Here is a 72,089-nt window from a genome sequence, read left to right as displayed (position 1 = left end):
CGGTGAACTCCACACCAGTCCTCCCTGCGAGTCCGTGGGGTAACTCACACGCATGGCAGCCCCGCACGGGCTGCTCCGATGCCCACTGACTCCAAAGGCTGCAGCTCGTCTCTGCCTCTCGTGTGGGGCTGCTCTGCGGCGTGCAGGCTCTCCAGCACGGCCTGGGCCATGGCCCCTCCCCACACAGTCCCTCTCCCGTCCGGGCTCACTCACACGGAGCTGCTGGGAACTCTCGCTCCTGCCATGGATCTCCATAGGCTGCAGGGGCACAGCTGCATTCTCGTCACGGCTTGCAGAGGAGTCTCTGCTCTGTTGCTTCTCCTTCCTTCCTCCTTCTCTGGCTGAAGGGTCCGCGTGGTCACCTCCATCTCGTGTCACTCTTACACCTCCTGCCTCGCATTTCACATTCCCGTCCCCTAAATAGCGCTGGCAGAGGCGCCAGATTGGCCCAGCCGGGCGGAGGTGGGTGTGAACCCAGGAGCCGGGGGGCGGGGGGGGGGGGGGGGGGGGGGGGGGGGGAGAGTCTTCACTGCAACCCACTCCCCCTAATCGTGGTCTTTGTTCCCTGATGGGCCTAAACCAGGACAAGCTGCAATAACATACCCTTTCTGTAACAATACTTTAGAAGAGCTACAATCAGATTTTTATCAAATAGCTCAAACATTTTCAAATGACCATTTCCCGCTGAAAGAGCATCTTTGTTTTTCCTATTCAAGACAGATGTTTTTGAGAAACTGAGAACTACCTCTCCCACAATTGTAATGTTATAGCCACACTCCATCTCAGGAAGTCCAATACCAGAACAGAAAGAACAGTCTGAAGAGAAAACAGCAATAGTCCACTGGATAAAGAAGACATACCATCTAATTTATAACTTGATATTTGCTGCTACAAAGGCACATTTAACAGCTTCACATACAGCAAATTGGGAAACCTATTTCCACTAAGGAATTTCTCTAGCTTATCACAGCTAGAAGCACAGCCCTTTAGTCTTATCACCAATTTTTTAACAGATAATATTAGAAGGTTAATGATTTAAAAAAAATCTGATACTGATACATCCTTGTCAACATGGAACTTGATGCTGTTCCTCTTAGAAGACTGTGATCAGCTCCTTCTTCTATCTGCACTGTCATTAGGACCCAAGAATCCAAGAAAATGCTTCCAAGACTATTTGATCATTCACTTCTACCTTTCATTCTACTGTTTAAACAGTGCTGCTAAGAAGAAAAATGAAGTTTCTTACAGACAAGACCTTAAAGCACATTAAAGACCCCTACACTGAAACCACCGCTACCAAATGAAACAAAAACAAAAGTCATCTGCTTTGGAAACCATCCACAGCAAAAGACAACAGCATAATGGAGCAGTAGCTTAGACCAGGGCAAGACAGGCCTCACTGATTAAAGAAAAAAACAAGGCAAAGTCTGCTTTGACTGATTACAACTCCACTTCTCCAATACTTCATTCTGCCAGAAGTATACAAATGTGGGGTTTTCAAACTTCATTTTCTTTTCAACTCTACCACTGGGGTTCAGGAAGGTGTTTGTTTTCAGTGGGTGACACTTGCTTTCAAGACACTTGCACAATTGAACAGTATTTTACCATCTGAACATTTAAGCTATTTACCTGTTCAGGAGCATCAGAGAACAGCACCTCAACCTCATCAAGAACAAGATGGCAAAGATTACGAAACAGCGTGTGACGTTCAGACAGTCTCAGGAGGCAATATGGTGCAGGCACTATCACCTCACCTACAAGTCGGTAAAGGACAACTGTTAACATTAATTTACATTCCACATGACACACTAGTTTTATCAAAAAGGTCTCAACTGCATTTCAGATGCATCATCTTGAAGTTATGGGAAGGTTTTTTTGGTTGGTTTTGGTGGTAAGGTATTTTTGTTTGGATATTTGTGTGTGTTTGGATTTTTGGTTGGGGTTTTTGTTTTGTTTTGTTTTAAATAGGGACCATATAACTCCATGTTCTGACTTCTAGTCAACAGTCATTTTAGTTCGCTTCTATTTCTTTACCCCTGTGTGTCTTTAAGATCTGAGTACGCAAAACTGTGTTTTTGAAACACTGAAAAGTCTTTGTTAACAGCTTTACAGAGCAGGATGTCATTTCATTTCCCAACAAGACCATGGTAGAACCAGATCGACAGAAGGTAAATATCTGAACACATTCAAGCATAGCCTTTAGTAGTTTGGTTTTAACAACAAAATAATGCCAATATTGTATCTTCATTTCTTACAGTTTTATGCAATTAAGACAGCCTACATTGCATTCAAGTGTCATTCAGACGACAGAAGTATTCTTACATCTTTGGATTTTCACACTTTTAGCTGCTTCTTTGTTCTGCCCAAGCATTAACAACATTGGATGAAGCTGTCTGGAGCATCTCTGGTATGTTTTCAGTAGCTCAAAACCAAGTCGTGCCTTCTTCCACCCAGGACACAAGATAAGTGCTAGTGGCTAGGTGTGTATGTACAAAAGAGTTACAGTAGAGCATGAGACAACTGTTTAGAATCTTAGTCATTGTACTATTTCAGAATTTAGGGCAAAACTAAAATCCGCAAAACAGGCCTTTCAATGCTTCAAACAGAAGCTTTTAACACCATATCACCTCTTCAATGCAGATGGTACAGGCCCGAGGAACCGTGCACCAAGCTGGAGACAAATGGATGTGCAGCAACACACGGTGAAAGGTCCAAAAGTTTCATAGAAGCAGAAACATCTTGTCTTACTTGGAGCTGTGTGAGCCATTTTCAGTGGCCCCTTACAGCCTCAGTAAGTCTATGTTTCTGTGATCTAATGCAGTAGAAAATGAATGACAATATTTTAAAAATCAAACCAGACATTTCCATTTCACTATGTAACAGCCCCTTAAAAATCAAGCTTCATCGAGTATCCAAGTGATATGACATTAACCACTTGTTAGATATTACTTGATAAATAAGTTACAGACTGCCACACTCATGCAGTCCATCTCTGTCAATGTCTAAGCAGATGGCCTAAATAACCTGGGAAGCATCATGAAGATACTCTAAGATTCCATCAGATGCACCCATTCTCAACATGCACTACCTTTTGGATCATTCATTGACATTTGCACCTTAGAACACAAAGCCTGCAGTACTCTAATATATACATCCTCCACTCCTGTTTCTCAAGGTTTGTAGCAACTGCTCAACTGCAAAAGTGTAAGAATTGGTGGAATATACAAGAAAGGATTATTTCCCTGATATGAGATGGCAACTGCATCACATCCTTGAGCTATTGGTGGCCAACAGTAAGATTCAGTGGAGTTAGGGCCTAAAACTTTTTTCCAAGCAAGTTCCTACAGAAAGAGAAATAAAGAGTTCTACCTGAAAATCGTGTGCTTGAAACACCAACAAGGCAACACAAAGCAATGAGCAATTTAAAAGCCTTTGACCCACTGCATAATACATTTCCTTAACACACAATATGATAAGAGTTCTTCTGGGATGAGGACTTAAATTCTTACATCTCATTCAAATGCCATCATTTGTAGCAGTGGTTGATAGATCAGATGAAACTGTACAATTCTACAGTATCTCTGAAGCATAAATTACTCAACCGTATGAACAACCTCCTACACATTCCTCAATCAAAATTAGCTACTGTCATATTTAGTATCTGAAAGTTAAGGTATGATACTTATGAAAGCTATGAACCATATGAAATAGATGACAAAGGCAATACTTAGTAAATGGGTTTGAGCTTACATCCAACTTAAAAACTGTTTTTTTGAGAAGAATTAGCCAAAGAAATGCTAAACACAAATGAAGTACAACTCACACACACGTCACACAGAACAGTGCTGAGACTCCTACTGTCCCCTGACTTGGCCATTGCCTCTGTTTCTTGCTTTTTTTCTTTTTGTCTCTTCCCCTGCATTTTTTTTTTTGCCCCTCCTGTTTTCACAGAGGCACCACCAACTTTGCTAGCTTGCTGACCTTTGGTCTGGTCTTGTTGCTGATGTGGCTGGATTCAGTCCCTGGTGTCCCTCCACAGAGTCCCTCCACAATGACCACTCTTGTAGCCTCAACACTACCCACACCTCCACATATATGACACACGTTTGCAGAGGTTAAATGGAAGTTATATCCTGGAATTACCTGTTGCTCATTTTCGGTTCTATGTGTGTTCAAAGGATCAGAATTTAAGCACTGCTGAAGCCTGAGAAATATACAAATATTAAATTCAATGGAAATGCAAAAGGAAAGTGTAATCGATAAATATCACCAATATTTCTAAATGGCATGAAACAGTTCACCTACAAAATATCTCTGATGTATTACCTGTGCCAACAAAAATCCTCAAATATGACAGAAGAAATCAAAAAGTACCATTTTGGATGTAAAATTTACTATTAGGTTTAGGTATCTGAAAATAACCCAAAGGTTTTTTTAACCAAGACAATTGGTGGGTTCCTCAACTTCAGAAGAAAATCAGATGGGACTGCAGGAAAAAGGTGTCTTAAAGTTGCAAAACCATGAAACAATGTATCTTTGCAACAGTTAAAACTTGAATTAAAAACACCCCTCAGCTTGTTTACATATGCAGCAAGTGATTTGCAGCATAATAAAAGCCTTGCACAAGTCAACTCAGTCAGATTTCATTCAGCTTGAAAACTTTATCAATCACACTAAAAATAAAAGAAGGCAACTGAATATGCTGAGTGTGCAGAAACGTAGTGCCTCATCACAGCCTTGTTTTCAAGCTACTGTTTAGAAAGAATTGCTATTTTTACTGTGGTCTGGATAAGTATCAGCAGCTTCTAATGGCCTCCTTCCCCAATACCATGTGCACACATCTTGTCTTACCCTCTGCCCTTTTAGCTGTCTAAGAAGAGTAACTGGAAACATACTACAGCTCCTAATTATCTGACTACACAATTGTTTCAAATATGTAACATACTGTACCATACCTGTCTGTGTGAACTGCTGGATTTTCCTTGAAAGGCAATCCTGGGATTGTTTGGACAATCTATCAAGAAAAGACAAACCCTTTTCTGGCAGTAAAATACTGTTTAAGAGCAACATTTTAGAAAAACAAGATTACTGAGCTCAAGGTGGTTTTCTTACCTAACCGAATTTTCTTCATTAAGAATCAAGCATGCAAGAAAAACATCAATCACACAGGAGAATCAGTTCATGTTCACATCTCAAGCTATAACTTCTGGCAGCTCTTTCTTTGAAGAATCCGCCCCTGTATTCCACCAACAACTACCAAAAGCTGGCCACACAAAACCACTACACATCTTCACAGCACTAGAGCAAGTGAGCACAAAAGGAGACACAACCTGTTCAAAGTCCATCGTTGCAATCTAAAAAACCAAAACCACCAGAACCACAAATTTGAAGGACAACGCTCTCTTTTAACTAGATCAAGAGTTAGTCCCAGATTTGTTACACGAAAGGACATGATAGCTGACTACAGTATTCCTAATCTGCCTTACAGATGCTTCACTTAATTCATTCTGACATTTGAATAGAAAATCTAACACTTACAGATGTGGTAGTTTCACTGTCATCTGTGTTGGAGCTTTGTCATGTCTTTTCAAGAACAGAACCAGATACAGCAAGATCTAGAAAGACAATTTTAAAAGATGCAGAAACACGTTTGTGATTATCTGAATCTATGAAAGGCCAGTCTTTTTATAGTTGGTTGCAACTGACTTCTTTCTCTGCTTGTCTCATTTTCTAATGGCAAAAAGAACAACCAAAAGACAGTTGTAGTTACATAAAGATATGCAAATGAACCGAGGGAAAAAGGACAGAGGATATTTATAGTGATTCAAGTCTGTTTTAAACAAGACAACTCACAGAAAACATTCAAGTTACCTCTGTGTAGAGAAATCCCTCTAAACTCAAATCAAACAGTAAGGTATCACTGATCAATGCTACAAGTTATTTCAACAGTATCTAATGCTTTTCAGCATATCAACAAATGACCCTGAAACTCACCCTTTGTCTTATCAAGGACAAAATGCTTTAGAATATTCCTGCATCTGCTGATTTGATTGCTCTTTGTAAAGTCTGATACATAGGCAGTGTTTGTTAGGATACCTTTTGTTCCACTTGTTGGATTCCAACTGATACAGTAGTTCAATATATCCAGGTAAAGACAAATGATGCACTGCATGAATGATTGCTGCCAACACACACGGTTCCCACTTGTTTCAGGATCTGTTGATACCTTCTGCTGGAGCAGCACTGTCCTCAAATCAAGTGCAGGATTAACAACTTTCATTGGAAGAGAGTCAAGATTTAATGATGTTTGGGTCTCCTGATAATCTGCTGAACTCACTGCATTCTCTTCAGCTTGCTCAAAATGAGCAAAGCTGCTTAAGACGAGATCATCATTAATGCATACCTAAAAAACCCAAGTCTTTGACTGACCAGAATCAACAAGCAAGTCACCATCACATACTGCTTTAGAATTTACTTGAAGCTGGAGACAACAGGAAGACATATGCAGTATGTACAAATGCTTTCTGAAGAGTACTCATTCCACGGCAGGAAAGTTGGTCATATCTTCCTCTATGTTCTCCAAACAGGTGTTACTTACCAGTTTCATGCTTTTGCCTAAAATTCTGTGCTCAGTTTTCTATGAGCTTTAAACATTTTTAGAAAAACTATCTTAGTTTTATGTCCCTTTGATTCAGAGTGCATCCAAACCTGGCAGGAAAAAACAATATTCAACTTCAAAGTTCTTACTGGCTCAGAGAGAAGTGACACTTGCCAACTGTGATTCTGAACAGAGAAGGTATTCAAATTAAGATGTAATCCAAGTTATTGTCTACAGTGAAGACCACAGCTCTAATGTTAAAAGTCTTGGTAAAATACTCCAAATGGCAGCAGTTTGCAAACACATTTATTTTTGTCTACTACGCAGCTGCTTAAGTCTGACAGTAGCTGCAGCAGAGATTTAGCAGGAGTTACGCACTTTGGTAAGTGCAACGAGCTTTCTTCCTTTCTCCCAACTGTTTGGGAATTCAGCCTTATGCACATATGAACTTGTATTTATTTTCATAACACCATGCAACTGCCTTCTTGAAATATCTTTAAGTGTATCACAAAGAAAGACAAGAGTACAGTAAATTCACATAGTTGTTCATCTGAAGTACTTGGGGGACTTCATTTGCTTGTCAATACCTTCCAAAGTGCTTCACAAGTTTCCACCTCACAGAATTCATTCCAAAGTTCACAAACAACAGATTTAGAAAATAAATCTTCTAATAAGTTAATGATTGCACTTCTACTGTATATGGCAAATTACAAAATTCACTTGCAAATAACACTTTTCGGTCTTAAATTTGTCACAAAGTTATAACTTCTATAGCAAAGTGCACAAAGAGCTTTGTAGAGAGAAAAATATCTTACCTTTTCACCTTTTATTGTCACATAAAGGAAAACATCAGATGTGGTATCTTCTACAGCACATACTTTGGCTGTCGTCTGGGTAGTAGCAAAACTGAGTGATGGTGTTTCAATGACGCAGCTGCCTGTTCTTTCCTGCTCTTCTCCAGCCCAGTGTTTCCTCACTAACCCAGCATCTGGAAGAGCAAACAACGGGTGTTTTAAAAGTCTCCCTCTCACTGCAGTGGTGACAAGTTTCTGTTGATCTCCTGGGGACTTGACTTTGGGTTTGGTTTGACATTTTGCCCACCTGGACTTGAGAATTCTCCCTCCCTTTTCCACCCCCCTTTGCACATCTGTTGCCTGGGATTCTCCCTTTACAGTTCTTGCTGGACATTTAGCCAGACTCTGTGCTCTGCACTTGAAACAACCAGCAGATGATTTCTGATGGAACCTGAGGCTCTCTGCACTGGCCTGATGCAAAGGCAATTTGCATTAAAACTCCTCCAAAATCCTTTTTTTTCTCTCTCAGAATTGCACCAAAACCTCATTTTATCCCTCACAACTCCCCCAAACCCCACTTTTTCCCCTCAAAATGCTTCCAAAACTCCACTTTTTCCCTCAAGATGGCACTTTTTTACCCAGCAGTACCCAAAAATCCCACTTTTTCCCTCAGAATAGCACCCAAAACCCACTTTTCCTCTGAAAATACCTCCAAAACCTCACTTTTTCATTCAGAACTCCACCAAAACACCACCTTTTCCCCTCAAAACCCCACCAAAACACTTGTTTTTCCACAAATCCACCCAAACCCCACTTTTCCCCTCAAGACTCCACCCAAATCCCACCTTTTCCCCTCAGAATTGCACCAAAGCCTCATTTTATCCCACAACTCCACTGCTTTTGGCCCTCAGAAATGTACTCCATCCCCACTTTTCCTCTCAAAACTCTTCCAAACTACACTTTTCCCTGCAAAGCTGCACCAAAACCCACTTTTTCTCCTAAAACTCCAACAAAACCTCCCTTTTGCTCTCAGAAATAAACAAAAACTCTAGTTTTTCCCTCAGAATTGCTCAAAAACACTGCTTTTCCTCTATCAAATTCCACCCAAATCCCAACTGTTTTCCTGTAAAATGCCAACCAAACCTCACTTTTCCCCTCAGATTTGCCCCCACACCTCATCTTATCCCTCACAACTCCCACAAACCCTCACTTTTCCCCTCTAAATCCCAACAGAAAACAACTTGTTCCTTCAAACCTCCACCCAAACCCCCACTTTGGACCTCAGATATTGACCAAAACCTTCCTTTTTTTCTCACAACTCCACCCAGACCTCACACTTTCCCCTCAGGATTTCCCCAAAAGCTCACTTTTCCCCTCAAAACTCTACCAAATCAAACACTTTTCCCCACAGAAATACCCTCAAAACCCCACTTTTGCCGCCTCAGAAAACCACCAAAACCCCCACTTTTCCCCTCAGACATGCCCAAAAACCTCCTTTCATCCCTCACAACTCCACTGAAACCACACTTTTGCTCTCAGAATTGCGCCAAAACCTTATTTTATCCCTCAGAACCCCCCCAAACCCTACTTTTCTTCTCAAAACTACTAAAACCCCACTTTTTGCCACGTAAGTTCCCCAAAAACCCATTTTCCCACTCAAAACGCCACCCAAACCTCACTTGACTTCAGAATTGCCCCCAACCTCATTTTATCTCTCAGAACTCCCCTAAACCCTCACTTTTCCCCTCAAAACCCCAACAAAAACACACTTTTTCCTTGCAAACTCCACACAAACCCACACTTTTGCTCTCACAATTGAAACAAAACCCCGTTTTAGCCCACAACTCCACCGCTCTTTGCCCTCGCAAATGTACTCAATCCCAGCTTTCGCCTGCAAAACTGCACCAAAGCCCCACTTTTCCCCTCAAAACCCCACCAAAACACTTGTTTTTTTCAAAAATCCACACAAACCGCAATTTTTCCCTTTAAAAATTTACCAAAACCTCACTTTTTCCCTCAAAACTCCACCCAAATGCCACTTTTCTTTCTCAGAAATGTACTCAAACCCCACTTTACAGCCTCAAAACTCCTCCAAAATCCTAGTTTTTCTCTCACAATTGCACCAAAACCTCACTTTATCCCTCAGAATTCCCCCAAACCCCACTTTTTCCCCTCAAAACGCTTCCCAAACTCCACTTTTGCCCTCAAGATGGCACTTTTTTACCCAGCAGTTCCCAAAAATCCTACTTTTTCCCTCAGAATAGCACCCAAAACCAACTTTTCCTCGAAAATACCTCCAAAACCTCACTTTTCCACTCAGTGGTGTTTTGGTGGAGTTCTGTTTCCCTCAAAACTGCACCAAAACCCCGCTTCTTCCCCCAGAAGTTCCCCAAAACTGCACCTTTCCCCTCAAAACTCCACCAAAACCCCATTTTCCCCCTCAAAGCACCACCAAACTCCACTTTTACCCTCAGAATTTCCACAAAACCCCATTTTTCCCCTCAAAACCCCACCAAAACACTTGTTTTTTCAAAAATCCACCCAAACCCCACCTTTTCCCTTTAAAAATTTACCAAAACCTCACTTTTTCCCTCAAAACTCCACCCAAATCCCACCTTTTCTCCTCAGAATTGCACCAAAACCTCATTTTATCCCACAACTACACAGCTTTTGGCCCTCAGAAATCTACTCCATCCCCACTTTGCCTCTCAAAACTCTTCCAAACTACACTTTTCCCTGCAAAGCTGCACCAAAACCCACTTTTTCTCCTAAAACTCCAACAAAACCTCACTTTGCTCTCAGAAATAAACAAAAACTCTACTTTTTCCCTCAGAATTGCTCAAAAACACCACTTTTCCTCTATCAAATTCCACCCAAATCCCAACTGTTTTCCTGGAAAATGCCACCCAAACCACACTTTTCCCCTCAGACATGCCCAAAAACCTCCTTTCATCCCTCACAACTCCACTGAAACCACACTTTCGCTCTCAGAATTGCGCCAAAACCTTATTTTATCCCTCAGAGTCCCCCCCAAGCCCTACTTTTCTTCTCAAAACTCTACTAAAACCCCACTTTTTGCCACGTAAGTTCCCCAAAAACCCATTTTTCCACTCAAAACGCCACCCAAACCTCACTTGACTTCAGAATTGCCCCCAACCTCATTTTATCTCTCAGAACTCCCCTAAACCCTCACTTTTCCCCTCAAAACCCCAACAGAAAACAACTTGTTCCTTCAAACCTCCAGCCAAACCCCCACTTTGGACCTCAGATAGTTACCAAAACCTTCCTTTTTTTCTCACAACTCCACCCAGACCTCACACTTTCCCCTCAAGATTTCCCAAAACACTCATTTTTTCTTTAAACACCCCAACAAAAACACATATTTTCTCACAAAACTCCACACAAACCCCCACTTTGCCCCTGAGAATTGCTCCAAAACCCCACTTTTCCTCTCAAAACTACACCCAAATCCCAATTGCTTTCCCTCACAATTACCCCAAAACCTCTTTTCATCCCTCAGAACTCCTCCAAAACCCCACTTGGTCCTTCAAAACTCACACAAAACCCCTTTTCTCCTCACATCTTCCCCAAAGGCCCTCTTTTCCCCTCAGAATTACTCCAAAATCTCACTTTTTCCATCCAAACTCCACCTAAACCCCACTTCTGCTCTCAGAAATTTACCAAAACCCTGCTTTTTCCCTCAAAACACCACCCAAATCCCACCTTTTCCCTCAGAAATGCCCCAAAACCTCATCTTTTCCCTCAAAACTCCACCCAAATGCCACTTTTCTTTCTCAGAAATGTACTCAAACCCCACTTTACAGCCTCAAAACTCCTCCAAAATCCTAGTTTTTCTCTCACAATTGCACCAAAACCTCATTTTATCCCTCAGAATTCCCCCAAACCCCACTTTTCCTGTCAAAACCCCACCAACTCCCCCCTTTTTTGCATTCAAAATCCACCCAAACCCCACTTTTTCCCCTCAAAACGCTTCCCAAACTCCACTTTTGCCCTCAAGATGGCACTTTTTTACCCAGCAGTTCCCAAAAATCACACTTTTTCCCTCAGAATAGCACCCAAAACTCACTTTTCCTCTGAAAAGACCTCCAAAACCTCGCTTTTTCACTCAGAACTCCACCAAAACACCACTGTTTCTCTCAAAACTGCACCAAAACCCCGCTTCTTCCCCCAGAAGTTCCCCAAAACTGCATCTTTCCCCTCAAAACTCCATCAAACCCCTTTTTCCCCTCAAAACTCCACCTAAACCCCATTTTCCCCCTCAAAACACCACCCAAACTCCACTTTTACCCTCAGAATTTCCACAAAACCCCACTTTTCCCCTCAAAACCCCACCAAAACACTTGTTTTTTTCAAAAAATCCACCCAAACCCCACTTTTTCCCCTTAAAAATTTACCAAAACCTCACTTTTTCCCTCAAAACTCCACCCAAATCCCACCTTTTCCCCTCAGAATTGCACCAAAACCTCATTTGATCCCACAACTCCACGGATTTTGGCCCTCAGAAATCTACTCCATCCCCACTTTTCCCCTCAAAACTCTTCCAAACTACACTTTTCCCTGCAAAACTGCACCAAAACCCACTTTTTCTCCTAAAACTCCAACAAAACCTCACTTTTCTTCTCAGAAATTGTCCTGGTTTAGGCCCATCAGGGAACAAAGGCCACGATTAGCCCAGAGTACCCAAGTGGCTGAGAATTGCTCAAGGGCAGGGAGAGCTTAATTGCCGCTTAAGGTTCAGGACAAAGCAGACCAGGCCACTCGGTTTGGGGAAGAAAACAGAGAAACAGTGTAATGCAACATCAACTAAAACATACCCCCAAAAACCCAAAACATAACCAAAATGAAACAACACGGAGCAATACATCAATGAAGAGTCCAACCAGCCTTTTGAAGAACACCTTCTTGCCACCCCTCCCCTCTTCCCGGGCTCAGAGCCCCGATCCCGGGGCTTTTACCTTGTCCCCCCCTGAACGGTTCGGGGGGGCAGGCAGTGGGGGTTTCAGTCAGTCTGTTCTCCATAGCTTCTGCCGTTTGTCCCTCGTCAGGACCGGTGAACTCCACACCAGTCCTCCCTGCGAGTCCGTGGGGTAACTCACACGCATGGCAGCCCTGCACGGGCTGCTCCGATGCCCACTGACTCCAAAGGCTGCAGCTCGTCTCTGCCTCTCGTGTGGGGCTGCTCTGCGACGTGCAGGCTCTCCAGCACGGCCTGGGCCATGGCCCCTCCCCACACAGTCCCTCTCCCGTCCGGGCTCACTCACACGGAGCTGCTGGGAACTCTCGCTCCTGCCATGGATCTCCACAGGCTGCAGGGGCACAGCTGCATTCTCGCCACGGCTTGCAGAGGAGTCTCTGCTCTGTTGCTTCTCCTTCCTTCCTTCCTCCTTCTCCGGCTGAAGGGTCCGCGTGGTCGCCTCCATCTCGTGTCACTCTTACACCTCCTACCTCGCATTTCACATTCCCGTCCCCTAAATAATGATCGCAGAGGCGCCAGATTGGCCCAGCCGGGCGGAGGTGGGTGTGAACCCAGGAGCCGGGGGAGAGTCCGCAAACTCTTTCTCGGGTCTTCACTGCAACCCCCTCCCCCTCTTACTAAGCCAAAAGCTGCTCCTTGCTAAACCAGAACACAAATAAACAAAAACTCTACTTTTTCCCTCAGAATTGCTCAAAAACACCGCTTTTCTTCTATCAAATTCCACCCAAATCCCTCAGAATTTCCACAAAACCCCAGTGTTTACACTCGTTGAGGCAAGGGACTGAGGATGGAAAGGACGAGCCCAGCGGTCCGTGAGGGCCGGGGCCGGCGGTGTCGGCGCGGTGTGTGTGGGGGGCTCTGGAGACACCGACCGGGCGCGGGAAGCGGCTGCGCGGCGGCGGCTGCGGATGGAAGGGGCGGGGGGGGTCTGGCTCACTCCGTGCCGTCCCCGGCGGCGGCGGCGCAGCCGCTGTTACTCTCTCCCGTGTTTTATTTTTCTCCCCTCACATGCCCGATGGTGCCCAGTCTAACACGGGGTCGCGCTCCCCACTCTCCTCTGATCATCCTGCGCTGCACCCCGACCCGACTCTGCCCGCTCGGCATTCCCCTGCGAGTCGTCCCAGGGGTAACTCGGCGGGTTGGGCTCGAATGGGAAGCAGCTCTCCCGCGGGGGCTCTGCTCCGAAGCCCCTTCGCCTCTCTGACTTTGTAAATACTCTTGTGTAGAGAAGAACCTTTTTCTTTTTTCTCGGTATCATCCGCCTCAGTGCCGCTCCCGGCGCTTCTCCCGGCATCTCTCCCGGCGCTGCTCTCGGCACCTCTCCCGGCACCTCTCCCGGCACCTCTCCCGGCGCTGCTCCCGGCACCTCTCCCGGCACCTCTCCCGGCGCTGCTCCCGGCGCTACTCTCGGCACCTCTCCTGGCACCTCTCCCGGCGCTTCTCCCGGCGCTACTCTCGGCACCTCTCCCGGCGCTGCTCCCGGCGCTACTCTCGGCACCTCTCCCGGCACTACTGTCGGTGCCTCTGCCAGTTCACTCTCTGCCCCAGGGACAGGCTCACTAAGTGGGGGGGAAGGGGGGGGAGGCGGGGGCTCTTTAGGCCGGCACTCTTGTTCCTCGGGAGGGGCTGATGGCTCATATGGTTCTCGTACCCCGTCCGTGCCTCCAGGGTCATTTTCTACACGGGGGGGGGGGGGGGGGGGAGCATTACTTTTGAGACGGTAGGAGCCAGCGAGGTGGATTGGAACCAGTCACGCTCATCGTTTTTGTTCTTACTCTGTGCTGCTGATGCGTGCTCAGCAGCCTTCTTTTCTGCCTGATGTTGCAACAACTCATTGTGCACTATCCGCCAAAACTTCCCTAACTTTTCAGCTATCTCATCGTCCTCCAGGGTAGCTTCCCACAGCAAATGCCCAAATCTACGCCATTCGCTCAATTCATGCACTGTCTGTGGATTCTGAAACACTCCCTTAGCATACCCATAAGCTAACAACCCTGGTAGGTCTTTTTGCAGATCTATACCCTTTATCTGCCGCTTCTGCAAGAATGCAGTAAATAAATCATATGCCGCTTGCCTTTCCACACCTATAGCATTCAATTTAGCATTGTATGATTGACTGTACTTGACTAATAAATGGTAACATATGTAACTAACAATAATATAAAGGTAACTAAACGTAAGGTAAGCATAACCATAGTGTGAGAGAAAACTAACTGAAGGCCAAACAGATGGGGTGATATTTTAGACACAATAAGGCTGATGTTTTAAGCACAAGAAGGATGGTGTTTAAACACAGTGAGGTTGGTGTTTAAGTTGTTACCAAAATGAAACTTTGAGGCCTTATGCATAGTGCGTGATGCTTAGTATTAACTATTTGCCATGAATTGTGGCACGTACAAAGCATTTGAAAAGGTATAGAAGTGATGATGATGTGACAATAAATTGGAGCTGATGCACATCAGATTGGCGTCTGGTCACTCCCGTTTCGCGCAACAAAGAAGAACCCCTGCACAAAGAAAAAGAAACCCTGCAGAACAGGCTGCCCAGAGGGCTTGTGGAGTCTCCTTCCTTGGAGGATTTCAGCACAAGCCTGGACACGTTCTTGTGCGAGCTGATCTAGGTGAACTGAATTCTGGGGGAGGGGGTTGCTCTAGATGATCTCTAATGGTCCCTTCCAACCCCTACCACTCTAGGATTCTATGATGTCACACAGTCTAGATGCAGTACCCAGATGTGCTGTGATGTCACAGAGCACTGTTGAGGCATCCAGAGGTGATGTGATGTTATAGAGAACTGTTGCCATGCCCACGTCTGCTGTGATGTCACAGAGTCTCATTTCAGTGCCCAGATATTGTGTGAAATCTCAGAGCACTGTGTGTCCAGTGTCCAGATGTGCTGTGATGTCACAGAGCACTATTGCAGTGCCCAGATGTGCTGTCATATCACACAGCCCTGCTGCAAAGCCCAGATGTGCTGTCGCGTTACATAGTCCTATTGCAGTGCACACGTCTTATGATGTCACAGAGTACTGTTGCCTTTCCCAGATGTGCTGTGATGTCACAGAGCACTGTTGCACTGCCTAGTACTAGGACGTCGCAGAACCCCACGACAGTGTCTGGATGTGATGTGATGTCAAACACTCTTGTTGCAGTGCCCAGATTTTCTGTGATGTCCTACAGCCCCGTTCCAGTGCCTAGATATGCTATGATGTCACGGAGCAGTGTAGCACTGCCCAGATGTGCTGTGATGCGACGCACACCGCACAACCTCTGCAATGCCCACATGTACTGCTATGCCACACAGTCCTGTTGTAGTGCCTAGATGTTCTCTGATTTCACACACCCCCTTGTCATGCCCAGATGTGCTGTGATGTCACACGGCCCTGTTGCAGGGCCCAGATGTGCTATGATGTCACGGAGCAGTGTAGCACTGTCCAGATGTGCTGTGATGTCACAGAGTACCACTGCAGTTCCCACTTGTGCTGTGATCTCACAGGCACCCTAGCAATGTCCTCTTGTGATAGGATGTTTCAGAGCACTGTTGCAGTGCCCACGTCTGCTGTGATGACAGAGTCTCGTTTCAGTGCCCAGATACTATGTGAAGTCTCAGAGCAGTGTGTGTCCAGTGCCCAGACGTCCTGTGATGTCACAGAGCACTATTGGAGTGCCCAGATGTGCTGTAAGGTCACACAGCCCTGCTGCAAAGCCCAGATGTGCTGTTGTGTTACACAGTCCTGTTGCACTGTGCACATGTTCTGTGATGTCACAGAGCACTGCTGCCTTTCCCAGATGTGCTGTGATGTCACAGAGCACCGTGCCAGGGCCTAGTGATGCTGTTATATATCACAGCAGTGATTGAGTGCTCAGATGTCTTGTAATGTCACAGAGCACTGTAGCAGTGTGCAGTTGAGGTAAGATGTTATAGAGCACTGTTGCAGTGCCCAGATGTGCTGTGATGTCAGAGAGTCCCGTTTCAGTGCCCAGATATGATGTGAAGCCTTAGAGCACTGCTACAGTGCCCAGACGTCCTGTGATGTCACACAGCACTGTTGCTGTGCCCAAAGGTGATGTGACGTCACAGAATACTGCCGCAGTGTCCGGATGTGATGTGATGTCACAGAGCCCCATTCCAGTGCCTAGATAAGCAATGATGTCACAGAGCAGTGTAGTGGTGCCCAGATGTGCTGTGATACAATACACACAGCACAACCTCTGCAATGCCCACATCTCCTGCAATGTCACACAGCCGTGTTGCAGTACCTAGTTGTGCTGTGATGTCACAGAGCACTGTTGCAGTGACAACGTCTGCTGTGATGCCACAGAAACCCGTTTCAGTGCCCAGATATGATGTGAAGTCTTAGAGCACTGCTACAGTGCCCACAAGTGCTGTCATGTCACACAGCGCCGCTGCAAAGGCCAGATGGGCTGTTGTATTACACACTCCTGTTGCAGTGGACACCTGTGCTGTGATGTCACAGAGCACTCTTGCAGTGTTCAGTTGTGCTGTGATGTCAAACGTCCGCGGAAGAGGAAGACGGAGCACTGGAACAGGTTGCCCACAGGGCTTGTGGAGTCTCCTTCCTTGGAGGACTTCAGCATAAGCCTGGACACGTTCCTGTGCGACCTGATCTAGGTGAACTTGATTGTGGGGGAGAGGGTTGGTCTAGATGATATCTAATGGTCCGTTCCAACCCCTACCATTCTACGATTCTATGATGTCACACAGTCTGGATGCAGTACCCACATGTGCTGTGATGTCACAGAGCACTGTCAGAGTGTCCAGAGGTGGTGTGATGTTATAGAGCACTTTTGCCATGCCCACGTCTGCTGTGATGTCACAGAGTCTCTCTGCAATTGCCACATGTGCGGCAATGTCACTGAACCCCATTGCAGTGCCCACGTGTGCTGTGATATCCCCATGCAGTGTATCAGCCAGCACTGTGTCACATTTGCAGCTGCTTTCCTGAGGGAGCTATCTCCATTCCCACTCACTGGGACTCCTCAGCTCCCATTGAAAAAATACATGGTATCGGTTAAGCTCTACCACTGAGTATGGGAGCTACAAGAAAGCAGGAAGGCAGACTCCACCTATAGTGGTAAGTAGGTCCCATTGTAGTCTATCATCTTGCACTGTGTCACATTTGCAGCTGCTTTCCTGTGGGACTTATCTCCAATCCCATGCACTTGGGCTGCTCAGTTCCCATTGAAAACACACAGGCTGCCAGTAGAAGTTATGCCACTGCGTGTGGACACTACAAGAAAGCAGGTACACAGACCCCAACTACAGTGGTAAGTAGGTGTGGTAGTTTGAGCCTGGCTGGATGCCAGGTGCCCACCACACCACTCTGTCCCCCACCTCCTCAGCAAGCCAGGGAAGGAGAGAAAATAAGATGGGAGTCTCGTGGGTTGAGATAAAAGCAGTTTAATAAAGAAGCAGCAAAGCCGCGCGTGGGAAGCAAAGCAGAAGCAGATAAAGCTGTTCCTCTCCACTTCCCATCAGCAGCGATGTCCGGCCACCTCCCGAGAAGCAGGGCTGCGGTACGCGTAGCGGTTGCTTTGGGAAGGCCAGAAATGCATCTCGCCTCCCCTTCCTGCTCCTCTCCCCCAGTTTATATTCCTGAGCTGATGTCTTAGGGTATGGAATATCTCCTTGGTCAGCCTGGGTCAGCTGTCCTGGCCATGGCCCGTGCCAAGATCATGCCCACCCACAGTTATTGGTGAAGGTCGGGAAAGGAATGCTGGAGGGACAGCCCTGATGCTGTGCGAGCGGTAGTCATAATATTGATATCAACAGTAAGCACAGCACTGCAGGAGCTGCTGTGGAAAGTCACTACCGTCCCAGACCCACTACAGACAGTCACAGGAATGCAGACATATTACAAACACTATTGTTTCTGTGTTCAAACGAAACACACAGTAATATCAATCATGAAAACATCTCCTTCTTTTTTCATAAAGTGTATGCTCAAAAGACCTTGTCAACTCTTACAAGGGCTCCAAGTTTGCTGCATGTCCAATATGTTCATGTGGCTGCACAGCTTCTGAAGTTGTGTTCTATGTTCTGCATTGTCAGTTCCCAGACCTGTAGGCAAAACCTCAGATTGAATGTCGTATTTGTTAACTGACATCTTCAAGTCTGGAAGCCTGGTAACCTGGACCTTGGATGACAAAACACATCAAGTTGAAACCATAACTCATCAGTAGTCTCTCTCTAACTCTAAGCTACTCTAAGTGAAGCTTTAAACATGTACCCATTTATTGACACCTGTAAGTAATTGGTTTTCTCCCAGTGTCCCAACAGGCACGTTCCCATGTTTAATTCTTCTCCAGATATTGCCATCTTTTTCATCATAATAATGTCGTAAGGAACTCGTAGTTAACTCCATGTAACACAACCAAGAGAGCAACCAAGTAAACAATCTGAGCCCTGATTACACAAGTTACAGCTGAAATACACACCACACAGAATAACTTCCTAGACCAAAACATAGAAGAAAACTGCTGGGGTGACACAGTTAGAAAAACTCTAAACAAAAGCATGGCAATCAGAAAAAGGCTGAGATGTGCCATATAGAAAAGGAAGCTGCTAAAGAGAATTACTTCCAGTAATTCCCCGTTTCCACTTTATTTTTCATCTGAAATTGACTGAATGGTCAGATGGAAAACAGCATCACACATTCCAAAACACTAACTAACTGTACTCTTGGACAGGACCAAGCAGCCACAAGAGGCACGTCATGATCCTGAGATGGAGGGGTGGCCTTTCTGATGAACTTGTCCAGACAATTAAAAAATAACCAACTCTTTAAGCAAAACTCATCTCTAAGTCAATCTCCTACCAACAAGGTTTTGGGAGAATAAGAGAATGCTGAGAGGAAACACTCACTGCACGGAGGGCTGTTACCTTCTAGTCAGTCTTACTGAGAAGACTATTTGCCAGTGCCCTTATTACAGGCCAGGGAACTGACAGAACAATACAAACATGGCACTGACTGTAATATTTTCTTTTCAGGAAAACCTGAAGAGTTGACTCTGAGAAAACCAATAATTAAAACAATTTTAATAGGATTATTGCCATGCCTGAGATTATTGCCATGAGAAGTTATCTCAGTTTACCACAGAATGGCTGTGGCTGGAATGGCCCTCTGGAGATAATTTCATCCAAACTCCCTGCTCAAGCAGGGACACCTAGAATCATGTGCCCAGGACCACATGCTGGTTGCTTCTGCTTATTTCCAAGGACAGAGACTCTACAGTCTCTGAGAAACCTGTTCCAGGGGTCAGACGCCACCACAGTAAATTATCCAACAGTATTACCTGAATACCGTGTGGAATCAAATTGAACTTGGAACGGACAGAAGCAAAGAAAAGAACAGGTGCTCTTGGTAAAGGAGTTTAGATACAAATATTTTGTAATGCTGAAATTCTATACCTCCCATTGGGTCAATCCCAGTTGTGTTTCCCAAGGTCAGTACTACTTTCGCTTTGTGTAGTTCTCCTTTAACTGTTTGATGAATAGAATTAGTTACCTAAGGAAAAACAAAGTCACTGCACTTGAGATGAATTCCAACTTAACTTTACAATAACTGTAATGAAACAAATCTTCCAAGCTTAAACATGACACCAGTATTAAACAAATAAAACCAGATTTTGTTACTCATTAAGGAAGGAGCTTCCTGAATGGGACAGTACTCAAACACAGTTTCATTTACAGAGGCTACCCTTCCCCCGTTGAATCCCCACAGATGCAAAAGCAGCAATAACGTTTTCTGGAAGAAGATACTGAATTCAGAAGAATTGAAGAAAAAAAATCGCATAAATCTCACTTGATTTTGCAGGAAAACAAACCAAGAAAGCTGACTTCTCAGAATCTGGCCAATAGTAGATATTTCTTATCAATACTAATGAGGAGTTAAATTTGAAAACTAAGTTTGCAGTCCATTACTGCTTTCTTACAGAAAATAACACACAAAGAGAAATAAAAGAACATACCATTGAAAATCTGATAAATATTACCTTTGGGTTCCACTCCAGTTCATTACCAATGGGTGTCACTCTACAAATTCCCCAGCCTGAGGTGGTAGACACTGAAACTTGGCAGGTGAGTGAAGCACCTGGTAACTTTGGACTTGACAAGTTCTGCCTTCATCTATATAGTTAATTTTGACACTACAGAACATATTTTCCTTCTCTTTTGGGGAAATATCTAGCACCTGAGCCCTTCAGAGTTGGAGAGGAATCAAAGAATTATTATAGTTGTAAAGTTTCTTCACTTCCTTGTGTCTAAAAAAGATTAAACTTTCACAGCACAATGTTCAGTGGTGTGTATGTGGAGCCATTCTGGCTTCCCTTCAGTACAGGCAGCATGTGAGAGCTTTTAAAAGAACAATTTGTACAGCAGAGATTTTTTTGCTAGTTTTCATGGTGGGTTAACTTTAACTTAGCAGTAAAAGTTCTAAACTACTTTGTATTAAAAAGAGCACATGAATAATTTAAACCAAAAAAAAATCCACATTTTTACCGAGAACAACTGTTTTCTGACATAAACCATGAAATGCCAGCTTCTCCACATTTTTAACAGCAATCTTATTACCAGGTTCCTTAAAATACCCATTAATTCCTTCAGCAAGAATTGTATATTGGTTCTTCTGCTGATCTACTATTTGACCAAAGTAGTTTGTTGCATTTACAACGTGGAGAGGCAGAATCTGAAAGCATAAAATACGTTATAAAGACAACTGATGGTTTCTTAAGTTAATGAGACGTTTTCATGTTGAAGGTGACCTACCTCTTTCCAGCCTAAAGAGATGACAAATACTGCTGTACACATGCATTTCAGAAGATGATGACCTCTTATTACTCCAAAGATTAGGAATAATCCTGAATGAATGAATCCTTATGAATGGTAACTGTCCATAGCCCAGTCCAGACTGGACACAAGTTTATAGAGCAAGATCTATTAGGTCTTGGTGGTATTCCACTTAAATGAACACTAGTGAACTACAGTATTACCTGTCAAGCTACTAACCACTAAGGCATTTCACATCATCCAAGCTTAATTTTAAGTGTTCTCCAACCTTACAATGAGATTTACAAGAACTGACTGGGGAAGTGTGACGCCTTCCCTCTTTTTGCACGGAAAATGCTTGACATAAGCTATCAAGAACACCAATTCACAAAATGCTGGGTGCATTTCATCCAAAGGCTCATGCTAGGCACAAGTACTGAGATACAGCTGAGTGTATGAGGCCAGACAGAAAAGAAGACCAGAAAGGTAATTTCCACTTACTAAAACCCTAAAACTCTCACAGTGCAACTAGAGATTCTTAAAGGAAAGCAACATGATACCGAGTTCTAAACAAAAGAGACAGTGAAGACTTATCCAATTGACAACTGATTTGTAAGACATATATCCAGGCTCTGCAGTCAGCAGAAGCAGAACTAGATGAGGAAAGAGGCCACAACTGCTGTCTTGAGTGCACAAAAGGGAAGTACAAGTTTATAACAGGAGTATTATGAAATCTGTCCAGGTTTCAAGCACTCAAACTGTATCTATAGGTTATCAACGAGTTTCAACTACCAGCTGCCAACAAAAGCTTATTTATTAGGCAGAAATGGAGTGACACCAAGGAATCCACCCAGTTTTTATTGTCTATTCTCACAACCTATGATTTTTGGGAATGGGGAACACCCATTGATTGCATGACTTGAGCGCACCTGAATTCTAGCTAAAGACAGGACAGGAAGAAAGTGTAAGCAGTTCATCCAAAAAGGAAAGCACCCAGCAGTTCTCAGATCCAAGTACTAACCTTGAAAGGAAGCACCAGTGTCTACACATCTGTCCTCAGCAATCATTATCCAAGGTGGAGACGAGACAGACTCTACAGTACTGCTGTACAGGAAGACTATCTAGTAAAGTCGGGACTGAAAAGCCAAGTGAAGGGAGTTTTGACATACAAATTGTTACTGAGATGTGAAGAACCACTATAGCAAAGTCAAACCAGTAACCAGGAAGGTTTCATGACTATTTAACTACTAAAAATGGCAGTCTGAATGTAACAGGATTCTATCAAAACTGTTTTCAACACCACAATGACACCTTAGTAGGAAGCAACTGCTCCATCTAGAAGAGAGAATTTATATCCCATGTCTATGGACAGTGCAAATAGAGAAAATATTTGGTTCGATTGACAAGGCCAGAATATACTCATTTTTCAGGAAGTCTGCATCAACATGACAGAGAAGGAAAAATCCTCCCTTCAACTCTTGTTAAACAGGCATGATCTTCCACTGCAACGTTTCTTCACTCCAGAGGATTGTGTTTGCTCTACTACAGAAATAATGACATTTACAGGACCTTTAATCTTTGCCTATTTTGGTTTATGTTCTAAATAGATAGAGGAAAGGAATAAACAGAACAAATGCCCTCTTCCCATAGAACATGAGCCTCCAATGCAGGAGAAAACCTAAGGTAAACTCTGAACCACCTACAAAACAATTTTAAGTCAAGCTAAAGATTAAGGGAAAATCTGACACACACTTAAGCAACAGAGAAACTAAAAAAGCTAAAAATCTCCCAAATACCCAAGAGATGTGGGATATGTACTACATTAACATGAAGGTAATATGCTAAGGAGGTATTTAAGATGTGTTCTTGGTACACCAAACCAAGGGAAAAAGCAATAACTGTAACTTACCATCAGATATCCAGGTGTTTGTGTCACTGCATCTGGGATATGCTGGGGCACGTCTATTTGTAAATTAACTTGACGACGATCCAGACACACTGTTCTGTTTCTACATATTTAAAAACTGGTTTTAGAACAAAGGCCTTTTAGTTGTAAACTATTTTTGATGTGGCTTACAACATCTTTTAACACTAACATTTCATCAGCCCTCAGTATTCAATTTCTGTTTCAAGTAGCACCAATGACTGGAGATTAGACAGAAGTGGCCAAAAAGCTCTTGTTGTAAAAGTTTATACAATAAAACCAAAATCCACCAGGAAACTAGTTTCAGAATAAAACAAATACTAACACTGAATTTTGTGTTACTTGCAACAAGGGTCATCCACACGAGAAGGAATATCTGAGGGCTTCATCTAAGGCCCTGTTAGAATCCAGTTAGACACAGCTCAGAGAAGTCATCTACTTACCTAATCTGGAGGGACAGAAGACAACAGAGGAGAGAGCAAAGCATAAGCCTTGGGCAATTATGGGCTAGAGTACTAATCAAAAAAGAGCCTGAAGTTCCCTCAAGAGCACTTGGGCAGGAATGACAATGAATTATGATATCCTGTCAGGCTACATGAGATTGGTCTCCAGAAAATGTTGGTATTTTGATTTTCGTAGCAGTACCTAAGAAGAGTGAAACTGATGCAAAAGTAACCACAAGAAAAAGAGTCATGAGCAAAAAATGGTTTCATGAAAGTATCCAACAGCAAAATTAGGCAAGAAAACAGAAGCAGCCATGATTGAAGCATATACCACCTTCCTACACCAGTATGGGTGGTAAGAAAGCTTGGCAATTCCTTACCTGCAAGTCCCAAATGTTTTAAGATGGGTACACAGTGGCCTTGACAATTTCTGGTATTCTTCATCTTTTAGCACCTTGGCAGTCAAACCAGGCAGTTCTGGGGGAACTTCAGCTTCTGCCTGCTGCAAATAGCGGAGGATCCCAAGTGCATCACACTCGTTGTTTTCTGTTAACAGAACGACTGACTTTGCCTTTGTGTTCTCTTGGTCTACAGAAGAATCCTAAAACAAATACACACGTATTTTTAACAGCTTCTGTGTATCCACTACTTTGTGATCAAATGCACTATTAACCTGGTAACGGTTTGTCAAACCTTTATCGCATTATAGAAGTTGTCAGGCATGCTGTGTACACGATGAGCAAAGATTCTTGGAGAGGAAAACTGAAATGTGTCACACAAGTGGCATCTGTAACTTCCAAAGACTGCATGCATTCATCTGTTAAAGCTAAGCACACGGTTTATACACACTTGTAAGGGTACTACTTGAAGCATGTGAAGTGTGACATCACTTTAACAGTGGCTGTTTCCATCTCTCCATCCACTGATTTAAGAAGTAAGAAAAAAGGTCCTTCCCCAACCACTTTGTCATGGTTTGCCATGACAGCCTTTTCTGGTGAGGGGGAAGGGGCTGTAAAGATGGCTCCTGGAAGAAGTTGCTCACAGCTCTCCCCAGCTCTGAGCCAGACCCACTGCTGGGGCTGAGCCAATGAGCCTCCATCATCACTTTTTAAGAGAAGCCTGAAGAGGAGGTTTCTTCCTCCATTCTTCTTTCTTCTGCCCTTTCTTCTTCTGGCTGGTGGTGGTGCAAGGAGTAGGAACAGTGAGAGAAACAACCATGCAGACTCCAAGGTCAGTGATGAAAGAGAGGAGGAGGTGTGCTGGAACAGAGACCTCCCTGCATTCTATGGAGAGAACTGGGGAAGCTGAGGTTTGTTTGCATTTCTTTAAAGACCCTACAGCAGCGGTAGAGACTCATTTTGCTAAAACTGGCCCCAGTTCAGGGGCAGCGATTCACTTCATTGTTGGCCCCGAGCCAGGGGCAGTGATTTCCTTCTTTATCACTATGGCCAGAGCAGGCCGTGTCCCGAAGGAGGGACCCAATATCCACAGCTGTAACTGTGGGGAGGAACCGTATTGGGATTTATCAAAATGAGACAGAACATAGTTCAAAATGTCATCATGAATGCATTCTGTGTCAGACATTCCTGTCAGCCTTTCTTCTAGCTGGCAGAAGGGCAGGGTTTGGGCTGTTTTTAGCAGAAGTAGTTAAATTACAAATTCACAAACCTCCTTTATCCTTAGAAGTCAAGATATTTTAGTTTGTTATATCTTAATAATTAAAACCCCCACTTACCTGTGTAAAATGATGCTCACCCAATGAACCATTTCTGCCTCATCTCCTGAATTAGTGAATGTCGGCACCTTCTGAAGATTACTGTGGGTAAAAGCCAGTATTTTGAGTAACACAGCGGTTCTTTCACTGTCCATACAAGGCTGTACAACCTAAAGGTGGATACAAACCAGAGGGCTGGTAATTCATGTAATCTAGACATGCTTTACTGTGTGTTTCTTCTTTTAAGAAGCACGAAGCATTGTTATATGCCAAAGAACATCGGTACATCGTAAATCTCCTGTTGAACTTACAATGCACAATATACAATTCTCACAAAGGGTGTGAATTTCTGACAGCTTCCAGAAGCAAAATTAAAACCCATCACAATCAAAATCTCACATCAATATTTTCTTATACATGTGATTTTTGATGATTTGTCAGTGTTGAAGTTTCTCATTGAAGTACCACTGAAGAAGTTTCACACTCCATAAGCACAGTGCACTACCTCAGATAGTCTTAAACAAAAGCCCCAAAACATGGACATTTACAGAACTATGAAGAGAGCCTCTGCACCTCCTCATCAGTGTGGGATGATGGCCTGACTGTCAGATCTGCCTCAAGAATTCAGTCATCCACTGTCCCGACCAGGGGAAAAGGAAGTCCCAGACGCAGGAGTACACCGCGAAATGAACTCTGGCTCTTTTTGCGTGGCCAAGGAGAGGATATGAGGAAGTGGGATGGTGAACCCACTTTTAAGCTGGAAGCGCGTGTACGTGAACTAAGGGGGAAGACAGCTGTTAGAAAAGGACCTCCCAAGAGGGCTGTCAGCAGAGTGGCTGCCAAAACAAAACAGGACCATCAACAATCTCCCAGACATAGAAGAACTGCAACTACTTCCTTCGATGCCAATGAGGAGACTTCAGGTCTGCAATTGCAAGGATCAGATAGCGAATACTCTGATGAAGAACAGAAACAGAGGGTCCCTGCCTCCAGCCAGGAGGAGGAAAGGGATGACCGAATCTACTGGACTGTGTGGGTTCAATGGCCTGGCACATCAAACCCACAAAGGTATAAAGCCTTAGTAGACACAGGGGCACAGTGTACATTGATGCCATCAAGGTCTAGAGGCACAGATTCTGTCTGGATCTCTGGAGTGACAGGGGGATGTGAAGAATTATCTGTATTAGAGGCTGAAGTGAGCTTAACAGGGGACAAATGGAAAAAACACCCCATTGTGACTGGTCCAGAGGCCCCTTGTATTCTTGGCATAGATTACCTCAGGAGAGGGTACTTCAAAGACCCCAAGGGGTATCGATGGGCTTTTGGTATAGCCACTGTAGATACAGAGAAAATCAAACAACTCTCTAATTTACCTGGCCTCTCAGAAGACCCTTTTGTTGTGGGATTGCTGCAAGTTCAAGAGCAACAGGTACCAATTGCTACCAGGACAGTGCACCGGAGGCAATATCGCACGATCCGAGATTCCCTGGCTCCCATCCGTGAGTTGATTCATCAACTGGAGGCTTCTGTCGGGGTAGGGCGGAGGCCGGGGCCGGGAGGGAGGGCGAGCGAGTTGGCTGGTCGGCCGGCCGGTTTCTCTAGGGCTTGCTGGCTGGCCAGCAGTACCGGAGCTAGCTCCCGCCGAAGCCGCTGATAGTGCGCCTGATGCGGATCGCGGCAGACACCCCGACGGCGCCCGCCGAGGCGCGGCGGGTCAAGGCGGCGGCCACCCACTCCGCGAAGCAGGAGGAAGCCACGGCCGGGGATGGAACAGCGGCGACCACCTCGGAGCGGCTGCCAGACGAGGAGCCGGCAGTGCCGGAGGAAGCGGGCGGACGGGCGGGCTGGCACGGGGGAGCCGAAGGGGCGGCTTGCTGCATGTCGGCGCAACCCGTCGCGGGCGCCCGCAGCCGCAGCCCGCTCGCCCGCAGCCGCAGCCCGCTCGCCCGCAGCCACCACACTTTATGACACTCCTAGTGCTGCCACTGGACAGCTGCGGCTCCGACGCCGACCTCGCTCCGCAACCTCAGCCGACGACCGCCTCAGCGTTGCCCTCGGATACACACACCGCTGCGGCCGCCGCGGTCGCGCCTCCGTCAGATCGTCGTTTCGGCTCTCAGCGCCGCGGGTGGCCGCTCTGCGCCGACGCGGAGATCTGGCCGCTGCTCACGCTGGGGCTGGAGAAGATCCTCCTGAGCAGAGCCCTGATGTCTCAGACGTTTTGGGCGCGATCGCAGAGCAGTCCCCTGCCGGTGAAGAACACCCGCCATCTCTGGACCGGACCCTAGCAGTGGTGTCCAGCAGTGAAGCTGACAAAGATGGAAGCTCTTAAGACCATGTTGAGAGCACTGGGCAATGGGGCATGGAAGCAGTGGGATAAAAATTCAGCAGAAGCCACTTGGCTGGTCAATAGCAGAGGTTCAACTCACCGTCCTGGTCCTGCCCAAACAAAACCACTACATACTGTGGGAGGAGACAAGGTCCCCGTAGTGCACCCAGGGAAATGGCTGGGGAAGGCAGTATGGGTTGCACCTCCCATGGGAAAAGGCAAACCCATTTGTGGGATTGTCTTTGCTCAAGGGCCTGGCTGTACTTGGTGGGTGATGAGAAAGGATGGGGAAACTCGATGTGTACCTCAAGGAGACTTAACCTTGGGGGAAAAAAAACCTGTTATGTGATTTATCTTTTGTAGATGAACTTTGCAAAAAAAACTGAACAAGTGGACAAACCAAGCCGGTGCTGGTGCCCAACACTGAACATACTGTTTCCCCTGGCTTTGATATCCATCTTGATGGATGAGACAGAAGTTATGGCCTGCTCCAGTGAACATCTACAGAGGATGAAAGATATAAGAATGTTGTTTGTTTGTTGGATGCAAGATGCAAGAGGGAATACAAGAATGATGTTTGTCTGTTGAAGAGTGGGGGTACTGGTTAATGAGAGTATATAAGAATGTATATGGATTGTTAAGATGGTTTGTCTGAGCATGAGATAAATGGTATGGAATAAGGGGTGGAGACTGTAGTGGGTCTGGGACGGTAGTGATTTTCCACAGCAGCTCCTGCAGTGCTGTGCTTACTGTTGATATCAATATTATGACTACCGCTCGCACAGCATCAGGGCTGTCCCTCCAGCATTCCTTCCTCCACCTTCACCAATAGCTGTGAGTGGGCATGATCTTGGGAGGGACTATGGCCAGGACAGCTGACCCAGGCTGACCAAGGAGATATTCCATACCATATGATGTCAGCTCAGTATTATAAACTGGGGGAGAGGAGCAGGAAGGGGAGGCGAGATTCATTTCTGGCCTTCCCAAAGCAACCGCTACGCGTACCGCAGCCCTGCTTCTCGGGAGGTGGCCGGACATCGCTGCTGATGGGAAGTGGAGAGTAACAGCTTATCTGCTTTTGCTTTGCTTCCCGCGCGCGGCTTTGCTCCTTATTTATTAAACTGCTTTTATCTCAACCCACGAGACTCCCATCTTACTTTCTCCCCTTCCCTGGCTTGCTGAGGAGGTGGGGGATAAAGCGGTGTGGTGGGCACCTGGCATCCAGCCAGGCTCAAACTACCACACCTCCTTTCTCCCAACTGTTTGGGAATTCAGCCTTATGCACATATGAACTTGTATTTATTTTCATAACACCATGCAACTGCCTTCTTGAAATATCTTTAAGTGTATCACAAAGAAGGACAAGAGTACAGTAAATTCACATAGTTGTTCATCTGAAGTACTTGGGGGACTTCATTTGCTTGTCAATACCTTCCAAAGCGCTTCACAAGTTTCCACCTCACAGAATTCATTCCAAAGTTCACAAACAACAGATTTAGAAAATAAATCTTCTAATAAGTTAATGATTGCACTTCTACTGTATATGGCAAATTACAAAATTCACTTGCAAATAACACTTTTCGGTCTTAAATTTGTCACAAAGTTATAACTTCTATAGCAAAGTGCACAGAGAGGTTTGTAGAGAGAAAAATATCTTACCTTTTCACCTTTTATTGTCACATAAAGGAAAACATCAGATGTGGTATCTTCTACAGCACATACTTTGGCTGTCGTCTGGGTAGTAGCAACTGAGTGATGGTGTTTCAATGACGCAGCTGCCTGTTCTTTCCTGCTCTTCTCCAGCCCAGTGTTTCCTCACTAACCCAGCATCTGGAAGAGCAAACAACGGGTGTTTTAAAAGTCTCCCTCTCACTGCAGCGGTGACAAGTTTCTGTTGATCTCCTGGGGACTTTACTTTGGCTTTGGTTTGACATTTTGCCCACCTGGACTGGAGAATTCTCCCTCCCTTTTCCACCCCCCTTTTCACATTTGTTGCCTGGGATTCTCCCTTTACAATTCTTGCTGGACATTTAGCCAGACTCTGTGCTCTGCACTTGAAACAACCAGCAGATGATTTCTGATGGAACCTGAGGCTCTCTGCACTGGCCTGATGCAAAGGCAATTTGCATTAAAACTCCTCCAAAATCCTTGTTTTTCTCTCAGAATTGCACCAAAACCTCATTTTATCCCTCAGAACTCCCCCAAACCCCACTTTTTCCCCTCAAAACGCTTCCAAAACTCCATTTTTCCCCTCAAGATGGCACTTTTTTACCCAGCAGTTCCCAAAAATCCCACTTTTTCCCTCAGAATAGCACCCAAAACCCACTTTTCCTCTGAAAATACCTCCAAAACCTCACTTTTTCATTCAGAACTCCGCCAAAACACCACCTTTTCCCCTCAAAACACCACCAAAACACTTGTTTTTCCACAAATCCACCCAAACCCCACTTTTTCCCTCAAAACTCCACCCAAATCCCACCTTTTCCCCTCAGAATTGCACCAAAGCCCCATTTTATCCCACAACTCCACTGCTTTTGGCCCTCAGAAATGTACTCCATCCCCACTTTTCCTCTCAAAACTCTTCCAAACTACACTTTTCCCTGCAAAGCTGCACCAAAACCCACTTTTTCTCCTAAAACTCCAACAAAACCTCCCTTTTGCTCTCAGAAATAAACAAAAACTCTACTTTTTCCCTCAGAATTGCTCAAAAACACTGCTTTTCCTCTATCAAATTCCACCCAAATCCCAACTGTTTTCCTGGAAAATGCCACCCAAACCACACTTTTCCCCTCAGACATGCCCAAAAACCTCCTTTCATCCCTCACAACTCCACTGAAACCACACTTTTGCTCTCAGAATTGCGCCAAAACCTTATTTTATCCCTCAGAGTCCCCCCCAAGCCCTACTTTTCTTCTCTAAACTCTACTAAAACCCCACTTTTTGCCACGTGAGTTCCCCAAAAACCCATTTTTCCACTCAAAACGCCACCCAAACCTCACTTGACTTCAGAATTGCCCCCAACCTCATTTTATCTCTCAGAACTCCCCTAAACCCTCACTTTTCCCCTCAAAACCCCAACAGAAAACAACTTGTTCCTTCAAACCTCCAGCCAAACCCCCACTTTGGACCTCAGATAGTTACCAAAACCTTCCTTTTTTTCTCACAACTCCACCCAGACCTCACACTTTCCCCTCAAGATTTCCCAAAACCCTCATTTTTTCTTTAAACACCCCAACAAAAACACATATTTTCTCCCAAAACTCCACACAAACCCCCACTTTGCCCCTGAGAATTGCTCCAAAACCCCACTTTTCCTCTCAAAACTACACCCAAATCCCAATTGCTTTCCCTCACAATTACCCCAAAACCTCTTTTCATCCCTCAGAAGTCCTCCAAAACCCCACTTGGTCCTTCAAAACTCACACAAAACCCCTTTTCTCCTCACATCTTCCCCAAAGGCCCTCTTTTCCCCTCAGAATTACTCTAAAATCTCACTTTTTCCATCCAAACTCCACCTAAACCCCACTTTCGCTCTCAGAAATTTACCAAAACCCTGCTTTTTCCCTCAAAACACCACCCAAATCCCACCTTTTCCCTCAGAAATGCCCCAAAACCTCATCTTTTCCCTCAAAACTCCACCCAAATGCCACTTTTCTTTCTCAGAAATGTACTCAAACCCCACTTTACAGCCTCAAAACTCCTCCAAAATCCTAGTTTTTCTCTCAGAATTGCACCAAAACCTCATTTTATCCCTCAGAATTCCCCCAAACCCCACTTTTCCTGTCAAAACCCCACCAACTCCCCCCTTTTTTGCATTCAAAATGCACCCAAACCCCACTTTTTCCCCTCAAAACGCTTCCCAAACTCCACTTTTGCCCTCAAGATGGCACTTTTTTACCCAGCAGTTCCCAAAAATCACACTTTTTCCCTCAGAATAGCACCCAAAACCCACTTTTCCTCGGAAAATACCTCCAAAACCTCGCTTTTTCACTCAGAACTCCACCAAAACACCACTGTTTCTCTCAAAACTGCACCAAAACCCCGCTTCTTCCCCCAGAAGTTCCCCAAAACTGCATCTTTCCCCTCAAAACTCCATCAAACCCCACTTTTTCCCCTCAAAACTCCACCAAAACCCCATTTTCCCCCTCAAAACACCACCAAACTCCACTTTTACCCTCCGAATTTCCACAAAACCCCACTTTTCCCCTCAAAACCCCACCAAAACACTTGTTTTTTTCAAAAAATCCACCCAAACCCCACTTTTTCCCCTTAAAAATTTACCAAAACCTCACTTTTTCCCTCAAAACTCCACCCAAATCCCACTTTTTCCCCTCAGAATTGCACCAAAACCTCATTTTATCCCACAACTCCACGGATTTTGGCCCTCAGAAATGTACTCCATCCCCACTTTTCCCCTCAAAACTCTTCCAAACTACACTTTTCCCTGCAAAACTGCACCAAAACCCACTTTTTCTCCTAAAACTCAAAAAAAACCTCACTTTTGCTCTCAGAAATTGTCCTGGTTTAGGCCCATCAGGGAACAAAGGCCACGATTAGCCCAGAGCATCCAAGTGGCTGAGAATTGCTCAAGGGCAGGGAGAGCTTAATTGCCGCTTAAGGTTCAGGACAAAGCAGACCAGGCCACTCGCTTTGGGGAAGAAAACAGAGAAACAGTGTAATGCAACATCAACTAAAACATACCCCCAAAAACCCAAAACATAACCAAAATGAAACAACACAGAGCAATACACCTTCTTGCCACCCCTCCCCTCTTCCCGGGCTCAGAGCCCTGATCCCGGGGCTTTTACCTTGTCCCCCCCTGAACGGTTCGGGGGGGCAGGCAGTGGGGGTTTCAGTCAGTCTGTTCCCAATAGCTTCTGCCGTTTGTCCCTCCTCAGGACGGGTGAACTCCACACCAGTCCTCCCTGCGAGTCCGTGGGGTAACTCACACGCATGGCAGCCCTGCACGGGCTGCTCCGATGCCCACTGACTCCAAAGGCTGCAGCTCGTCTCTGCCTCTCGTGTGGGGCTGCTCTGCGGCGTGCAGGCTCTCCAGCACGGCCTGGGCCATGGCCCCTCCCCACACAGTCCCTCTCCCGTCCGGGCTCACTCACACGGAGCTGCTGGGAACTCTCGCTCCTGCCATGGATCTCCATAGGCTGCAGGGGCACAGCTGCATTCTCGCCACGGCTTGCAGAGGAGTCTCTGCTCTGTTGCTTCTCCTTCCTTCCTCCTTCTCTGGCTGAAGGGTACGCGTGGTCGCCTCCATCTCGTGTCACTCTTACACCTCCTGCCTCGCATTTCACATTCCCGTCCCCTAAATAGCGCTGGCAGAGGCGCCAGATTGGCCCAGCCGGGCGGAGTTGGGTGTGCCCTCGCAAATGTACTCAATCCCAGCTTTCCCCTGCAAAACTGCACCAAAGCCCCACTTTTTCTCCCAAAACTCCAACAAAACCCCACTTCTCCTTTCAGAAATAAACCAAAACACCACTTTGCCCCTCAGAATTGCTCCAAAACCCCACTTTTCCTCTCAAAACTACACCCAAATCCCAATTGCTTTCCCTCACAATTACCCCAAAACCTCTTTTCATCCCTCAGAACTCCTCCAAAACCCCACTTGGTCCTTCAAAACTCACACAAAACCCCTTTTCTCCTCACGTCTTCCCCAAAGTCCCTCTTTTCCCCTCAGAATTACTCCAAAACCTCACTTTTTCCATCCAAACTTCACCTAAACCCCACTTTTGCTCTCAGAAATTTACCAAAACCCTGCTTTTTCCCTCAAAACACCACCCAAATCCCACCTTTTCCCCCAGAAATGCCCCAAAACCTCATCTTTTCCCTCAAAACTCCACCCAAATGCCACTTTTCTTTCTCAGAAATGTACCCAAACCCCACTTTACATCCTCAAAACTCCTCCAAAATCCTTGTTTTTCTCTCAGAATTGCACCAAAACCTCATTTTATCCCTCACAACTCCCCCAAACCCCACTTTTTCCCCTCAAAACGCTTCCAAAACTCCACTTTTTCCCTCAAGATGGCACTTTTTTACCCAGCAGTTCCCAAAAATCCCACTTTTTCCCTCACAATAGCACCCAAGACCTACTTTTCCTCGGAAAATACCTCCAAAACCTCACTTTTTCACTCAGAACTCCACCAAAACACCACTGTTTCCCTCAAAACTGCACCAAAACCCCGCTTCTTCCCCCAGAAGTTCCCCAAAACTGCACCTTTCCCCTCAAAACTCCACCAAAACCCCATTTTCCCCCTCAAAACACCACCCACACTCCACTTTTACCCTCAGAATTTCCACAAAACCCCACCAAAACACTTGTTTTTTCAAAAATCCACACAAACCCCACTTTTTCCCCTTAAAAATTTACCAAAACCCCACTTTTTCCCTCAAAACTCCACCCAAATCCCACTTTTTCTCCTCAGAATTGCACCAAAACCTCATTTGATCCCACAACTCCACTGCTTTTGGCCCTCAGAAATCTACTCCATCCCCACTTTGCCTCTCAAAACTCTTCCAAACTACACTTTTCCCTGCAAAGCTGCACCAAAATCCACTTTTTCTCCTAAAACTCCAACGAAACCTCCCTTTTGCTCTCAGAAAGTGTCCTGGTTTAGGCCCATCAGGAAACAAAGACCACGATTAGCCCCGAGTACCCAAGTGGCTGAGAATTGCTCAAGGGCAGGGAGAGCTTAATTGCCGCTGAAGGTTCAGGACAAAGCAGACCAGGCCACTGGGTTTGGGGAAGAAAACAGAGAAACAGTGTAATGCAACATCAACTAAAACATACCCCCAAAAACCCAAAACATAACCAAAATGAAACAACACAGAGCAATACATCAATGAAGAGTCCAACCAGCCTTTTGAAGAACACCTTCTTGCCACCCCTCCCCTCTTCCCGGGCTCAGAGCCCTGATCCCGGGGTTTTTACCTTGTCTCCCCCTGAACGGTTCGGGGGGGCAGGCAGTGGGGGTTTCAGTCAGTCTGTTCCCGATAGCTTCTGCCGTTTGTCCCTCCTTAGGACGGGTGAACTCCACACCAGAGGGCCGTGGCCGGCGGTGTCGGTGCGATGTGTGTGGGGGGGCTCCGGAGACACCGACCGGGCGCGGGAAGCGGCTGCGCGGCGGCGGCTGCGGGTTGAAGGGGCGCGGGGGGTCTGGCTCACTCCGTGCCGTCCCCGGCGGCGACGGCGCAGCCGCTGTTACTCCCTCCCGTGTTTTCTTTGTCTCCCCTCACATGCCCGATGGTGCCCAGTCTAACACGGGGTCGCGCTCCCCCACTCTCCTCTGATCATCCTGCGCCGCACCGCGGCCCGACTCTGCCCGCTCGGCATTCCCCTGCGAGTCGTCCCAGGGGTAACTCGGCGGGTTGGGCTCGAATGGGAAGCAGCTCTCCCGCGGGGGCTCTGCTCCGAAGCCCCTTCGCCTCTCTGACTTTGTAAATACTCTTGTGTAGAGAAGAACCTTTTTCTTTTTTCTCGGTATCATCCGCCTCAGCGCCGCTCCCGGCACTTCTCCCGGCACCTCTCCCGGCGCTGCTCCCGGCACCTCTCCCGGCACCTCTCCCGGCGCTTCTCCCGGCGCTACTCTCGGCACCTCTCCCGGCGCTGCTCCCGGCGCTACTCTCGGCACCTCTCCCGGCGCTACTCTCGGCACCTCTCCCGGCACCTCTCCCGGCGCTGCTCCTGGCGCTACTCTCGGCATCTCTCCCGGCACTACTGTCGCTGCCTCTGCCAGTTCACTCTCTGCCCCAGGGACAGGCTCACTAAGTGGGGGGGAAGGGGGGGCAGAGGCGGGGGCTCTTTAGGCCGACACTCTTGTTCCTCGGGAGGGGCTGATGGCTCATATGGTTCTCGTACCCCGTCCGTGCCTCCAGGGTCATTTTCTACACGCGGGGTGGGGAGCATTACTTTTGAGACGATAGGAGCCAGCGAGGTGGATTGGAACCAGTCACGCCCATCGTTTTTGTTCTTACTCTGTGCTGCTGATGCGTGCTCAGCAGCCTTCTTTTCTGCCTGATGTTGCAACAACTCATTGTGCACTATCCGCCAAAACTTCCCTAACTTTTCAGCTATCTCATCGTCCTCCAGGGTAGCTTCCCACAGCAAATGCCCAAATCTACGCCATTCGCTCAATTCATGCACTGTCTGTGGATTCTGAAACACTCCCTTAGCATACCCATAAGCTAACAACCCTGGTAGGTCTTTTTGCAGATCTATACCCTTTATCTGCCGCTTCTGCAACAATGCAGTAAATAAATCATATGCCGCTTGCCTTTCCACACCTATAGCATTCAATTTAGCATTGTATGATTGACTGTACTTGACTAATAAATGGTAACATATGTAACTAACAATAATATAAAGGTAACTAAACGTAAGGTAAGCATAACCATAGTGTGAGAGAAAACTAACTGAAGGCCCAACAGATGGGGTGATATTTTAGACACAATAAGGCTGATGTTTTAAGCACAATAAGGATGGTGTTTAAACACAGTGAGGTTGGTGTTTAAGTTGTTACCAAAATGAAACTTTGAGGCCTTATGCATAGTGCGTGATGCTTACTATTAACTATTTGCCATGAATTGTGGCACGTACAAAGCATTTGAAAAGGTATAGAAGTGATGATGATGTGACAATAAATTGGAGCTGATGCACATCAGATTGGCGTCTGGTCACTCCCGTTTTGCGCAACAAAGAAGAACCCCTGCACAAAGAAAAAGAAACCCTGCAGAACAGGCTGCCCAGAGGGCTTGTGGAGTCTCCTTCCTTGGAGGATTTCAGCACAAGCCTGGACACGTTCTTGTGCGACCTGATCTAGGTGAACTGAATTCTGGGGGAGGGGGTTGCTCTAGATGATCTCTAATGGTCCCTTCCAACCCCTACCACTCTAGGATTCTATGATGTCACACAGTCTAGATGCAGTACCCAGATGTGCTGTGATGTCACAGAGCACTGTTGAGGCATCCAGAGGTGATGTGATGTTATAGAGAACTGTTGCCATGCCCACGTCTGCTGTGATGTCACAGAGTCTCATTTCAGTGCCCAGATATTGTGTGAAATCTCAGAGCACTGTGTGTCCAGTGTCCAGATGTGCTGTGATGTCACAGAGCACTATTGCAGTGCCCAGATGTGCTGTCATATCACACAGCCCTGCTGCAAAGCCCAGATGTGCTGTCGCGTTACATAGTCCTATTGCAGTGCACACGTCTTATGATGTCACAGAGTACTGTTGCCTTTCCCAGATGTGCTGTGATGTCACAGAGCACTGTTGCACTGCCTAGTACTAGGACGTCGCAGAACCCCACGGCAGTGTCTGGATGTGATGTGATGTCAAACACTCTTGTTGCAGTGCCCAGATTTTCTGTGATGTCCTACAGCCCCGTTCCAGTGCCTAGATATGCTATGATGTCACGGAGCAGTGTAGCACTGCCCAGATGTGCTGTGATGCGACACACACCGCACATCCTCTGCAATGCCCACATGTACTGCTGTGCCACACAGTCCTGTTGTAGTGCCTAGATGTTCTCTGATTTCACACACCCCCTTGTCATGCCCAGATGTGCTGTGATGTCACAGAGCACTGTTGCAGGGCCCAGATGTGCTATGATGTCACAGAGCACTGTTGCAGTGCCCAGATGTGCTGTGATGTCACAGAGTACCACTGCAGTTCCCACTTGTGCTGTGATCTCACAGGCACCCTAGCAATGTCCTCTTGTGATAGGATGTTTCAGAGCACTGTTGCAGTGCCCACGTCTGCTGTGATGACAGAGTCTCGTTTCAGTGCCCAGATACTATGTGAAGTCTCAGAGCAGTGTGTGTCCGGTGCCCAGACGTCCTGTGATGTCACAGAGCACTATTGGAGTGCCCAGATGTGCTGTAAGGTCACACAGTCCTGCTGCAAAGCCCAGATGTGCTGTTGTGTTACACAGTCCTGTTGCACTGTGCACATGTTCTGTGATGTCACAGAGCACTGCTGCCTTTCCCAGATGTGCTGTGATGTCATAGAGCACCGTGCCAGGGCCTAGTGATGCTGTTATATATCACAGCAGTGATTGAGTGCTCAGATGTCTTGTAATGTCACAGAGCACTGTAGCAGTGTGCAGTTGAGGTAAGATGTTATAGAGCACTGTTGCAGTGCCCAGATGTGCTGTGATGTCAGAGAGTCCCGTTTCAGTGCCCAGATATGATGTGAAGCCTTAGAGCACTGCTACAGTGCCCAGACGTCCTGTGATGTCACACAGCACTGTTGCTGTGCCCAAAGGTGATGTGACGTCACAGAATACTGCCGCAGTGTCCGGATGTGATGTGATGTCACAGAGCCCCATTCCAGTGCCTAGATAAGCAATGATGTCACAGAGCAGTGTAGTGGTGCCCAGATGTGCTGTGATACAATACACACAGCACAACCTCTGCAATGCCCACATCTCCTGCAGTGTCACACAGCCGTGTTGCAGTACCCAGTTGTGCTGTGATGTCACAGAGCACTGTTGCAGTGACAACGTCTGCTGTGATGCCACAGAAACCCGTTTCAGTGCCCAGATATGATGTTGAAAGGCGAAGCTTTCCTCTACCCAGGCAGACGCGCACCTCAGAGGAAAACGAGGAGCCGACTTGATGCAAACACATGAGGTGAGGTTTATTTCGGAGCTCCGGGTCGTCTCGTAACTCACGCAGGAGTCAGAGGAGGCGACCCTGGTGCTCAGTAGAAAAGGGTTTTTATAGGGTTTACACGCCACACAACAGATATAGGGTTCAAACAATAGTTACAAGCTCTTGACCCTTGGTCTGGACCCTCCTGATAACCACAGGCCGCAGCCTTTTTTAGGAAATGTTTTTAACTTCTGCTTCTTGGAAATGAAGCGGTCTCAATGAGACTGCACTTTCGCTGAGGCGGTTGTTGTTCTCATGGTGTGCAGGCCGTACTCCATTCTGTTTGTTTTGCTTCTCCTCAGTTTGTTTTGCTTCTCCTCAGTTTCGCCTCTTCTCATTCCCCTCTTTTTCTTTTGTACATTTCTAATCTTAGAATTTCTGGAGAGGCCAGGCCAGTGGTCAGGACTAACACTTACTAACATTATATTTCTATTCTATGCTTATAACATTATGGATGTCATTTTGGAGTCTTCTTCCACCCCTTTAGGCACAGTCCTAAAACACACTTATAAGAAATAAAGATTATACCAATAAGAATAATAGTAATTATCACAGTTTGGATTAATGAAGATAACCACTCAGCAATATGTATTCCTAGGGAATTGAATACTTCCCCTACCCAATTTCTTCGGGCTTCCTCTTCAATTCCTTTTGTTTTCTCCTCTATCTGATGTAATTTGTTAATATCGTTTTCCACAGCTTCCGTAACATTTGGGATATGTATACAACAGTCGCTTATTTTATTTTTTAGATACCCACAAACCCCATGTTCCTTTAATAGTAACATATCAAGGGCCATCCGATTTTGCAGAGCCATTTTGCTAGTTGCCTGGAGTTGGAAATTCATATCTTTAAATCCCTTTCTAGTAACAGCCGCTAATCGCGCGGTTTGTGCCAACAATTTATCAAGCATCTCCCTATTTCTATATGATGCGATTTGGGGAAATATGGATTCAATTGCCCACCCTATTTTTACCGCAGTTTTTGGTTCCTGCCATTCATCACTGGGGGCTTCCTCGCCTTCTTTACTTACATCCCTCCTCTTTCGAGGCATAAGTTCTTTTTCTCCAGACTTTTTCCAGTAGGGACACAGTGTGGGCACCCCTAGGGTAACTTGATTAATAGGCCCATCAATGGAAATATGTGTGGTCCATTTTCGTTCGTTAGTGACCCATACTAAATTTCCAGAACTCTGGACTGTAGTATATTTGCAGTCAAGCATTTCCCCATCTGACCCACCTTTAGTATGTGGTGGCAGGGTATGTTTGTATCCTCGACATTCACATCCCCACTTAAGCAGATAACGGACGGGGAAAATCCCTATTTCCTTCTCCGGGGTGTCACAGTTGAGGACTTTGGTACAGTTCCACCCATGTGTGTGTTCCACAATCGTTTTTTTAGAAGTCATCTCATGAAAAGTGTGTGTATAGCGTTGATCCTGCTTTCCTTGAAACTGCACACACCAGTTTACTGGTCCTATGTAGCTAAAAGTTTCTGCAATAGCGGGTCCCCAGATAGATTGCCAGACCTTGGGGTCTAATTGTGTGATATTCTGACATACCACTTCAGAGTAAGTTTCAGTGGTAGTTACTGTAACTTGTTTTTCCTCATCAAAATAACACGTCCCCACAGAATGGATCCCTCCCTTTTTATATACAGAATTAAGTTTTCGTTTGCAGTCTTCCTTCCTGATTTTCCACTGTGATTTTCGTGTCCTGATAAATCGCCGACCTACCCCAGTCCTAGTTCGGGGCACACTCTTACAAAATTGGGATACATTATTTTTATATTTTGGTAGTGGTCCCGCCGGGATTATACCCCACGGAATAGGCTCCCCAGCTGCTTGTGGTAATGGTAAACAAGCAGTGATACTGGTCGCATTTTGGGCCTTCCCGAAATCTCGGATTAGTCCCACCAACAGATTTTCCCTAGGTGTTTCGGTTTGGTTTCCGAAACACACGAAGCTTAAGAGGATTATCAGTCTTTTCCACCACCCAATCATCCTTTTGTATATCTCTAGGTGCCCTTTTTACATGCGCTGAATGTACCCACGCAGTAATCCCATCGACTTTTACAGCGGTGGGAGTTGTTAACAATACCACATATGGTCCCTTCCACCGAGGTTCGAGCGTCTCTGATCGGTGTCGTCTAATCAGAACTTTGTCTCCGACCTGGAACGAATGGGGCATCGACACCTCGCCTGGGTCGTAGAGGTTCTTCAACTGTTCCCAAACTTCTTTTCTAACTACTTCCAACGCTTTTAGGCGTGCTGCAAGAGTAAGAGAGGGCACAACAGGTTCATCAGTCCCCACTATTTCTGTCAGAGGAGGGGGACTCCCATACAAGATTTCATAAGGGGTGAGCCCCGTAGGTCCTGGGGTGTTTCGAACCCTAAACAGAGCGAGGGAGAGAAAGACTGTCCAATCCCTCCCGCCGGTCTCCGCTACTAATTTAGTTAAAGTTTCTTTCAAGGTCCTATTCATCCTTTCTACCTGTCCTGAACTTTGAGGGTGGTATGCACAATGGAGCTTCCAGTTAATCCCCAATTGTCTGGCTACTCCCTGACTTACCTGGGCGACAAAGGCAGGTCCATTGTCTGACCCGATTACCTTGGGAATACCAAACCGGGGAAAAATCTCTTCCAGGATCTTTTTTGCGACTACTAGTGCTGTTTCGTTCCTTGTAGGGTATGCTTCGACCCATCCAGAGAAGGTATCTACAAATACTAACAAATATTTGTTACCGTACCGGGCAGGTTTTACTTCCGTAAAGTCTACTTCCCAATATGCTCCTGGTCGATCTCCTCTCAGTCTCTTTCCTTGGATTCCTTTAGTATGTCCTGCATTTGTAAAGGCACATGCCTCGCAATTTTGTACGATGCGTTCCACGGTTTTCCGTAGCTCCGGGACCTTGTAGCGTGATTTTTTTGCTAGTGTGATAAGTTTTTCAGTCCCCAAATGCGTAAGTCGGTGCATTTTATCGATGTAAGCTTTCCCTTCCTCAGCGGATAGGTTTGTTTCTTCCTTTCCTTCCACTGCCTGTTTGTCGTCAAGTTTTACTGAGAGTATCATGGCCTCTAGTGCGGCCTCTTTGGCAGTTGTGTCTGCCATTCGATTCCCTCTTGCAACCCAGTCATCTCCTTTTTGATGCCCTGGGCAATGTATGATGGCCACCTTTTTGGGGAGATGTACGGCTTCTAGGAGATTTAAAATTTCCTCTTTGTTCTTAATTTCCTTCCCCGCCGATGTCAAGAGCCCCCTCTGTCTGTATATTGCCCCGTGGACGTGGGCTGTTGCGAAGGCGTATCTGCTATCGGTAAATATGTTAATCACTTTTCCTTCAGCCAACCTCAGGGCCTGTATGAGGGCTACTAGTTCGGCTTTTTGGGCAGAGGTCCCCTCTGGCAACGAGCTAGCCCACACGACCCGTTTCCCGTCCACTACGGCTGCGCCAGCCTTTCGCTTTCCTTCCAGCAGGTAGCTGCTCCCATCGGTGAACCACGAGGGGGTTCCTTCCATAGGCTGGTCAGTTAGGTCTGCGCGAATGCCCACTTCTTCGGCTAGAACCTCTTGGCATTCATGGAGAGGCTGGTCACTCTCTCCTGCTTCAGGCATCAGTGTGGCTGGGTTCAGGATGGCTGGAGGGGCAAACTTAATACGTTCAGTTAGTAACAGACTCTGATAGTAAGTCATCCTGGCATTTGTTAACCACCGGTCAGGAGGTTGTCGAATAATGCTTTCCAGGGAGTGGGCTGCAATGATTGTAATTGGTTGTCCAAAAGTAAGTTTATCAGAGTCTTTTACCAAGACTGCGGTGGCAGCCACTATTTTAAGGCAGGCAGGCCATCCACTGGCCACGGGGTCTAATTTTTTTGACAAGTATGCCACTGGCCGTTTCCAGGGTCCGAGTTTCTGTGTTAACACACCCCGGGCCACTCCCTTTCGCTCATCCACGAACAGAGTAAATGGTTTGGTGAGGTCAGGTAACGCCAGAGCAGGGGAACTTAACAGCGCCTTCTTTATGTTGGTGAAGGCCTCCTCCTGCTCTTTGCCCCATACGAATTCTCCTTTGTTTTTGGTGAGTGGATATAGTGGTTCAGCCAAGCTAGCAAACCCAAGTATCCAAAGGCGACAGAACCCCGCCGTTCCCAGGAACTCACGCACCTGTCGAGAGGTTGACGGGGTGGGGATCTGCAAGATGGCCTTCTTTCGGGCTTCCGTCAGCCACCTTTTTCCATCCTTTAGAGCATATCCCAGATAGGTTACCTCTTTCTGGCAGATTTGTGCCTTCTTTGCTGAGACACGGTACCCCAACCTTCCAAGTTCAACCAGTAGTCTGCGAGTTCCCATCAGGCAGCTTTCTTTGGTGGACGCCGCGAGTAGGAGGTCATCTACATATTGGAGTAAAGTTACCTGTGGGTTTTGTGCCCGGAAAGTTGCCAGGTCCCTGTGGAGGGCTTCATCAAACAAGGTAGGAGAATTCTTAAATCCTTGTGGTAATCTTGTCCACGTGAGTTGACCCACTCTCCCACTTTCAGGATCTCTCCACTCGAAAGCGAAAATTAACTGGCTCACTGGATGCAGTCGCAAGCAGAAAAATGCATCCTTTAGGTCAAGGACTGTATACCAGGCACGATCTGGGGGAAGAGAGCTTAAGAGATTATATGGGTTGGGTACCGTAGGATGTAAGGTAAGGACTCTTGTTGACTTCCCGCAAGTCCTGTACTGGCCGATAATCCCCAGTCCCAGGTTTCTTTACCGGCAAGAGTGGTGTGTTCCAGGGAGATTTACAAGGCACAAGAATCCCTTGTTGTACAAGCTTGTCGATGTGAGGTCGTATCCCTGCTACTGCCTCTTTTGACAATGGGTATTGTTTTACGCTTATTGGGGTGGCACTTGATTGTAGCTCGATCACTATGGGAGGGATGTTCACCGCTTCCCCCATGCCCCCAGTTTCGGCCCATGCTTTCGGATACTGCTTGAGCCACTTTTCAAGGTTATCCAGGTTCTCCTTGGGGTTTTGGTATAGTCTATATTCCTCCCCCAAGTGCAGAGACAATACGCATGTTTTTGGCTTTCTGCCTGCAAGGGCGATCTCAGGGCCAGCAGAAGTAAAGCTTATCTGAGCCTTCATTTTTGTTAACAGGTCTCGTCCGAGGAGGGGGGTAGGGCACTCGGGTATTAACAAAAAAGAATGGGATACCTGGTTAGTTCCCAAGTCAATAGTTCGATTAGTTGTCCAGGGGTATTCTTTTCGACCTGTTGCTCCAATTACCATGGTCTGTTTGTTAGTTACAGTCCCTAATGAGGTTTTCAGTACGGAATATTCTGCCCCAGTATCAATCAAAAAATTTACTGGGGTCCCCTCCACATTTAACGTTATCCTAGGCTCGGGGAGGGGTTCCGGGCCCTGACCCCATTAATCTTCATCTTCCTCCAGGGTTAGTACTCTCTTTCCCTTTTTCTTAGGGCATTCACGGGCCCAATGCCCATGTTCCTTGCAGAAGGCACATTGATCTTTTCCCAGTCTTCTGGGTCCCTTATTCCTGTCATTGTCGCCCAGGTCCCTTCCTCCTTTCGCCTGTCTTTCCCCTTGGCGTTTCCCCTCGGCCATTACTGTAGTAAGTATTCTTGTTAAATTCTTATCCTGTCTCTTTTGTCTTCGTATTTCTTCCTTCTCTCTCTCATTCTTTTCCCTCTCCCACTTTTCTTCCTCGGTTTCCCTTTTATGGAACACTTTCTCAGCCTCTTTAACAATATCTTGCAGGGTGTAATCCTGCAATCCCTCGATATGCTGCAGTTTTCGTTTTATATCTGGTGCAGCTTGTCCAATGAAGGACATGATAACGGAGGCCCGTTGTCCCCTAGATTCGGGATCAAACAGGGTATAAATACGATAGGCCTCCATGATACGTTCTAGGAACACCGAGGGTGGTTCATTAGGCCCCTGCATAATTTCTCTCACCTTTGCCAGATTGGTAGGTTTCCTGGCTGCCCCTCTTAGTCCTGCTACCAGAGCCCGGCGGTATATGGACAGTCGTTCCCTACCTGCTGCTGTATTATAGTCCCATTGCGGTCGCGCTACTGGGAACAACGCCTCCACTTCCATTCCTGTTCGAGGGGGTTGGCCTGGTTGGCCTTCCTGCAGGGTTTTTCGTGCCTCCGAGAAGATTCGTTCTCGCTCCTCTGTGGTGAAAAGTGTTTGAAGTAACTGCTGGCAGTCGTCCCATGTGGGCTGATGGGAGTACATCAGGGATTCGACTAGTCCTATGAGGGCAGCAGAGTTCTCAGAAAAAGAAGGGTTATTTGCTTTCCAGTTGTACAAATCGGAGGACGAAAAGGGCCAGTACTGTAATGGTTGTAACTCATCTGGCTCTGTGGGGGCTGGCCCCACCGCCCGGAGTGGTAAGGCTACAGTGGAGCCTGGTCCCTCAGGCATTATCCCCCGTTTACTCCTGGTACCGGTATAGGGTCCTTCTTCCCAACCCCCCGGGTTATATGGCACAGGTACTCCCTCGTCTGGGGACCGGGGTCCAGTTGGGGGGGCGGTGGGTATAGATGTGGATACAGGTGGAGTCCATTCAGGGGGTCCTTCGACCTCTGGATATACCTTGGTCTTAGGGCTTGGTTCTTTCAATTTTTCATAATCTCCTCCATTATTGGTCACCCCTTCTTCTACTCCTGTGAGAGCCAGAGTCCTGGTTGTCACAGGTACGCCCCGTCTAAAGTATGAGTAGGATGGGGCTAGGACTCTTATTTTATCATTTGGAAGAAATGGTCGGACCCAGTCCGGCGGATACATCACCAAGTCTTCCCATACTGTGATATATGGTTCTTGGTCAGGATGGCCTCCTATTGAGGCGAAAATAGTCATTCGGACTGCCCGTATGGTATGGATGTCAAAGGTACCTGACCGTGGCCATCCTACTTTAAAGGTTGGCCATTCACTTTCGCAATAATTTTGCCAATCCCCCTTCTTGATAATAAGAGACAGGTTTTGCCCTCGTGCTTTTACTTTTGCCCAATGTGCCAATGTTAATGACAGAGGGGTGGATCGGGACTGCCCCATGGTTATCAGTAATACAAAAAAGATTATAATAAGACACACACACACAGAAACGATTTCTTGCTCTCCACGACTTTTACACCACGGAAGAGATCTTATCAAAATTTCAGAAGGGCGGAGACTTCGTCCCCTCATTCACTCCACAAGGACCAGCTAGGTTTCACCTATAGGCAAAGGTTGCCTATTTTCACCCGTGAGGCGTCCCCCAGGGCCGTAGCCTGTGGTGCCGGACACGTCTGTCCCCCACACGTGCTACTCAGAAACCTCTTTAAAGTCTGTCAGACCTTTACTGACCCAGCAGCTTCAGTTTCCCCGTGACCCTTACTTCCAAAACAACATAACACAACCCTGACAATTATGACTCCTATCCTTACACAGGTAGAACATAAAAAATCAATACAATTAATCAGGCACATCTAAAATTTTGCACAAAGGGGTTTCTGTCCCGTACCTATCCCCGTAATTGTTGAGTGTGACTCTCAGGTGAAACCAACAAATACACTTATGGACACAGAGGCGGCACAAAAAGCATTCCCTGAAGTTACAAGGGTACCAAGGTATGTTCTCACCCAATCACCCACAAAAGTAACATTCACTTGGTCTCTGATGCTTAAGATATCTGTGCAACAGCGAGCTCCCAATCTCACACACTTAAAACATTTTCAGAGGTTAATGGAGAGAGAGAGAGAAAAAGAGAGTGAGAGACTGAGAACCTTATCCGTGTATCCCTAAGTGTTTTTCTTACTGAAGTTGGGGATTATGGACTGTTGGGTCACGAGGTTCAGGAAAGAATCCTTAGTCCCAGACCTGGTCAACAGTAGGCTTATTTAAGGAGACCCTGCCGTTGAGTCACGAGGTTCAGTCTGGACCCCCTTGCTTTCTAAGGCACCCTTAAAAGGGGCTTAGGTGCGGCTAGATCCAGACCTAGTCTCAGACTTGGTCAACGGTACGCAGCCTATGACATAGAGGAATGGGCACTAATTTAAATTTCGAGAGACACAAAAGAAACAGAGATAATGGAAAGAAATAACGTTAAAAACAATGTTATCTCAACAAAGCCTGCTCAGTTACACAAACCACAAACTCTTAATCTCAATCTACACAAGCTCACAAGCTCTCATGTGGCGCCACAAACATTCACACAAAAAAGCTCACCTCCAAGGGGTCATCGTTTCCTGAGGTGTTCGTCGTTGATCCCGGACGAGCCCCCAAAATGAAAGGCGAAGCTTTCCTCTACCCAGGCAGACGCGCACCTCAGAGGAAAACGAGGAGCCGACTTGATGCAAACGCACGAGGTGAGGTTTATTTCGGAGCTCCGGGTCGTCTCGTAACTCACGCAGGAGTCAGAGGAGGCGACCCTGGTGCTCAGTAGGAAAGGGTTTTTATAGGGTTTACACGCCACACAACAGATATAGGGTTCAAACAATAGTTACAAGCTCTTGACCCTTGGTCTGGCCCTTCCTGATAACCACAGGCCGCAGCCTTTTTTAGGAAATGTTTTTAACTTCTGCTTCTAGGAAATGAAGCGGTCTCAATGAGACTGCACTTTCGCTGAGGCGGTTGTTGTTCTCATGGTGTGCAGGCCGTACTCCATTTTGTTTGTTTTGCTTCTCCTCAGTTTGTTTTGCTTCTCCTCAGTTTCGCCTCTTCTTAATGTGAAGTCTTAGAGCACTGCTACAGTGCCCACAAGTGCTGTCATGTCACACAGCGCCGCTGCAAAGGCCAGATGGGCTGTTGTATTACACACTCCTGTTGCAGTGCACACCTGTGCTGTGATGTCACAGAGCACTCTTGCAGTGTTCAGTTGTGCTGTGATGTCAAACGTCCGCGGAAGAGGAAGACGGAGCACTGGAACAGGTTGCCCACAGGGCTTGTGGAGTCTCCTTCCTTGGAGGACTTCAGCATAAGCCTGGACACGTTCCTGTGCGACCTGATCTAGGTGACCTTGATTGTGGGGGAGAGGGTTGGTCTAGATGATATCTAATGGTCCGTTCCAACCCCTACCATTCTACGATTCTATGATGTCACACAGCCTGGATGCAGTACCCAGATGTGCTGTGATGTCACAGAGCACTGTTAGAGTGTCCAGAGGTGATGTGATGTTATAGAGCACTTTTGCCATGCCCACGTCTGCTGTGATGTCACACAGTCTCTCTGCAATTGCCACATGTGTGGCAATGTCACTGAACCCCATTGCAGTGCCCACGTGTGCTGTGATATCCCCATGCAGTGTATCAGCCAGCACTGTGTCACATTTGCAGCTGCTTTCCTGAGGGAGCTATCTCCATTCCCACTCACTGGGACTCCTCAGCTCCCATTGAAAAAATACATGGTATCGGTTAAGCTCTACCACTGAGTATGGGAACTACAAGAAAGCAGGAAGGCAGACTCCACCTATAGTGGTAAGTAGGTCCCATTGTAGTCTATCATCTTGCACTGTGTCACATTTGCAGCTGCTTTCCTGTGGGACTTATCTCCAATCCCATGCACTTGGGCTGCTCAGTTCCCATTGAAAACATACAGGCTGCCAGTAGAAGTTATGCCACTGCGTGTGGACACTACAAGAAAGCAGGTACACAGACCCCAACTACAGTGGTAAGTAGGTGTGGTAGTTTGAGCCTGGCTGGATGCCAGGTGTCCACCACACCACTCTGTCCCCCACCTCCTCAGCAAGCCAGGGAAGGGGAGAAAATAAGATGGGAGTCTCGTGGGTTGAGATAAAAGCAGTTTAATAAAGAAGCAGCAAAGCCGCGCGCGGGAAGCAAAGCAGAAGCAGATAAAGCTGTTCCTCTCCACTTCCCATCAGCAGTGATGTCCGGCCACCTCCCGAGAAGCAGGGCTGCGGTACGCGTAGCGGTTGCTTTGGGAAGGCCAGAAATGAATCTCGCCTCCCCTTCCTGCTCCTCTCCCCCAGTTTATATTCCTGAGCTGATGTCTTAGGGTATGGAATATCTCCTTGGTCAGCCTGGGTCAGCTGTCCTGGCCATAGTCCCTCCCAAGATCATGCCCACCCACAGCTATTGGTGAAGGTGGGGGAAGGAATGCTGGAGGGACAGCCCTGATGCTGTGCGAGCGGTAGTCATAATATTGATATCAACAGTAAGCACAGCACTGCAGGAGCTGCTGTGGAAAATCACTACCATCCCAGACCCACTACAGACAGTCACAGGAATGCAGACATATTACAAACACTATTGTTTCTGTGTTCAAACGAAACACACAGTCAGTAATATCAATCATGAAAACATCTCCTTAATTGTAGCATTCTTTTTTCATAAAGTGTATGCTCAAAAGACCTTGTCAACTCTTACAAGGGCTCCAAGTTTGCTGCATGTCCAATATGTTCATGTGGCTGCACAGCTTCTGAAGTTGTGTTCTATGTTCTGCATTGTCAGTTCCCAGACCTGTAGGCAAAACCTCAGATTGAACGTCGTATTCGTTAACTGACATCTTCAAGTCTGGAAGCCTGGTAACCCGGACCTTGGACGACAAAACACACCAAGTTGAAACCACAACTCATCAGTAGTCTCTCTCTAACTCTAAGCTGCTCTAAGTGAAACTGTAAACATGTACCCATTTATTGATACCTGGAAGTAATTGGTTTTCTCCCAATGTCCCAACAGGCACGTTCCCATGTTTAATTCTTCTCCAGATATTGCCATCTTTTTCATCATAATAGTGTCATAAGGAACTCGTAGTTAACTCCATGGAACACAACCAAGAGAGCAACCAAGTAAACAATCTGAGCCCTGATTACACAAGTTACAGCTGAAATACACACCACACAGAATAACTTCCTAGACCAAAATAGAAGAAGAAAACTGCTGGGGGGACACAGTTAGAAAAACTCTAAACAATAGCATAGCAATCAGAAAAAGGCTGAGATGTGCCATATAGGAAAGGAAGCTGCTAAAGAGAATTACTTCCAGTAATTCCCCGTTTCCACTGTATTTTTCATCTGAAATTGACTGAATGCTCAGATGGAAAGCAGCATCACACACTCCAAAACACTAACTAACTGTACTCTTGGACAGGACCAAGCAGCCACAAGAGGCACGTCATGATCCTGAGATGGAGGGGTGGCCTTTCTGATGAACTTGTCCAGACAATTAAAAAATAACCAACTCTTCAAGCAAAACTCATCTCTAAGTCAATCTCCTACCAACAATGTTTTGGGAGAATAGGAGAATGCTGAGAGGAAACACTCACTGCACGGAGGGCTGTTACCTTCTAGTCAGTCTTACCCAGAAGAATATTTGCCAGTGCCTTTATTACAGGCCAGGGAACTGACAGAACAATACAAACATGGCACTGACTAATATTTTCTTTTCAGGAAAACCTGAAGAGTTGGCTCTGAGAAAACCAATAATTAAAACAATTTCATCCCATGCCTGAGATTATTGCCATGAGAAGTTATCTCAGTTTACCACAGAATGGCTGTGGCTGGAATGGCCCTCTGGAGGTAATTTCATCCAAACTCCCTGCTCAAGCAGGGACACCTAGAATCATGTACCCAGGACCACATGCTGGTTGCTTCTGCTTATTTCCAAGGACAGAGACTCTACTATCTCTGAGAAACCTGTTCCAGGGGTCAGACGCCACCACAGTAAATTATCCAACAGTATTACCTGAATACCGTGTGGAATCAAATTGAACTTGGAACGCACAGAAGCAAAGAAAAGAACAGGTGCTCTTGGTAAAGGAGTTTAGATACAAATATTTTGTAATGCTGCAATTCTATACCTCCCATTGGGTCAGTCCCAGTTGTGTTTCCCAAGGTCAGTACTACTTTCGCTTTGTGTGGTTCTCCTTTAACTGTTTGATGAATAGAATTAGTTACCTAAGCAAAAAAAGTCACTGCACTTGAGGTGAATTCCAACATAACTTTACAATAACTGCAATGAAACAAATCTTCCAAGCTTAAACATGACACCAGTATTAAACAAATAAAACCAGATTTTGTTACTCATTAAGGAAGGAGCTTCCTGAATGGGACAGTACTCAAACACAGTTTCATTTACAGAGGCTACCCTTCCCCCGTTGAATCCCCACAGATGCAAAAGCAGCAATAACGTTTTCTGGAAGAAGATACTGAATTCAGAAGAATTGAAGAAAAAAAATCGCATAAATCTCACTTGATTTTGCAGGAAAACAAACCAAGAAAGCTGACTTCTCAGAATCTGGCCAATAGTAGATATTTCTTGTCAATACTAATGAGGAGTTAAATTTGAAAACTAAGTTTGCAGTTCATTACTGCTTTCTTACAGAAAATAACACACAAAGAGAAATAAAAGAACATACCATTGAAAATCTGATAAATAGTACCTTTGGGTTCCACTCCAGTTCATTACCAATGGGTGTCACTCTACAAATTCCCCAGCCTGAGGTGGTAGACACTGAAACTTGGCAGGTGAGTGAAGCACCTGGTAACTTTGGACTTGACATGTTCTGCCTTCATCTATATAGTTAATTTTGACACTACAGAACATATTTTCCTTCTCTTTTGGGGAAATATCTAGCACCTGAGCCCTTCAGAGTTGGAGAGGAAACAAAGAATTATTATAGTTGTAAAGTTTCTTCACTTCCTTGTGTCTAAAAAAGATTAAACTTTCACAGCACAATGTTCAGTGGTGTGTATGTGGAGCCATTCTGGCTTCCCTTCAGTACAGGCAGCATGGGAGAGCTTTTTAAAGAACAATTTGTACAGCAGAGATTTTTTTGCTACTTTTGATGGTGGGTTAACTTTAACTTAGCAGTAAAAGTTCTCAATTACTTTGTATTAAAAAGAGCACATGAATAATTTAAACCAAAACAAATCCACATTTTTACCTGTGAACAACTGTTTTCTGACATAAACCATGAAATGCCAGCTTCTCCACATTTTTAACAGCAATCTTATTACCAGGTTCCTTAAAATACCCATTAATTCCTTCAGCAAGAATTGTATATTGGTTCTTCTGCTGATCTACTCTTCGACGAAAGTAGTTTGTTGCATTTACAACGTGGAGAGGCAGAATCTGAAAGCATAAAATACGTTATAAAGACAACTGATGGTTTCTTAAGTTAATGAGACGTTTTCATGTTGAAGGTGACCTACCTCTTTCCAGCCTAAAGAGATGACAAATACTGCTGTACACATGCATTTCAGAAGATGATGACCTCTTATTACTCCAAAGATTAGGAATAATCCTGAATGAATGAATCCTTATGAATGGTAACTGTCCATAGCCCAGTCCAGACTGGACAGAGGTTTATAGAGCAAGATCTATTAGGTCTTGGTGGTATTCCACTTAAATGAACACTAGTGAACTACAGTATTACCTGTCAAGCTACTAACCACTAAGGCATTTCACATCATCCAAGCTTAATTTTAAGTGTTCTCCAACCTTACAATGAGATTTACAAGAACTGACTGGGGAAGCGTGACGCCTTCCCTCTTTTTGCACGGAAAATGCTTGACATAAGCTACCAAGAACACTAATTCACAAAATGCTGGCTGCATTTCATCCAAAGGCTCATGCTAGGCACAAGTACTGAGATACAGCTGAGTGTATGAGGCCAGACAGAAAAGAAGACCAGAAAGGTAATTTCCACTTACTAAAACCCTAAAACTCTCACAGTGCAACTAGAGATTCTTAAAGGAAAGCAACATGATACCGAGTTCTAAACAAAAGAGACAGTGAACACTTATCCAATTGACAATGGATTTGTAAGGCATATATCCAGGCTCTGCAGTCAGCAGAAGCAGAACTAGATGAGGAAAGAGGCCACAACTGCTGTCTTGAGTGCACAAAAGGGAAGTACAAGTTTATAACAGGAGTATTATGAAATCTGTCCAGGTTTCAAGCACTCAAACTGTATCTATAGGTTATCAACGAGTTTCAACTACCAGCTGCCAACAAAAGCTTATTTATTAGGCAGAAATGGAGTGACACCAAGGAATCCACCCAGTTTTTATTGTCTATTCTCACAACCTATGATTTTTGGGAATGGGGAACACCCATTGATTGCATGACTTGAGCGCACCTGAATTCTAGCTAAAGACAGGACAGGAAGAAAGTGTAAGCAGCTCATCCAAAAAGGAAAGCACCCAGCAGTTCTCAGATCCAAGTACTAACCTTGAAAGGAAGCACCAGTGTCTACACATCTGCCCTCAGCAATCATTATCCAAGGTGGAGACGAGACAGACTCTACAGTACTGCTGTACAGGAAGACTATCTAGTAAAGTAGGGACTGAAAAGCCAAGTGAAGGGAGTTTTGACATACAAATTGTTACTGAGATGTGAAGAACCACTATAGCAAAGTCAAACCAGTAACCAGGAAGGTTTCATGACTATTTAACTACTAAAAATGGCAGTCTGAATGTAACAGGATTCTATCAAAACTGTTTTCAACACCACAATGACACCTTAGTAGGAAGCAACTGCTCCATCTAGAAGAGAGAATTTATATCCCATGTCTATGGACAGTGCAAATAGAGAAAATATTTGGTTCAATTCAAAAGGCCAGAATATACTCATTTTTCACGAAGTCTGCATCAACGTGGCAGAGAAGGAAAAATCCTCCCTTCAACTCTTGTTAAACAGGCATGATCTTCCACTGCAACGTTTCTTCACTCCAGAGGATTGTGTTTGCTCTACTACAAAAATAATGACATTTACAGGACCTTTAATCTTTGCCTATTTTGGTTTATGTTCTAAATAGATAGAGGAAAGGAATAAACAGAACAAATGCCCTCTTCCCATAGAACATGAGGCTCCAATGCAGGAGAAAACCTAAGGTAAACTCAGAACCACTACAAAACAATTTTAGGTCAAGCTAAAGATTAAGTGAAAATCTGACACACACTTAAGCAACAGAGAAACTAAAAAAGCTAAAAATCTCCCAAATACCCAAGAGATGTGGAATATGTACTACATTAACATGAAGGTAATATGCTAAGGAGGTATTTAAGATGTGTTCTTGGTACACCAAACCAAGGGAAAAAGCAATAACAGTTAGACACAGCTCAGAGAAGTCATCTACTTACCTAATCTGGAGGGACAGAAGACAACAGAGGAGAGAGCAAAGCATAAGCCTTGGGCAATTATGGGCAGGAATACTAATCAAAAAAGAGCCTGAAGTTCCCTCAAGAGCACTTGGGCAGGAATGACAATGAATTATGATATCCTGTCAGGCTACATGAGATTGGTCTCCAGAAAATGTTGGTATTCTGATTTTCGTAGCAGTATCTAAGAAGAGTGAAACTGATGCAAAAGTAACCACAAGAAAAAGAGTCATGAGCAAAAAATGGTTTCATGAAAGTATCCAACAGCAAAATTGAGCAAGAAAACAGAAGCAGCCATCATTGAGGCATATACCACCTTCCTACACCAGTATGGGCGGTAAGAAAGCTTGGCAATTCCTTACCTGCAAGCCCCAAATGTTTTAAGATGGGTACACAGTGGCCTTGACAATTTCTGGTATTCTTCATCTTTTAGCACCTTGGCAGTCAAACCAGGCAGTTCTGGGGGAACTTCAGCTTCTGCCTGCTGCAAATAGCGGAGGATCCCAAGTGCATCACACTCGTTGTTTTCTCTTAACAGAACGACTGACTTTGCCTTTGTGATCTCTTGGTCTACAGAAGAATCCTAAAACAAATACACACGTATTTTTAACAGCTTCTGTGTATCCACTACTTTGTGATCAAATGCACTATTAACCTGGTAACGGTTTGTCAAACCTTTATCGCATTACAGAAGTTGTCAGGCATGCTGTGTACACGATGAGCAAAGATTCTTGGAGAGGAAAACTGAAATGTGTCACACAAGTGGCATCTGTAGCTTCCAAAGACTGCATGCATTCATCTGTTAAAGCTAAGCACACGGTTTATACACACTTGTAAGTGTACTACTCAAAGCATGTGAAGTGTGACATCACTTTAACAGTGGCTGTTTCCATCTCTCCATCCACTGATTTAAGCATTAAGAAAAAAGGTCCTTCCCAAACCACTTTGTCATGGTTTGCCATGACAGCCTTTTCTGGTGAGGGGGAAGGGGCTGTAAAGATGGCTCCTGGAAGAAGCTGCTCACAGCTCTCCCCAGCTCTGAGCCAGACCCACTGCTGGGGCTGAGCCAATGAGCCTCCATCATCACTTTTTAAGAGAAGCCTGAAGAGGAGGTTTCTTCCTCCATTCTTCTTTCTTCTGCCCTTTCTTCTTCTGGCTGGTGGTGGTGCAAGGAGTAGGAACAGTGAGAGAAACAACCATGCAGACTCCAAGGTCAGTGATGAAAGAGAGGAGGAGGTGTGCTGGAGCAGAGACCTCCCTGCATTCTATGGAGAGAACTGGGGAAGCTGAGGTTTGTTTGCATTTCTTTAAAGACCCTACAGCAGTGGTAGAGACTCATTTTGCTAAAGCTGGCCCCAGTCCAGGGGCAGCGATTCACTTCATTAATGGCCCCGAGCCAGGGGCAGTGATTTCCTTCTTTATCACTATGGCCAGAGCAGGCTGTGTCCCGAAGGAGGGACCCAATATCCACAGCTGTAACTGTGGGGAGGAACCATATTGGGATTTATCAAAATGAGACAGAACATAGTTAAAAATGTCATCATGAATGCATTCTGTGTCAGACATTCCTGTCAGCCTTTCTTCTAGCTGGCAGAAGGGCAGGGTTTGGGCTATTTTTAGCAGAAGTAGTTAAATTACAAATTCACAAACCTCCTTTATTCTTAGAAGTCAAGATATTTTAGTTTGTTATATCTTAATAATTAAAAACCCCACTTACCTGTGTAAAATGATGCTCACCCGATGAACAATTCTGCCTCATCTCCTGAATTAGTGAATGTCAGCACCTTCTGAAGATTACTGTGGGTAAAAGCCAGTATTTTGAGTAACACAGCGGTTCTTTCACTGTCCATACAAGGCTGTACAACCTAAAGGTGGATACAAACCAGAGGGCTGGTAATTCATGTAATCTAGACATGCTTTACTGTGTGTTTCTTCTTTTAAGAAGCACGAAGCATTGTTATATGCCAAAGAACATTGGTAAATCCTAAATCTTCTGTTAAACTTATAATGTACAATATACAATTCTCACAAAGGGTGTGAATTTCTGACAGCTTCCAGAAGCAAAATTAAAACCCATCACAATCAAAATCTCACATCGGTATTTTCTTATACCTGTGATTTTTGATGATTTGTCAGTGTTGAAGTTTCTCACTGAAGTACCACTGAAGAAGTTTCACACTCCATAAGCACAGTGCACTACCTGAGATAGTCTTAAAAAAAGCCCCAAAACATGGACATTTGCAGTGCTGCCAAATCACTAGACTTTTCACAAAAAGTGATGTTTTTCCAGTTTCATGTCATGCTCAGAATGTCTGGTCTTAGAGACTTCCCAACATTTTCAATCCCCAAATGATTATGTTTTGAGTCACTGAAGAATTCAGATCATACTTGTAACATTTTATACAATTCTTCAGCTCTACACCACACTGACTGGAAGTTCCATGAGAAGACACCTCAGGATATACAGTAGCTTTCTCAAAATATTAGGTCAAATTAATTTCTGCACTGTGTGGCACAGAGCAGTCAAACAAGCATTTTACTAGCTCTGTCTTTGGAAAACTTATTGTAGTTCTGCCACTCAATCAACAACCACAAAAACATTCTGAACATTCTGGTCACAAACAATAGCATTTGCAAGTACTTGATACCAAACTCAGACTCATTTGCACTAACAATAAAATACTGGAGAGTGCACCTTCATCTCAGGCTTAAACAAGACCTTCAGCTGGTTCAGTGATTAACTGACACAGGTCTTCCAAGAGTTCCCTCGCTGCACTCGCGGGACGTGCAACTGGACAGTCCATTCAGGCCTGTAGCACTGCTCATGTATACCGACCTCAATCAGTGCAAACAGCAAAACAGTGTCATGAACAAAGAGTGACACCATCCCCAAACTCTTACCTGTTGCACATTTCCGTAGATGGAAGCTTCTTCAATGGCTGTTACCACATCGCAAGGATCGTTCATGAGCTCCTTTATCTAGTGTGCTGTACGTTTATTCCAATGAGTTCCAACAGCAATAATTTGCTGTGAATACTTCCATTCTTCAGCAATAACGGGTTTCTTGTAACAATCTCATATAGTAAACACCTATCAAGAAAAAGCAGAAGTCAGTTTCTATCCTCTTATCCTGTTCCAACGAGTACGTAGCAGGAGTAAAAAGCAAACTGTTTCAGCACACTGTTCTTTCCAGTCACAAAAGATGGAAGTCTCAGGAAAAGGAGCAGTTCAAATCTGAAAAAATACCCAAACTAAGCCTAGGCAAAAGCAAATCCAAGAGGTCAGAGGCAGACAGCAGACTTGTCAAAAAAAACCAAACCCAAGAGCCCCAATGGTGTGTGTGCAGCATTAAATTACTTCTAACAAGTGAAACCCACTAAGACAGAGCTCACACATTCCTGGTGTACTGCTGACCTAAGTGACGTGCAGTTCAGCTGTGGAACAACAGCAGGATTTTTGGCAAAGCTCTACCACACTTTAAAGTAATATAGAGCTCTGGCACAGTTCTGAGAGATCTTTCTCAACCTGCCACTAAACTTACCCCTAGCTGCAATAACATACCCTTTCTGTAACAATACTTTAGAAGAGCTACAATCAAATCTTTATCAAATAGCTCAAACATTTTCAAATGACCATTTCCCGCTGAAAGAGCATCTTTGTTTTTCCTATTCAAGACAAATGTTTTTGAGAAACTGAGAACTACCTCTCCCACAATTTTAATGTTATATCCACACTCCATCTCAGGAAGTCCAATAGCACAACAGAAAGAGCAGTCTGAAGAGAAAACAGCAATAGTCCACTGGATAAAGAAGACATATCATCTAATTTATGACTTGATATTTGCTGCTACAAAGGCACATTTAACAGCTTCACATACAGCAAATTGGGCAACCTGTTTCCACTAAGGAATTTCTCTAGCTTATCACAGCTAGAAGCACAGCCCTTTAGTCTTATCACCAATTTTTTAACAGATAATATTAGAAGGTTAATGATTTTAAAAAAATCTGATACTGATACATCCTGGTCAACATGGAACTTGATGCTGTTCCTCTTATAAGACTGTGATCAGCTCCTTCTTTTATCTGCACTGTCATTAAGACCCAAGAACGCAAGAAAATACTTCCAAGGCTATTTGATCATTCACACGAAACAGCTTGTGACGTTCAGACAGTCTCAGGAGGCAATATGGTGCAGGCACTATTACCTCACCTACAAGTCGGTAAAGGACAACTGTTAACATTAATTTACATTCCACATCATGACACACTAGTTTTATTAAGGAGGTCTCAACTGCATTTCAGATGCATCATCTTGAAGTTATGGGAAGGGTGTTTTTGGTTGGTTTTGGTGGTAAGGTATTTTTGTTTTGATATTTGTGTGTGTTTGGATTTTTGGTTGGGGTTTTTGTTTTGGTTTGTTTTAAATAGCGACCATACAACTCCATGTTCTGACTTCTAGTCAACAGTCATTTTAGTTCGCTTCTATTCTTTACCCCTGTGTGTCTTTAAGATCTGAGTAGGCAAAACTGTGTTTCTGAAACACTGAAAAGTCTTTGTTAACAGCTTTACAGAGCAGGATGTCATTTCATTTCCCAACAGGACCATGGTAGAACCAGATCGACAGAAGGTAAATATTTAAACACATTCAAGCATAGCCTTTAGAAGTTTGGTTTTAGCAACAAAATAAAGCCAATATTGTATCTTCCATATCTACACATGTATGTAAAAATACACACATGTAAAAATAAAACCACTATTGTAAAACCTGCTTCTAAATCAGGAACATCTATGATGAATCTTAATTCAGCATGAACCTCAGCAAACCCCTCCCACTCATTTGACTCAAAAAAGTGGTTGTGAGACTTGCAAAAACACAGATCATTTTAACAGCTTTAATACTATTTACTGTTCAATAGCATTAATGAAGCTTCATGCATCACTAGAGTTACAGCATCTAAGAAACAAAATGATCACTTGATAGGAAAAAGTAAAACTTCCTTTCTTACAGTTTTGTGCAACTAAGACAACCTACATTGCATTCAAGTGTCATTCAGACGACAGAAGTATTCTTACATCCTTGGATTTTCACACTTTTAGCTGCTTCTTTGTTCTGCCCAAGTATTAACAACATTGGATGACGCTGTCTGGAGCATCTCTGGTATGTTTTCAGTAGCTCAAAAACAAGTTGTGCCTTCTTCCACCCAGGACACAAGATAAGTGCTAGTGGCTAGGTGTGGATGTACAAAAGAGTTACAGTAGAGCATGAGACAACTGTTTAGAATCTTAGTCATTGTACTATTTCAGAATTTAGGGCAAAACTAAAATCCGCAAAACAGGCCTTTCAATGCTTCAAACAGAAGCTTTTAACACCATATCACCTCTTAAATGCAGATGGTACAGGCCCGAGGAACCGTGCACCAAGCTGGAGACAAATGGATGTGCAGCAACACACGGTGAAAGGTCCAAAAGTTACATAGAGGCAGAAACATCTTGTCTTACTTGGAGCTGTGTGAGCCATTTTCAGTGGTCCCTTACAGCCTCAGTGAGTCTATGTTTCTGTGATCTCATGCATTAGAAAATGAATGACAATGTTTTAAAAATCAAACCAGACATTTCCATTTCACGATGTAACAGCCCCTGAAAAATCAAGCTTCATCGAGTATCCAAGTGATATGACATTAACCACTTGTTAGATATTACTTGATAAATAAGTTACAGACTGCCACACTCATGCAGTCCATCTCTGTCAATGTCTAAGCAGATGGCCTAAATAACCTGGGAAGCATCATGAAGACACTCTAAGACGACATCAGATGCACCCATTCTCAACATGCACTACCTTTTGGATCATTCATTGACATTTGCACCTTAGAACACAAAGCCTGCAGTACTCTAATGTATACATCCTCCACTCCTGTTTCTCAAGGTTTGTAGCAACTGCTCGACTGCAAAAGTGTAAGAATTGGTGGAATATACAAGAAAGGATTATTTCCCTGATATGAGATGGCAACTACATCACATCCTTGAGCTATTGGTGGCCAACAGTAAGATTCAGTGGAGTCAGGGCCTAAAACTTTTTTCCAAGTAAGTTCCTACAGAAAGAGAAATAAAGAGTTCTACCTGAAAATCGTGTGCTTGAAACACCAACAAGGCAACACAAAGCACTGAGCAATTTAAAAGCCTTTGACCCACTGCATAATACATTACCTTAACACACAATATGATAAGAGTTCTTCTAGGATGAGGACTTAAATTCTTACATCTCATTCAAATGCCATCATTTGTAGCAGTGGTTGATAGATCAGATGAAACTGTACAATTCTACAGTCTCTCTGAAGCATAATTTACTCAACCGTATGAACAACCTCCTACACATTCCTCAATCAAAATTACCTACTATAGTATTTAGTATCTGAAAGTTAAGGTATGATACTAGTCTTAAAAATACTAAATGTAATGTATTACATTAGCATTACCCTTTCCAGATCTTCAAGAAGTGGTGCTGTTTCCAGAATTGATGGTGGCTTCATTTTCTTGCCAAGAAAGACAAAGTTTCTTTCTTCAAGATTTTGAAAACTCTGAAACCATATGAAATAGATGACAAAGGCAATACTTAGTAAATGGGTTTGAGCTTACATCCAACTTAAAAACTATTTTTTTTGAGAAGAATTAGCCAAAGAAATGTAAACACAAATGAAGTACAACTCACACACACGTCACACAGAACAGTGCTGAGACTCCTACTGTCCCCTGACTTGCCCATTGCCTCTGTTTCTTGCTTTTTTTCTTTTTGTCTCTTCCCCTGCATTTTTTTTTGCCCTTCATATTTTCACAGAGGCACCATCAACTTTGCTGGCTTGCTGACCTTTGGTCTGGTCTTGTTGCTGATGTGGCTGGATTCAGTCCCTGGTGTACCTCCACAATGACCACTCTTGTAGCCTCAACACTACCCACACCTCCACATATATGACACACGTTTGCAGAGGTTAAATGGAAGTTATATCCTGGAATTACCTGTTGCTCATTTTCAGTTCTATGTGTGTTCAAAGGATCAGAATTTAAGCACTGCTGAAGCCTGAGAAATATACAAATATTAAATTCAATGGAAATGCAAAAGGAAAGTGTAATCGATAAATATCACCAATATTTCTAAATGGCATGAAACAGTTCACCTACAAAATATCTCTGATGTATTACCTATGCCAACAAAAACCCTCAAATATGACAGAAGAAATCAAAAAGTACCATTTTGGATGTAAAATTTACTATTAGGTTTTAGGTATCTGAAAATAACCCAAAGGTTTTTTTAACCAAGACAATTGGTGGGTTCCTCAACTTCAGAAGAAAATCAGATGGGACTGCAGGAAAAAGGTGTCTTAAAGTTGCAAAAACATGAAACAATGTATCTTTGCAACAGTTAAAACTTGAATTAAAAACACCCCTCAGCTTGTTTACATATGCAGCAAGTGATTTGCAGCATAATAAAAGCCTTGCACAAATCAACTCAGTCAGATTTCATTCAGCTTGAAAACTTTATCAATCACACTAAGAATAAAAGAAGGCAACTGAATATGCTGAGTGTGCAGAAACGTACTGCCTCATCACAGCCTTGTTTTCAAGCTACTGTTTAGAAAGAATTGCTATTTTTACTGTGGTCTGGATAAGTATCAGCAGCTTCTAATGGCCTCCTTCCCCAATACCATGTGCACACATCTTGTCTTACCCTCTGCCCTTTTAGCTGTCTAAGAAGAGTAACTGGAAACATACTACAGCTCCTAATTATCTGGCTAAACAATTGGTTCAAATATGTAACATACTGTACCATACCTGTCTGTGTGAACTGCTGGATTTTCCTTGAAAGGCAATCCTGGGATTGTTTGGACAATCTATCAAGAAAAGACAAACCCTTTTCTGGCAGTAAAATACTGTTTAAGAGCAACATTTTAGAAAAAAAAGATTACTGAGCTCAAGGTGGTTTTCTTACCTAACCGAATTTTCTTCAGCATGCAACAAGAACATCAACCACACAGGAGAATCAGTTCATGTTCACAGCTCAAGCTATAGCTTCTGGCAGCTCTTTCTTTGAAGAATCCGCCCCTGTATTCCCCCAACAACTACCAAAAGCTGGCCACACAGAACCACTACACATCTTCACAGCACTAGAGCAAGTGAGTACAAAAGGAGACACAACCTGTTCAAAGTCCATCGTTGCAATCTAAAAGACCAAAACCACCAGAACCACAAACTTGAAGGACAACGTTCTCTTTTAACTAGATCAAGAGTTAGTCCCAGATTTGTTACAGAAAAGGACGTGATAGCTGACTACAGTATTCCTAATCTGCCTTACAGATGCTTCACTTAATTCATTCTGACATTTGAATAGAAAATCTAACACTTACAGATCTGGTAGTTTCACTGTCATCTGTGTTGGAGCTTTGTCATGTCTTTTCAAGAACAGAACCAGATACAGCAAGATCTAGAAAGACAATTTTAAAAGATGCAGAAACACGTTTGTGATTATCTGAATCTATGAAAGGCCAGTGTTTTTACAGTTGGTTGCAACTGACTTCTTTCTTTGCTTGTCTCATTTTCTAATGGCAAAAAGAACAACCAAAAGACAGTTGTAGTTACATAAAGATATGCAAATGAACCGAGGGAACAAGGACAGAGGATATTTATAGTGATTCAAGTCTGTTTTAAACAAGACAACTCACAGAAAACATTCAAGTCACCTCTGTGTAGAGAAATCCCTCTAAACTCAAATCAAACAGTAAGGTATCACTGATCAATGCTACAAGTTATTTCAACAGTATCTAATGCTTTTCAGCATATCAACAAATGACCCTGAAACTCACCCTTTGTCTTATCAAGGACAAAATGCTTTAGAATATTCCTGCATCTGCTGATTTGATTGCTCTTTGTAAAGTCTGATACAAAGGCAGTGTTTGTTAGGATACCTTTTGTTCCACTTGTTGGATTCCAACTGATACAGTAGGTCAATATATCCAGGTAAAGACAAATGATGCACTGCATGAATGATTGCTGCCAACACACACGGTTCCCACTTGTTTCAGGATCTGTTGATACCTTCTGCTGGAGCAGCACTGTCCTCAAATCAAGTGCAGGATTAACAACTTTCATTGGAAGAGAGTCAAGATTTAATGATGTTTAGGTCTCCTGATAATCTGCTGAACTCACTGCATTCTCTTCAGCTTGCTCAAAATGAGCAAAGCTGTTTAAGACGAGATCATCATTAATGCATACCTAAAAAACCCAAGTCTTTGACTGACCAGAATCAACAAGCAAGTCACCATCACATACTGCTTTAGAATTTACTTGAAGCTGGAGACAAGAGGAAGACATATGCAGTATGTACAAATGCTTTCTGAAGAGTACTCATTCCAGGGCAGGAAAGTTGGTCATATCTTCCTCTATGTTCTCCAAATAGGTGTTACTTACCAGTTTCATGCTTTTGCCTAAAATTCTGTGCTCAGTTTTCTATGAGCTTTAAACATTTTTAGAAAAACTATCTTAGTTTTATGTCCCTTTGATTCAGAGTGCATCCAAACCTGGCAGGAAAAAACAATATTCAACTTAAAAGTTCTCACTGGCTCAGGGAGAAGTGACACTTGCCAACTGTGATTCTGAACAGAGAAGGTATTCAAATTAAGATGTAATCCAAGTTATTGTCTACAGTGAAGACCACAGCTCTAATGTTAAAAGTCTTGGTAAAATACTCCAAATGGCAGCAGTTTTCAAACACATTTCTTTTTGTCTACTACGCAGCTGCTTAAGTCTGACAGTAGCTGCAGCAGAGATTTAGCAGGAGTTACGCACTTTGGTAAGTGCAACGAGCTTTCTTCCTTTCTCCCAACTGTTTGGGAATTCAGCCTTATGCACATATGAACTTGTATTCATTTTCATAACACCATGCAACTGCCTTCTTGAAATATCTTTAAGTGTATCACAAAGAAGGACAAGAGTACAGTAAATTCACATAGTTGTTCATCTGAAGTACTTGGGGGACTTCATTTGCTTGTCAATACCTTCCAAAGCGCTTCACAAGTTTCCACCTCACAGAATTCATTCCAAAGTTCACAAACAACAGATTTAGAAAATAAATCTTCTAATAAGTTAATGATTGCACTTCTACTGTATATGGCAAATTACAAAATTCACTTGCAAATAACACTTTTCGGTCTTAAATTTGTCACAAAGTTACAACTTCAATAGCAGAGGGCACAAAGAGGTTTGTAGAGAGAAAAATATCTTACCTTTTCACCTTTTATTGTCACATAAAGGAAAACATCAGATGTGGTATCTTCTGCAGCACATACTTTGGCTGTCATCTGGGTAGTAGCAAAACTGAGTGATGGTGTTTCAAGGACGCAGCTGCCTGTTCTTTCCTGCTCTTCTCCAGCCCAGTGTTTCCTCACTAACCCAGCACCTGGAAGAGCAAACAATGGGTGTTTTAAAAGTCTCCCTCTCACTGTAGTGGTGACAAGTTTCTGTTGATCTCCTGGGGACTTTACTTTGGCTTTGGTTTGACATTTTGGCCACCTGGACTTGAGAATTCTCCCTCCCTTTTCCACCCCCCTTTTCACATTTCTTGCCTGGGATTCTCCCTTTACAGTTCTTGCTGGACATTTAGCCAGACTCTGTGCTCTGCACTTGAAACAACCAGCAGATGATTTCTGATGGAACCTGAGGCTCTCTGCACTGGCCTGATGCAAAGGCAATTTGCATCAAAACTCCTCCAAAATCCTTTTTTTTCTCTCAGAATAGCACCCAAAACCCACTTTTCCTCTGAAAATACCTCCAAAACCTAACTTTTTCATTCAGAACTCCACCAAAACACCACCCAAACTCCACTTTTACCCTCAGAATTTCCCCAAAGCCCCACTTTTCCCCTCAAAAATCCACACAAACCCCACTTTTTCCCCTTAAAAATTTACCAAAACCCCACTTTTTCCCTCAAAACTCCACCCAAATCCCACCTTTTCCCCTCAGAATTGCACCAAAACCTCATTTGATCCTACAACTCCACTGCTTTTGGCCCTCAGAAATCTACTCCATCCCCACTTTGCCTCTCAAAACTCTTCCAAACTACACTTTTCCCTGCAAAGCTGCACCAAAACCCACTTTTTCTCCTAAACCTCCAACAAAACCTCCCTTTTGCTCTCAGAAAGTGTCCTGGTTTAGGCCCATCAGGAAACAAAGACCACGATTAGCCCCGAGTACCCAAGTGGCTGAGAATTGCTCAAGGGCAGGGAGAGCTTAATTGCCGCTGAAGGTTCAGGACAAAGCAGACCAGGCCACTCGCTTTGGGGAAGAAAACAGAGAAACAGTTTGATGCAACATCAACTAAAACATACCCCCAAAAACCCAAAACATAACCAAAATGAAACAACACGGAGCAATACATCAATGAAGAGTCCAACCAGCCTTTTGAAGAACACCTTCTTGCCACCCCTCCCCTCTTCCCGGGCTCAGAGCCCTGATCCCGGGGCTTTTACCTTGTCCCCCTCTGAACGGTTCGGGGGGGCAGGCAGTGGGGGTTTCAGTCAGTCTGTTCCCGATAGCTTCTGCCGTTTGTCCCTCCTCAGGACCGGTGAACTCCACACCAGCCCTCCCTGCGAGTCCGTGGGGTAACTCACACGCATGGCAGCCCCGCACGGGCTGCTCCGATGCCCACTGACTCCAAAGGCTGCAGCTCGTCTCTGCCTCTCGTGTGGGGCTGCTCTGCGGCGTGCAGGCTCTCCAGCACGGCCTGGGCCATGGCCCCTCCCCACACAGTCCCTCTCCCGTCCAGGCTCACTCACACGGAGCTGCTGGGAACTCTCGCTCCTGCCATGGATCTCCATGGGCTGCAGGGGCACAGCTGCATTCTCGCCACGGCTTGCAGAGGAGTCTCTGCTCTGTTGCTTCTCCTTCCTTCCTCCTTCTCTGGCTGAAGGGTACGCGTGGTCGCCTCCATCTCGTGTCACTCTTACACCTCCTGCCTCGCATTTCACATTCCCGTCCCCTAAATAGCGCTGGCAGAGGCGCCAGATTGGCCCAGCCGGGCGGAGTTGGGTGTGAACCCAGGAGCCGGCGGGGGGGGGGGAGAGTCCGCAAACTCTTTCTCGGGTCTTCACTGCAACCCGCTCCCCCTGTTACTAAGCCAAAAGCTGCTCCTTGCCAAACCAGAACACAAATAAACAAAAACTCTACTTTTTCCCTCAGAATTGCTCAAAAACACCGCTTTTCCTCTATCAAATTCCACCTAAATCCCTCAAAAGGCCACCCAAACCTCACTTTTCCCCTCAGATTTGCCCCCACACCTCATGTTATCCCTCACAACTCCCACAAACCCGCACTTTTCCCCTCTAAATCCCAACAGAAAACAACTTGTTCCTTCAAACCTCCACCCAAACCCCCACTTTGGACCTCAGATATTGACCAAAACCTTCCTTTTTTTCTCACAGCTCCACCCAGTCCTCACACTTTCCCCTCAGGACTTCCCCAAAAGCTCACTTTTCCTCTCAAAACTCTACCAAATCAAACACTTTTCCCCACAGAAATACACTCAAAACCCCACTTTTGCCGCCTCAGAAAACCACCAAAACCCCCACTTTTCCCCTCAGACATGCCCAAAAACCTCCTTTCATCCCTCACAACTCCACTGAAACCACACTTTTGCTCTCAGAATTGCGCCAAAACCTTATTTTATCCCTCCAAACACCCCCCAAACCCTACTTTTCTTCTCAAAACTCTACCGAAACCCCACTTTTTGCCACCTAAGTTCCCCAAAAACCCATTTTCCCACTCAAAACGCCACCCAAACCTCACTTGACTTCACAATTGCCCCCAACCTCATTTTATCTCTCAGAACTCCTCTAAACCCTCACTTTTCCCCTCAAAACCCCAACAAAAACCCACTTTTTCCTTGCAAACTCCACACAAACCCACACTTTTGCTCTCAGAATTGAAACAAAACCCCGTTTTAGCCCACAACTCCACCGCTCTTTGCCCTCGCAAATGTACTCAATCCCAGCTTTCCCCTGCAAAACTGCACCAAAGTCCCACTTTTTCTCCCAAAACTCCAACAAAATCCCACTTCTCCTTTCAGAAATAAACCAAAACACCACTTTGCCCCTCAGAATTGCTCCAAAACCCCACTTTTCCTCTCAAAACTACACCCAAATCCCAATTGCTTTCCCTCACAATTACCCCAAAACCTCTTTTCATCCCTCAGAACTCCCCCAAAACCCCACTTGGTCCTTCAAAACTCACACAAAACCCCTTTTCTCCTCACGTCTTCCCCAAAGGCCCTCTTTTCCCCTCAGAATTACTCCAAAATCTCACTTTTTCCATCCAAACTCCACCTAAACCCCACTTTTGCTCTCAGAAATTTACCAAAACCCTGCTTTTTCCCTCAAAACACCACCCAAATCCCACCTTTTCCCCCAGAAATGCCCCAAAACCTCATCTTTTCCCTCAAAACTCCACCCAAATGCCACTTTTCTTTCTCAGAAATGTACCCAAACCCCACTTTACATCCTCAAAACTCCTCCAAAATCCTTGTTTTTCTCTCAGAATTGCACCAAAACCTCATTTTATCCCTCACAACTCCCCCAAACCCCACTTTTTCCCCTCAAAACGCTTCCAAAACTCCACTTTTTCCCTCAAGATGGCACTTTTTTACCCAGCAGTTCCCAAAAATCCCACTTTTTCCCTCACAATAGCACCCAAGACCTACTTTTCCTCGGAAAACACCTCCAAAACCTCACTTTTTCACTCAGAACTCCACCAAAACACCACTGTTTCCCTCAAAACTGCACCAAAACCCCGCTTCTTCCCCCAGAAGTTCCCCAAAACTGCACCTTTCCCCTCAAAACTCCACCAAAACCCCATTTTCCCCTCAAAACACCACCCACACTCCACTTTTACCCTCAGAATTTCCCCAAAACCCCACCAAAACACTTGTTTTTTCAAAAATCCACACAAACCCCACTTTTTCCCCTTAAAAATTTACCAAAACCCCACTTTTTCCCTCAAAACTCCACCCAAATCCCACTTTTTCTCCTCAGAATTGCACCAAAACCTCATTTGATCCCACAACTCCACTGCTTTTGGCCCTCAGAAATCTACTCCATCCCCACTTTGCCTCTCAAAACTCTTCCAAACTACACTTTTCCCTGCAAAGCTGCACCAAAATCCACTTTTTCTCCTAAAACTCCAACAAAACCTCCCTTTTGCTCTCAGAAAGTGTCCTGGTTTAGGCCCATCAGGAAACAAAGACCACGATTAGCCCCGAGTACCCAAGTGTCTGAGAATTGCTCAAGGGCAGGGAGAGCTTAATTGCCGCTTAAGGTTCAGGACAAAGCAGACCAGGCCACTCGCTTTGGGGAAGAAAACAGAGAAACAGTGTAATGCAACATCAACTAAAACATACCCCCAAAAACCCAAAACATAACCAAAATGAAACAACACAGAGCAATACATCAATGAAGAGTTCAACCAGCCTTTTGAAGAACACCTTCTTGCCACCCCTCCCCTCTTCCCGGGCTCAGAGCCCTGATCCCGGGGTTTTTACCTTGTCTCCCCCTGAACGGTTCGGGGGGGCAGGCAGTGGGGGTTTCAGTCAGTCTGTTCCCGATAGCTTCTGCCGTTTGTCCTGAGAAGAGGCGAAACTGAGAAGAGGCGAAACAAACAAAATGGAGTACGGCCTGCACACCATGAGAACAACAACCGCCTCAGCGAAAGTGCAGTCTCATTGAGACCGCTTCATTTCCAAGAAGCAGAAGTTAAAAACATTTCCTAAAAAAAGGCTGCGGCCTGTGGTTATCAGGAGAGGCCAGACCGAGGGTCAAGAGCTTGTAACTATTGTTCGAACCCTATATCTGTTGTGTGGCGTGTAAACCCTATAAAAACCCTTTCCTACTGAGCACCAGGGTCGCCTCCTCTGACTCCTGCGTGAGTTACGAGACGACCCGGAGCTCCGAAATAAACCTCACCTCGTGCGTTTGCATCAAGTCGGCTCCTCGTTTTCCTCTGAGGTGCGCGTCTGCCTGGGTAGAGGAAAGCTTCGCCTTTCATTTGGGGGCTCGTCCGGGATCAACGACGAACACCTCAGGAAACGATGACCCCTTGGAGGTGAGCTTTTTGTGTGAATGTTTGTGGCGCCACATGAGAGCTTGTGAGCTTGTGTAGATTGAGATTAAGAGTTTGTGGTTTGTGTAACTGAGCAGGCTTTGTTGGGATAACATTGTTTTTAACGTTATTTCTTTCGTTTATCTCTGTTTCTTTTGTGTCTCTAAGAGTTTGTGGTTTGTATAACTGAGAGCTTTATTGGGATAATATTGTTTTTAACATTATTTGTTTCCTGTATCTCTGTTTCTTTTGTGTCCCTCGAAATTTAAATTAGTGCCCATCCCTCTATGTCATAAGCAGCATACCTTTGACCAAGTCTGAGACTAGGTCTGGATCTAGCCGCACCTAAGCCCCTTTTTAGGGTGCCTTAGAAAGCAAGGGGGTCCAGACTGAACCTCGTGACTCAACGGCAGGGTCTCCTTAAATAAGCCTACTGTTGACCAGGTCTGGGACTAAGGATTCTTTCCTGAACCTCGTGACCCAACAGTCCATAATCCCCAACTTCAGTAAGAAAAACACTTAGGGATACACGGATAAGGTTCTCATTCTCTCACTCTCTTTTTCTCTCTCTCTCTCCATTAACCTCTGAAAATGTTTTAAGTGTGTGAGATTGGGAGCTCGCTGTTGCACAAATATCTTAAGCATCAGAGACCAAGTGAATGTTACTTTTGTGGGTGATTGGGTGAGAACATACCTTGGTACCCTTGTAACTTCAGGGAATGCTTTTTGTGCCGCCTCTGTGTCCATAAGTGTATTTGTTGGTTTTCACCTGAGAGTCACACTCAACATTACGGGGATAGGTACGGGACAGGAACCCCTTTGTGCAAAATTTTAGATGTGCCTGATTAATTGTATTGATTTTTTATGTTCTACCTGTGTAAGGATAGGAGTCATAATTGTCAGGGTTGTGTTATGTTGTTTTGGAAGTAAGGGTCACGGGGAAACTGAAGCTGCTGGGTCAGTAAAGGTCTGACAGACTTTAAAGAGGTTTCTGAGTAGCACGTGTGGGGGACAGACGTGTCCGGCACCACAGGCTACGGCCCTGGGGGACGCCTCACGGGTGAAAATAGGCAACCTTTGCCTATAGGTGAAACCTAGCTGGTCCTTGTGGAGTGAATGAGGGGACGAAGTCTCCGCCCTTCTGAAATTTTGATAAGATCTCTTCCGTGGTGTAAAAGTCGTGGAGAGCGAGAAATCGTTTCTGTGTGTGTGTGTCTTATTATAATCTTTTTTGTATTACTGATAACCATGGGGCAGTCCCGATCCACCCCTCTGTCATTAACATTGGCACATTGGGCAAAAGTAAAAGCACGAGGGCAAAACCTGTCTCTTATTATCAAGAAGGGGGATTGGCAAAATTATTGCGAAAGTGAATGGCCAACCTTTAAAGTAGGATGGCCACGGTCAGGTACCTTTGACATCCATACCATACGGGCAGTCCGAATGACTATTTTCGCCTCAATAGGAGGCCATCCTGACCAAGAACCATATATCACAGTATGGGAAGACTTGGTGATGTATCCGCCGGACTGGGTCCGACCATTTTTTCCAAGTGATAAAATAAGAGTCCTAGCCCCATCCTACTCATACTTTAGCCGGGGCGTACCTGTGACAACCAGAACTCTGGCTCTCACAGGAGTAGAAGAAGGGGTGACCAATAATGGGGGAGATTATGAAAAATTGAAAGAACCAAGCCCTAAGACCAAGGTATATCCAGAGGTCGAGGGACCCCCTGAATGGACTCCACCTGTATCCACATCTATACCCACCGCCCCCCCCAACTGGACCCCAGTCCCCAGACGAGGGAGTACCTGTGCCGTATAACCCGGGGGGTTGGGAAGAAGGACCCTATACCGGTACCAGGAGTAAACGGGGGATAACACCTGAGGGACCAGGCTCCACTGTAGCCTTACCACTCCGGGCGGTGGGGCCAGCCCCCACAGAGCCAGATGAGTTACAACCGTTACAGTACTGGCCCTTTTCGTCCTCCGATTTGTACAACTGGAAAGCAAATAACCCTTCTTTTTCTGAGAACTCTGCTGCCCTCATAGGACTAGTCGAATCCCTGATGTACTCCCATCAGCCCACATGGGACGACTGTCAGCAGTTACTTCAAACACTTTTCACCACAGAGGAGCGAGAACGAATCTTCTCGGAGGCACGGAAAACCCTACAGGAAGGCCAACCAGGCCAACCCCCTCGAACAGGAATGGAAGTGGAGGCGTTGTTCCCAGCAGCGCGACCGCAATGGGACTATAATACAGCAGCAGGTAGGGAACGACTGTCCATATACCGCCGGGCTCTGGTAGCAGGACTAAGAGGGGCAGCCAGGAAACCTACCAATCTGGCAAAGGTGAGAGAAATTATGCAGGGGCCTAATGAACCACCCTCGGTGTTCCTAGAACGTATCATGGAGGCCTATCGTATTTATACCCCGTTTGATCCCGAATCTAGGGGACAACGGGCCTCCGTTATCATGTCCTTCATTGGACAAGCTGCACCAGATATAAAACGAAAACTGCAGCATATCGAGGGATTGCAGGATTACACCCTGCAAGATATTGTTAAAGAGGCTGAAAAAGTGTTCCATAAAAGGGAAACTGAGGAAGAAAAGTGGGAGAGGGAAAAGAATGAGAGAGAGAAGGAAGAAATACGGAGACAAAAGAGACAGGATAAGAATTTAACAAGAATACTTACTACAGTAATGGCCGAGGGGAAACGCCAAGGGGAAAGACAGGCGAGAGGAGGAAGGGACCTGGGCGACAATGACAGGAATAAGGGACCCAGAAGACTGGGAAAAGATCAATGTGCCTTCTGCAAGGAACATGGGCATTGGGCCCATGAATGCCCCAAGAAAAAGGGAAAGAGAGTGCTAACCCTGGAGGAAGATGAAGATTAATGGGGTCAGGGCCCGGAACCCCTCCCCGAGCCTAGGATAACGTTAAATGTGGAGGGGACCCCAGTAAATTTTTTGATTGATACTGGGGCAGAATATTCCGTACTGAAAACCTCATTAGGGACTGTAACTAACAAACAGACCATGGTAATTGGAGCAACAGGTCGAAAAGAATACCCCTGGACAACTAATCGAACTATTGACTTGGGAACTAAGCAAGTATCCCATTCTTTTTTGTTAATACCCGAGTGCCCTACCCCCCTCCTCGGGCGAGACCTGTTAACAAAAATGAAGGCTCAGATAAGCTTTACTTCTGCTGGCCCTGAGATCGCCCTTGCAGGCGGAAAGCCAAAAACATGCATATTGTCCCTGCACTTGGGGGAGGAATATAGACTATACCAAAACCCCAAGGAGAACCTGGATAACCTTGAAAAATGGCTCAAGCAGTATCCGAAGGCATGGGCCAAAACTGGGGGCATGGGGGAAGCGGTGAACATCCCTCCCATAGTGATCGAGCTGCAATCAAGTGCCACCCCAATAAGCGTAAAACAATACCCATTGTCAAAAGAGGCAGTAGCAGGGATACGACCTCACATCGACAAGCTTGTACAACAAGGGATTCTTGTGCCTTGTAAATCTCCCTGGAACACACCACTCCTGCCGGTAAAGAAACCTGGGACTGGGGATTATCGGCCAGTACAG

The 72,089-nt window shown here is 45.1% G+C and overlaps 1 protein-coding gene across 1 annotated transcript; it reads right to left on the bottom strand.

The window, feature by feature from the left end:
• Positions 1-39,446: 39,446 nt before the first annotated feature.
• On the bottom strand, positions 39,447-45,349 carry LOC133629288 (uncharacterized). The gene is given in 2 exon segments (XM_062019947.1): positions 39,447-42,946; positions 42,948-45,349. Coding segments are annotated over 2 exon segments (5,139 nt in total). The 5' UTR covers positions 45,314-45,349; the 3' UTR covers positions 39,447-40,173.
• Positions 45,350-72,089: the final 26,740 nt, after the last annotated feature.

Source organism: Colius striatus, unplaced genomic scaffold (genome assembly GCF_028858725.1).
Source record: "Colius striatus isolate bColStr4 unplaced genomic scaffold, bColStr4.1.hap1 scaffold_36, whole genome shotgun sequence".
In the NCBI taxonomy this organism is placed as follows: domain Eukaryota; kingdom Metazoa; phylum Chordata; class Aves; order Coliiformes; family Coliidae; genus Colius; species Colius striatus.
Note: the sequence above shows the minus strand (reverse complement) of the source record. Positions and strands in the feature narration are given on the sequence as shown.